Below are 72,089 nucleotides of genomic sequence, written 5' to 3'. Positions count from 1 at the left end.
TCATCATCTAGTCAAACAAGTACTCCAACTCAAATTTCCGATAATCCAATTTTTGAACCCAATTTCACAATTGAGAATCCGGAGGATATTCAAGGACAATTCGAAGGTCCTGAACCATTAATCATTCCTCCTGAACCACAAATTACTCATCCAGAGATTATTGAGGAAGAAACCATTAAATCAGAATCTTCTAGTGATTCAGATTCAACAAATTTAAATATGGAAATAACGGAACCTCAAAGTATGGAAGACCGAATGAGAGCCACACGTACAGGCCAAGGTCATGCTATTAATCAACCAGATGTTAGAACGCAAGATTTTGAAATCAAAGGACAAATCTTACACATGATCACCAATCAATGCCAATTTAGTGGTACAGCAAAGGAAGATCCAAACGAACATCTTCGAACTTTTAATAGAATCTGTAATCTATTTAAAATTCGAGAAATCGAAGATGAAACGATCTATCTTATGTTGTTTCCCTGGACTTTAAAGGGAGAAGCTAAAGATTGGTTAGAATCGTTACCTGAAGGAGCGATTGATTCATGGGATATTTTAGTAGAGAAGTTTCTTCAAAGATTCTTTCCGGCATCTAAAGCCGTGAGACTTCAAGGAGAAATTGCCACGTTCGTGCAAAAGACAAATGAAACGTTATATGAAGCATGGACAAGATTTGGAAAGATGTTGAGAGGATGTCCTCAACACGGTTTAGATACTTTTCAAATAGTTCAAATCTTTTACAAAGGCATTGACGTCGCTACAAGAAAAGACATCGACACAGCCGCTGGTGGTTCTATTATGAAGAAAACCGCAACCGAAGCTCACAAAATCATTGATAACACAGCCTCCCACTCTCATGAGTGGCACCAAGAAAAAGATATTTTTCATTCATCTAAAGTGGCTAGAGCCGATTCTAGCCATGATTTTAATTCCGTTTCCGCAAAAATAGATGCTTTTGAAAGACGAATGGAAAAGATGAATAAAGATATTCACGCAATTCGAATCAATTGTGAGCAATGCGGTGGACCACACTTAACGAAAGATTGTCACATTGAACAAACAATGGAACAAAGAGAGAATGTTTCCTACATAAACCAAAGGCCGGGAAATAATTATCAAAATAATTATCAACCGCCAAGGCCAAACTTCAATCGAAATCAAAACATTCTTTACAATCCAAATGGACCAAACAATAACTCGTACAACCAACAAGGTTCGAATAACCAACCAACTCAAAACAACACTTTCAGTCAACAAAGACCTAGCTTGTATAAACCACCACAACAAACCGAAGAGAAAAAGTCAAATATGGAAGAAATGATAACAAAGCTAGTTGAATCTCAAACACAATTTCTTGAAACTCAAACCCAAACAAATGAGAGGTTTGATCAATCATTAAGAACTCAACAAGCTTCCATTTTGAATCTAGAAAAACATGTAGGTAATCTAGCTAGCATGATGAGTGAAAGGGAACAAGGAAAGCTACCGAGTAATACTGAAGTAAAACCTCGGAATGAAAATATTAACATGGTTTCAACGAATTCTGAAAAACCAGCATCAGAAGATGGGAAGGTTTCAGATATGAGTGACGATGAAGAAGTCACACCACCGCCAGGTTTTGAAAACCAATATATGCACCATACAAACCACCCATCCCGTTCCCAATAAAAGGAGTTGAATATGAGCAAGTAATAAGTAATAAAGTTGGTGATACGAATGGAAAAAAAAGGAAGAATAAGCAAGTGCAAGAAACCAAGACCGCAAAAATAAAACCGGTAAAGAAAGTTCCACCGAAACTTCCAACCAAGATGGGTGATCCGGGTGAATTTATTGTTTCTTGTCTACTTAGTGATTGTGTTATGTATAATGCACTAGCAGATTTAGGTGCGAGTGTGAGTATTATGCCTTTTTCATTATATAAGAGATTAGGTGTAGGTAAGTTAATTCCAACGGAAATGAGTGTTCGATTATTTGACCATACCATTAGACACCCAATTGGAATTGCTGACAACCTACCCATTCAAGTGGGTAATTTAACCTTTCTAGTCGAATTTGTTATCATTGACATAGAAGAGGACTCAAACATTCCTCTGATTTTAGGTCGACCATTCTTAGCGTCCACCGGGGCGTTAATAGATGTAAAAGGAGGTAGATTGACCCTTAGTGATGGTGAAAAATCGGTTACCTTTGTGAATAAAAAGTCTAAATCTCCACCAACCAAAACCGTTGAACCAAAATCTCCAACGGTAGTGCTTAGTAATGATAAAACGTCTAAGTGTGGGAAAGATGAAATAACACCAAAAGATGACCTGATAACAAAGAACCCCGTTGTTGATACGAAATTAAATGACCCCGTTATTGACAGTTCAATAAAAAAGCTTTATAAACGGGTGCAGGATGCTAAGATTAAGGGGAACTTTAAGTTATATAACCGGTTATTATCCAATCTGTCGCTTAAAGAAAAGGCGAAACTAGTTGAATTATTGGATATTACACAGGAAACCGACCATTGGATGAAAGCAAAAGTTAAACATATGAAAATTAATAATGGTCTAGATGAATTTGACGATGAAGTTAATCAAAATTTCGACACCACAGTTACCTAAGTGTGGGGAGAATCAAATGTTCTAAAAAGAAAATGATCTCTAGAGTTAGATGTTCTGTTCTCGTGTAGTTTCCGAGAATGGAATCCGAATGGTCTTTCCCTAGCAGACCCTAAAGAACTAGTCTTCTTCCCCCATTCTGAATTTTTTGTTTTATAGGTTTTAGAAGATAAAGAATTCCTTTGAACTGAACCAAAATCAAATCGAACGACTTTCCTATGAGTCGACCAAAGCAGGTCACTGAGGATTCCATCTTATAGGTAAGTATGTACAGTTTTTATTTTATTTTGCTTTTAACCTTTTGAATTTTAAAACGCTAGATTATTAGCTAAAAAGTATTAAATTGATATTCGGTAAAACTAGGTAATATATCCGAATTTATTGATATCAGTAAAAAGTTTAATCCAACACAGCGAAATTCAACGTTTATTCATAAGGTATAAATATCTTTAATCAATCAATTAAAATATTGCAAAAATTCGTCAGGAGTAAAACTAGGTAATATAGCCGAAATTACTTTACCGAAAAGAGGGACGTATATTTGTTAATATTTGATTGATTAAAGTGGGATAAAAGAACAAAAAGATTTTTATTTTTAATTTATTTTTCATTGTTTTTAAAATTAAATATATAATATATTACTATGTTATTTTAAATATAAATTTATAAAATTAATGTATGTAAATATTAATAATATTTTCATAAAATTATTATGCATTTTAAATTTAAGTTTGGTGTGAATTTAAAAACAAAATTTACTTTATTTCATTAAGTTTAAAAAAATGATTTCTAAAATTTGTCGCGAGTTAAAACTAGGTCATTGAACCGAAATTTCTTTACCCAAGGGAGGGGCGAAAAATTTTGTTTTCATTATTTTAATATTATTGATCTAAAGTATGCCAAAAATATTATATGAATGTGGGGTGATATACCCAACTTCAAAAATATGTATATATATTTGTTTGTAGTTTTTATTATATACAAAACAGGGTAAAACAACGCACTTTCAAAGATTAGTAAACAGTTCAGAAAAGCAACCATTTTTAAAGACAAACATGTGTGATAAAACAACAGAAGGACTGAAAGATGAGGCGCGCCATCTATCATTCGACGAGCTTAGTAACTGCAAACTGGGTATTTTTAATCACTTTTCTACACTAATCACCCTCATGAATTTATAATTATAGTCTGATTTCATGCAAATGAGGGCATTACATGATCTCAAGTGTGGGGAAGGATTATAAATTCTCTCGGGTTTATACTTGGTTTATTTGCCAAATTTTGTAAAAATTTGAAAAATTTTCAACTAAATGAATTCAAAATCATGTTTATATAAATTTATGAACGATAAAACTAGGTGTTAATACCGAAATTATTGTTACCTCGAAAAGGACATAAATTGAGAAAAAAACTTAAAACGCTTGAATTCATTTATAATGGAATAAAGGAGAATAAAAAAGCAAAGAAAGAAATAAATAAAAGCCAAGTGTGGGGAGAATGTACCAAGTTATTCAATTAAAAACTGTTTATCACATGTTTCTGTGAAGTTTATTGCAGGTACTTTTGCTTTGGACTAAATTAACTGTTTTACCCGTAAAATTGTAATATAAATAGAAGAAAAGATGGATCTGCACGATGAATCAATTCCATCATTAAAATGAAGTAAAGTCTTCAGAAAAAGAAATGCGCTTCTTGATTTAGGTCAGGAAGTTGTCATCCAGACCAGTTGTAGAGTCTACGAAAAACCTTGAAAAGTTTTCTCGAAAATCAGCTGGAAATCCACGGACCTCAGCATCAAACAGGGTCGCCAAGTGGTCAGACTTATCCTAACCATGAGAGGATCTGTCTTGTACAATGGGGGGCACCATGCAAATTAGTTTATAATACTAATAAATCAGATCCCCAGAAAAGGATAATCTCCTTAAAGAATTAAAAATCAGCTTTTAAGCCTGATATTACTCAATCCTTGTGATTGACCTTAAAGATTGAGAATTCAAACTCATGGAATTCAATGATATCTAAACTCGAGCTTGAACGAGAAAATATTTTGATCAAATTAAAACCACTTTGTTTTCTGAAAACCTATTTTCAATGCGTTCATTACCATTGAACGTAAAATCCTGATAATTCATCAGAATTCATTAGGTCACCTGAACAAAATCGGGTGTCAACCGTAAGAACGGTGGTTGCATAGCATGGTCGGAGACAGGACCTTGTGCCAGACCGAAAAATTAAAGGGTGATCTTTACTATTGCTCCTACAAAGGATAGTAACTGCATCCGACACGTTTTAGACCATAAACAGATGCATGTCATTAGACATTGCCTTAACAGTTTCTTGTTCATCGCTTTCCTTTACAACCGGACGGTAGTTTGCCGAAAGGTAATATACGGAACAAGTAAGCTGGAAGTGTGCTTTCCGATACAGGGATAGCAGTGGATTACATGAACCTAAAAGTTTTTAGCCAAAATATTGATCCACAAGTATATTTTGCAACACTGATAAAAGGTTATTCCAGAAAACCTGTCTAGGGTAAAATCTAGCTTGAATTTTCAAAAGATCAAATGTTTTCATAAAGATCCAATTTCCGTAAGGATCTAAATTTTTATAGTCATGTGGGACTGTAAACCACAACGTTACTATCATTGTTCATACCGCAGAATCAAAATCACTAATGTATAAAGTGTGAAGAATAAAGAAGTGATTCGTGTGATTTAATTTCAAGTTCTATATTGCTTGAGGACAAGCAACGCTCAAGTGTGGGGATATTTGATAATGCTAAAATGGAACATATATTTAATAGCATTATCCCTCCAGAAAGACAAGATTTCAGTTGCAATTGTTCTAAATACAAGTAATATTCGTATAAATAAATAAGTGCGAAGACTTAAGACGCAAATGAAGATTTGAAGACGCAAATGACCAAAAAGCTCAAATGTACAAGTTACAATCCTAGAGGTTCAATTTATTGATGAGAAACGTCTAAGAATAACAAAGGTACAAGTCGCGGAACGCAAAGTACAAGATATCTCAGCGTACAAAAAGACGTTCGAAAATCCGGAACCGGGACTTAAATCGAGAAACAACGTACGACTCAACGGAGCTAAAATTACAAGTCCACTATGCACAAGAATATAATATAATATTTAAATAATTATATAAATTATTTATATATTATATATTTATTATATTAAGTCGACAAGCAAATGGCCAAAAAGATGTGAGCTGGATTCAGAAGCTCCGCGATCGCGGAGCTCCCCAGGCAAATGCCTACGCGATCGCGGAGTGTACAGAATATGGTGTGGGCCTATAAAAGGCTGCGCAATTCGATCGATTAATTTACACCTTTTTCATTCTTAATCTATCGATATATATATATATTTATATTATAATTTTAATTTTAATTTTAATTTAAGTTTAATAATAATTGGGGTATTGTAGCGAATGTTTTACGGGTATTAAGTCGAAACTCTGTCCGTGTACCACTACGCGATTTATAATCATTGTAAGTTATGTTCAACCTTTTTATATTAATGTCTCGTAACTAAGTTATTATTATGCTTATTTAAAACGAAGTAATCGTGATGTTAGACTAAAAATATAAGATGGGGTTATTGGGCTTTGGACCATAATTAAGGTTTGAATAAAAGACCGACACTTGTGAAAATGGGACTATTGACTATTAATAGATGGGGGGGTATTGTTTATTGAATTGGCAACTCATTGGAGCCTGTCGAACCTATCTTCAAATTTATTTAAATCTAATAATAATTGATTAATGATTGTAAATGTCCTATTTAGTGACATTTATACGGAATCTTTTACAATCATTTATTTAATCAATTGGGTTGGGTAATTGATTATTCATTCTGATCAAATGGATGAAATTAATACATCATGGACTAATTAAAACAGGGGTGGATTTCACACAACGAAAACTGGTGGAATTGTTAATAAAGTATTAATACCTTGGACTACATCCAGTCGATAACCTGGTGTAGTTATTAACAAGTATTAAAACCTTGTTACAGTTCGAATCCTTAATTAGTTGGAATATTTGACTTCGGGTATAAGGTTAATTTGATGACGAGCACCTATTATAATTATAACCGATGAACTATTATGGACATAAAACCAGATGGGTATCAAATAATCCAGGCCAAAGGACAATTAACCCAGGGTAATAAATTACAATCAAAACGTCAAACATCATGATTACGGAAGTTTAAATAAGCATAATAGTTTTATTTTATATCTCACCGTAATTTTACTTACTGTCATTTTATTTATCGCAATTTAATTATTGTTATTTTAATTTACTTTACGCTTAAGTCTTAAAATCGACAAACCGGTCATTAAACGGTAAAACCCCCTTTTTATAATAACAATAATACTACTATTATACTTATATATATTATGTACAAATATAGTTATATAAAAATATAGTGTAAGCTACGCTAGTGTCCCTGTGGAACGAACCGGACTTACTAAAAACTATACTACTCTACGATTAGGTACACTGCCTATAAGTGTTGTAGCAAGGTTTAAGGTAATATCCCATCCGTAATAAATAATAAAATCTTGTGTAATTAGCACCGTATTCGTAATAAAAATAACACTATTTCCTAGTACGCCTGCCGCACATCAGCAGCTCAGGAAGCTGCATGGATGAAGAAATTCATTGACGACTTAGGAGTTGTCCCTTCCATTCAGGACCCTCTTGAGATCTTTTGTGACAACGAGGGTGCGATTGCTCAAATCAAAGAACCTCGTGCTCACCAAAAGACCCGTCACATTGAGCGGAGATTCAACTACATAAGGGATGAAGTTGAAAAGGGAAAGATATGTATTCGCAAAGTTCATACAGATCTTAATATAGCGGATCCACTCACGAAGCTCTTACATGGTGCAAAACATCAAGGACATGTTAGTGCATTAGGGCTTCGATATTCTAGTGATTGGTTGTGATCTGTTTTATGTATTGTAATGGAACGAAGTGGTTCAAACTCATTAATATAATTATGGTGTTAATTTATTAATCATGAGTCATGTTCCTATTTTGCATATTTTATCCATGAATAAGTAATTATTCTAAATTCCGTAGTCAATTACATTTGTGGGAACAAGTGTGAGGTTTAGACTATTATGAACTTGGATTGGTATACATTCATAGGCTGAATGTGGGGCAAGGTTGCAACCAAAGTTCATAGATATTTGTGGGATACAAATATTGGAAGACCCGCTCTCAAGATTTACTAAATGGAGCCTTTGTGGTTGATCACATGTAATCTTGAGTAAAGGCGAATATCATTGTATCCTCTGACCTGAGATACATATTGGGTTCGGATATTCACTAAGTATTATGCCTTGATTCTTTCCTTCGCTATTCTGAAATATGGTAGTTCATAAAGAAGAGCTCAGGTGTAATACAAAGTATATATCTAGGACATATGTAGTCAAGATGGAATTTGTCCCTCTTATTCGTTGAGAGTCAGATGTCTAAGGCCTGATAAAGTTAAATCTAGAAGAGAGTGATCATTCTGTGTCTCTTGGATTTAGACATCTAGGACAAAAGGATATAATGAAAAGATTCACCTATTCATATTCGAGATGGGAACTCGAAAGGGATGATGTTGTTGAATGGCACAAAGTCATAACATATTGGGGGTGATGGACGGTCGTTAGGTGGTATCCATCACTTGCATTAATTTCTTATGTTTCTCGTGCAAGTGGGAGATTGAAGGTATTTCGTATGCCCGAGAGACATATTAAATTAACGTGGCTAATATGTTTTGATCCAAGTCGGGTCATACCCAATAACAAGCTTACCGACACCTTATTCATATTTGATCTTAGCGATTGGATAGTTGATTAAATACGCGACACTTGAACTTTAAGAAAAATGGTTTTCTGAAATATTACTTGATGTGTATATATAAATTATGGAATAATTTATATGATTAAAACTTAATTATTTATAGGTTAAATAATTAATTATGTTATATTACATTTTATAAAATTGGTTTTATATAAAATGTATACATAACAAATAAATGTACAAGTTTATAAAATGTATTTTATAAAACTAGTTTATAAAAATGTCTAGTTTTATAAAACCATTTTATGAAAATGTAAGTGGCATTGGAGTCCATACAAGCATTCTCTTTGACTAGCCATGTGAGTGGTTACTTCAATACTCATGGGGCATAAGTACCAAGACATGTTGGAGACCAAAACTACATGCAAGTATATCAATTACACATAAAAAAAACTGCACAAAAATCCTATCCTTGCTGATTCTGGCCGTGGGCTGTTGGAGCTCAAGAGGAGTTCATATTTTGGTTTTTGCAAGCTCCATTCAAGTGGAATTAAATCTTAACCAAAGGCTAGGTGTTGGTGCAAAAGCTTGGGGTATTTCTCCTTGAGGTTTCATTCTTTTGGAACTCCATTCTACATCATCTTCATCATCATCTTTTGGATTAACCCTCAACTAGCTTGAGGAGGTATTATCACTAAACCCACTTGTAGTTTGTAAGTATATTTCATGACTTGATCCGAATTGGGATTTAACTTTGAATGGTTAAAGATTAACAAGTTTTAAATGGTAATATTTACACGCTTCCGCTAAGTTTGATTCTTAAAATGTTTTAAGTGTTATGAACTTGTTAAATCCCAACACCACAACCTTCAGTTCCCAAAACTCCGCTTCCATTTTCTGAATTTCGGTTCTGGGGCAGTATTCCTCGATCATAGCCCTCTTAAACTCCTCCCACGGTGTTGCATAAGCCTCGTCAATTCCCTGAGCCTGGGCGAACGTATCCCACCAAGTAAAAGCGCCATCCGACAGTGTGCAGGATGCGAACTTGGTCTTATTCACTTCGGAGCAGTTACTCACACGGAACACAGATTCCAACTTTTCAAACCATCTCGTCAACCCAACTGGCCCTTCAGTTCCACTGAAATTGTGGGGTTGCAACTCTGAAATTCCTTATAAGTGCACCCGTTCTGAGCAATCCGGTTCGCCATTGGAGCTTGTGTAGGGTTAGCATCCGCCATAGCTGCGGCTACTCGAGCAACTATCATCTCCTCAATTTGTGCTGCAGTGTGTGTTCCTCTTGGACCTCTTCCGTTTGCCATCGATCTTCCAAACAAAAATTTTGACTTAAGTCAAAATCCATTCATCAATAATCGATAACGTCATAGCATATGGAAACAACATAATACACATTAACTAAGCATGGCAAACTAGTAGCAGATAGCACAAAGACCAGCATGTAATAACTTAAATAAAACGCCGTACAATAATTCAAACAACAATAATTCCGTTCATAATAAGAAAATTGCATATAACTTCATAAGGTTCGTACAGTACAGGAATGAAAAACATGAAACTACTAACGGAATACATAATGAAATCTAATACAACGGTCCTAGGGTGAGGGTGGGTAAATGATGTCCATCATGTGGGACACCTGGTCCTCGAGCTCAGTTACTCGAGCACGTAAGGCATGCACTTCCCTCGTCAACTCCTCGATGGTGGGAGGTGCCGGTGAGGCAGGCGGTGCAGGTGGTGCAGATGGCGCAGGTGGTGCAGATGGTCCAGATGATGCAGATGTAGCACTAGAAGTAGATGGCACAGTGTGGGCGACCTTACGCACAAATGGATCGGCAGGATACGGCACAACCCGCTTACGGGCTGTGACCCTAACCAACTGTCCACGTGCGTTCACGAACGGCTTACCTCCATTAACCCCTGGAATAACAGTACCATCGTAGCGGTACCGCTTCTTCGGAGAGGTAGAGGGTGGCTGCACGGGCTCCTCCTCGAAGTCCTCCTCAGAATCCTCCTCGCTGGTGTCATCGGATGATGAACCGTCTGAATCGTCTGAAGGTAGTGCACGTACATCACGGGCGGGAGAAAGTGTCTGTCCGGTGGTAATGAGTCGATATCTTCCAGGTGTAATCGGCATGACTCGTCCGTCAGCGGTGCGTCTGACCCAATGTCCACGCTCGTTACGAAAGGGACCGCCCCCGTTTCCCTCAGGGATCACAGTATCATCGGAATGATGCTGTGGCCCCGGGAGTCTAGGGCTGGGTGGAGCTGGGATCTCTTCGGGATCCTCGTCTTTGTCTGAGATGTCCATTAGGTCAGGCGCGTGTCTACTATCCCCAGAAGACGAATCGCGAGAGTCGCCGGAGGGTAGCAGTGAGTCAGCAACAATAGTAGGCGAGGTAGCAGACGTATCTGAGTCACTCTCGAAGTCAATGGTCATGGGTGGCATGTCCGACATCTGAACAAGGAAAAATAACTTTTTCCATGTCAGTAAGACATATAGCAAGCACGTAATCAGGCATAATAACTACAGCAGCCTAGATCGTCTACAGCAATACATAGCATGGCAATAATAACAGTATCAAACAGAAGTAACATTTAATCAAAAGCAGATAGTAGCATGCAGTAGCGAGAATAAGCAGTAGCATACAGCAAGTTCACATAGCAGTAAAAGTAAGCAGTAGCATGCAGCAAGTTCATATAGCAGTAAAAGTAAGCAGTAGCATGCAGCAGTTCCGCAGAAACAAGTAAACGAGCAAGTTGTAGATTAGTCCTATTAGTGAATTCTACCCGACTCGGTCAAGACGCACTAATGCAATCTAATTCCCTACAACCAATGCTCTGATACCAAATGTGACGCCCCATACAAAATCAACATGTACGGATCATCAACAACATGATCATTACACGGTTACAACACTATATGCTATTTAAAAACAAGTTTTGCATTCATGAAAAGTTAACGTCTTTACCAACGTCAAATGTTTTACAAAAGATAACGTGCTTCTACGAATAGAAAGCATTAACATAAGTACGTGACACAAAGGTCATTACAAAACCATTGTTCAAAAATAACATAAGTTGCGAATGCAAAATAAGATTTCCATGATTGAGACATCTCTAAACAATGCAGTGGAAGTCTAACACAGCGTGTCTATAACAGCAAGTCTAACAACGGAAGCAACAACGTCTAAGCACCTGAGAAATAACATGCTTTAAAATGTCAACACGAATGTTGGTGAGCTATAGTTTTTGTAAACAACGATATAATGTAGACCAGGAGATTTCGTATTCAAAACAGTATGAAAAGTATATGCTTATCCGTGGGCACCCGGTAACTAACTTAACGTAAAAATAAATATCACCCCATAAAAGTACACTTGGCAAGTGCGTATGTTCTCGAAGTATTAAACACCCGTTAAATGCTAGCGCGACTAGCCCGAGTGGGGATGTCAAACCCTATGGATCCATATCTAAGATTCGCGTCTACCGGTTCATAAACCAATAGTTAAACGTTACCGAGCTAAGGGGGATCTTTTTGCCGTTATGTCACCCACACATATATAAAATTTAAGTACTTGTGTCTAGTATGTAAAACATAAAATGCGCATGTATTCTCAGTCCCAAAAATAGTAAAGTAGAAAGGGAGCTATAACTCACAGTGAATGATGTGGTAAAAGTCGATATGAAAAGTATGCAAGTAGTAAGTCGGTCCGAAAGGTCCTCAACCTAAGTCAAAGGTTACTAAGTCAGTATATTATCCCCAAAAGTTTTAAAGTAAATAAGTTAAGTCTTAAGTATCATCATCATCATCATCATCATCATCACCATCATCATTCGTAAAGGATAAAGTAAGTTTTCAACAAGAATAGAGATCAAAACAAAAGGCTGACTTCGGACAGCTGTTACGACCTCTATACAAACCGAAAAGATGCGTGGTCAGTGGCCAAGGCTCCGTATGTGAGTCCTCTTACCATTGTCAAATTTTCAGATCCTAACTCGATGTCGTTTGACCGTGGAGACGGTTCAAGCGCGAGTAGGTCAGAATTTTCAGCATGTCGTTACAAAGGCGTAGTGCTTTTCGGAAGGCTATAAATCCTAAACCGTATATCGGATTTAGGCGAGTCTTAAACGAAAAGTCATCTACTCAAACTGAACTATCTGAAAATCATCTTTCCAGAAGTCCCAGCAGTCTGATCAGACCCCAAAAAATAGAAAACAAGTGCTCCGGTGGGTTTCTTGGTGCTTGATGCTCATCACTGTTCTCATCTTTGATGCGTATAAGCCTCAAGTGTACAACTCTTGATGTTTTAGCATCACTTTGACCAAGTTTCAACCATTAACACACAATGTCAAGACTAAGAAGGAATACAACTCACTTAAGAGTTTTAGAAGGATGATGAACCAATGTTACATCATGTTCTTAGTCTTAACAGAGAAACAAGTTCTATTCAAGATTAAAGCTACAAATTTTGATTCAAATCAAGCAAGCAAGACATATAAACTTGATCAAAAAAAGTAATGAAACCCTAAGCTAGAAATCTTGGATCCCTTAACAATAATTATGAGATTCCAAAGCTAGAAAGCTTGAATCTTTTATGTTCTTGAAGATCTTTAAAGTGACAAGCTAGATCTTCAAGTTTCATGAAGATCATAAACACAAGTTTTGATATTTTAGCAAAAACAAAGTGATCTTAAGCTATAAAGCTTAGATCCATCAAAGTAATGAAGATCCAAAGCTAGAAAGCTTGAATATTTAATGTTCATGAAGATCTTTAAAGCAAAAGGTTAGATCTTCAAGTTTCATGAAGATCATAAACACAAGTTTTGATCTTTTAACAAAAATAAAGAGATCATAAGCTAGAAAACTTAGATCCAACAAAGTAATGAAGATTCAAAGCTAGAAAGCTTGAATCTTTCATGTTCTTGAAGGATTCAAATCAAAGTTTGAATCTACAAGATATAACAAGATCAAAAAGCTAGAAAGCTTGATCTTAAGATGATGATGATGTCGTGATCATGAAGAGAAGAAGAAGAAGAAAAAAATTTAAAACTTACAATTTTAGTGTGAGAAAGACTATGGAGAAAATTAGGGAGCAAGTGTGTGTAAAATGAGAATGAGATCAAGTGTGAAATGGATGAAATAGGCTTGATATATATAGTGGTGGAGGTGATGGTTGACCGACGGCCTAAGGGGGACAAGGGGGGGACAAACTTTGCTTTTTGAATGGTGGTGGTCTAAAGATGGTGCTTATTGTTGGAATCCCATGCAACATTTGTAGTAATGGTTAACAAAAATGCTAGTATGTTGGCTTATCTTAATGTGTTTTTGTCCTACTTCTTAATGGGTCATAATTCCATTAAAATTGGGCTAACTTAAAAGTCCATTAGCTAGAGTAGGGTGGGCTTAAGTCCAATAAGGTAGAAAGTCCATTAAGACTAACTAGTGTGCATTAGTAAATTACTAAGCGTAATTAAGCAACCAATAAGCCAAGTAATTGTCATTAGAAAATAACAATTAGTTTTACGTAGTCATAATATTCCAATTACGACAAAAGTTAAACGTGTACAAAGTACATAGCTCGTTCTAAACGTCAAGTGACACTAACGGTCAGAAAGGCATTCGGGGATCAAGTTAAGTAACTAAGTACTTAATAACACGTTTTAAAATATAAACGAAAGTAATCAACATGAATTAAGATCTCGGAATATAATCTAACACAGTACGCACAAATACGCAGTTTCGTGAAAATATAAAACACAAATATAAGTCAAAAAAGTCGGGTCGTTACATTAGACTTATTGTTACCAATGGCGGCGCCAAAAAACTCTTCGAAACGTATGTAATCACGTAACATCCTCATAGCGTCCACAAAAGTTTTGGTCAACTTCCGTCTCATGGATTTAACCAGTGACAAGTGTCTAACTTGGCATATTCCCATTATGTAAGTAGAGATCTGCTATTTTCTGACACTTAGTTGTAAACCTGGTAGTGAAATTTGACAGCGACTCACGTGGTCTCTACTTGATTCCATGCGCGTCCAAATGCGTTAATTCGGTCCTCCTAAAATTCTGGAAACGCTGAATGAACTTTGTCATCGGATCTGCAAAGCTAGAAACGCTCAAAGGCGGTAGCTTAGCAAACCATTCACGTGCGTTAGACTGGAGCTGTCCCAAAAACATGTGACACGCTGTAGCGTTATCCGAGTATTGAGTTTTAATGGCATGTTCAAATTGTTGCATGAAATCCTCCAGGTCGTTTGATATCACCAAAACGGACGATTTTATTTATGCGGTGTCGTTAGGTCGCAAAACGTCAGGATTAGTTACCAAAAGGGACTAATGGTTTTATTATTTATATTTAGGTGGGTTTCCTATCTATATTTCACCTACTTGTCTTCCTTTTAACGAGTAAGTGGTAAGTATAACTTAGGTTCGTATTTTTGTATGTTTGCTCAATAATGTGGGATAAAAGTGCCTATAAAGTTAACCCTAGTGACAAGTGGTGATAGATTAAACTTTAACTAAGGTAGTATGAATTATAAAGATAAAAAGGATAGGTATGGAGAATAGGATACTAATGGAGAGGTGTTAAAAGAGTTTAACTTCCTAGAATGAACACTAAACCTCAATCAATCGGGTTAAGAACCTAATCAATTTGTCACTAAGAGTTTAGGCTTTGAATATTCTAGCTAAGACGGATATCCCTACTCCCAACGTTAACCTTAGAGGGTTTAAACAACCCTGAGGATGGAATCCTAGGTACATGAATAAAGTGGTATATCCTTAAAGGAAAGTCTTAGCTCTTCTTAATCCTAGTTAGTTGAACTACAATAACATTTCTCCACTCAATACTAAGCTATGCCTCAACATTAACATATGTGCAATCTTAGATATCCTAAGGAATTGATAATTGGGTTAAAATTCTCTCCCTTGCGATCACTTACTGAACTCCGGATCATTTTACAACATCTCAAGAACATTGCTTCTCACGCGAATCATGCTTTTGAGTAAGCGACTGTTTAGTGAACTCTATATTACCTACTCTAATCACAACCTAAATGGACAGATCTTCTTTGATGGATAAGTGATTAACCGTACGTAGGTACTATTTCCCTATTGTGACGTTAAGCACACATAACTAATTACCTTATATCCTAGGGTTGATCAAGTCCTAATACTAGGTTATAGCCACGTGAGTAAATGGAAAGGGTGGTTCATGAATTAGACTTCTAAACCGTTAGGGTTTCAGCATAACAATAGCATAGGTTTCAGATAAGATATTCCAACATATAATAAACATTTGTAACAGATAGTCAAACATGCAAGATGAAAGCAACTCAAAGTAACAAAGTAACTTTATTAAATTAAGGAAGGCGTTCGCCGTTTACAAACGAGATCTGGACCATTACAAGTGTTGTCATCCTCTAGACCGCTCCTAGTACAATCTTCGGCGTTCGCCTCCAGGTACTTAATTTCCCGCTCGGAGATGAGAAGGCCTTGAAAGCTTCTAGTGAGAGAAAGTGTATTGTAGTGAGAGAGTGTGAAGAGGTGTGTGGAAAATGGATGCAAAGTGGTGTTTAAATAGTGGAGTTCTGGCTGGGGCCGGCTCGCAGGCTGGCTTCACAGGCCGGTGCGTGGGCAACCCGTTTCTTGTAGCCGGTGGCCAAGCCAAGTGGGAAGCCGGCTCCATATGGCAGGCCGGCGTGGTAGGCCGGTTTTGCCCCTCGTCTTGGTGTATGCTTGGATCGTTTTGCTCGTTCCCGGGATCGTAACTTGTCTTTCACCGTTTTCGCTCTAGAATCTTCGTTTTAGCTCAGTTTCGCTTGATTCTTCTTGCATCGTCTTTGTAATTATTTAATCTACAAAATTAAGTGACAAAGTGATTATTTTGGCGATAAAGCTTGGAACATTATTATTTTTGGGCCCTAATATCGAGGTAAAAATGTGACTTTTTTGCCGATATCATTGTTGCTTCCGTCATACATGCTCAACGTAAGGGGCATCGTGAGAACAGCGGGCAGCGGGTGTGTTGCAATTTCCCTTATGAATTTTTCCAACGTCTCGGAAGGCTTCAATGGTTTCTTCACCTTATCTCCGCCCATCATGGCGTACAAGTTATCATCATTCCGTCTGCCACGCCGGGCTAATCAATTTGTGCACTCGTGGACGGCGGAGCGCCCAGGATGAGGGTTTGGATCAACTCCTGGCACGCCTCGTCTTTTGTCTTGATGGGCTGTTTGCCAAACTCGGCTGTGACTCGCATTGAATCACGAGCCGGCGCTTTCGACGTTCGAGTTTATCTCCCCCCATTGTGAGTGAGGGCAAAACGAAACCTCCCTTCACCAAGTAGTGGATGGCCTCCTCTCCATTAATTGGTTTCAGGCTGGAGCTAACGACGATTTTTGGATTGGTAGGGCCCGAGACATTTGGCCCGGTGTTGGTGTTATCTTCAAAGTTAAGCCTCGTGCGGCGGACATTCTCATTGGGAGTCACATAACCACTTTCGACATCGGGTCTTAAGGGGTCGTATTGTTCATCCCCAGCACCTGAGACCGACGGTAAATCAAAACCTCCTAACATCTTGTTTGCAAAGATTGACGTTTTCTAGTCCCACGGATGGCGCCAAATGATCAAACCAAAAAAATTTGGTTCGAGTGCAAGTGAATAAAAAGTAATCTAACCTTCAGAAGGTGTTCCTGTGGTTAGATGGGATATGAGGGGTGTGGTGTTGTTTGTTTTTTGTCGAGCCTCCAAGGTAAGAATGATGAGAAGATTAGAATGTGTGAATGTTGATTAACATCCAAATGAGGCTCTAGGTCACTGTTTATAGATGAATAATTGGTGGTTATATCCAATAACAGCTATTTAAGTGACCACTCTCCAATAACTACCTTTAGAATCTTCTGATCGTGCTTACAACCTACTCCACATCCTCCATGTACCTCATATCTCGGACCTTGGTCCAACTCAACAATAACAAGTCAACTCCCTAGTACGCTACGATGCATTGACTTGACCATGCCATTACAAGCTCAGCACACCAATGTCCCAAATGATAATAAGAAAGGCGCCACGCGTTGCACATGACGTGTTCATGGCGTGACGTACGTCATTAGTGTATATGTGTGTAGTTTTGATTACAAAATAAAAAAAATGATAACATACAAGCACATAGTCAAAAAAATAAATAAATCAAGACACGTTAATGAAAATGAAAAGCATGCGTTAAACATTAATACCTTAACAATGCAAGAAATCATTTGCTTCAAATTCTACTCATAACCATATAAGGATATGGATAATACTCTGTAATATGTATCTCAGTTTATGGCATTAGATTAGAATTGAACATCAACATATATTAGACACCTAACACGCATAGTATAATATAGTAAATCCTTATGGAATGACTATAACATAATAATGTAATATATAGTTATATACAACAAGAGAAGGCACCACCATTATGCCAAGCCCAACATTGAACTTTGCAGTTCTTGTGAATGCACATAAAATATAGAGATTATTACTCGAGAGCCAAATTCATATACTCCGTACTACATAAGTTAAAAAAGTGAGACATTTGAATTAGTCAAGGGTAATAAGGGAGTTCATTCTGTATATGTTGGGAAGGTTAATCTGATGAGTCAAAGTATTTTGCAGGTTTTAGAGTCTGATGATGTTAGAGTCTGAGGAGCAGACTCTGAAGTTTTCAAAAGTCAACTGCCGAATGATTTCTTGTTGATAAAGCCATTTGAAGATTCTGGAAGATCTCTTTTATATTTAGAAGATATATGATGATACGTTTTGTGTTTATCTTCCAGAATTAATCTCCTTAAGTTTAGCTTTGATCCTTGTATATCTTTTCCTATTTTGTAGAGTAGTTTGTTAAGAAACCAAATCTGGAAGATTTGGTTCTACTAGTATAAATACCCGTTTATGTTTGCAGTTTTAAAATATCAAAAACACGATTGTGCTTAATATATTATTGGTTTTCTTCTAATTCGTGTTCTCTTAATTTTCTGCACTTTAATTCCTATTGTTTGTGTGAAATTAAGAGTCTGGTGTTCATAGTTGAATTACTGTGAACTAATAACTGGTATCAGAGCGGGTAAGGTGTAAATCCGTCAAAGGTAATCTTTAAAACGATCTATTTTTCATCTTTGAAGAAATCAAGATGTCTACCAGTACAATTGTTACTCCAGTCATGGCTGGAAAAGGTGTGCCGATTTTTGATGGCACAGACTTTGCAACATGGAAGCTAAAAGTTCTATGGTTTCTTGGATCTGTTCATGAAGATGCAGAAACTGTCCTTACTACAGGACCCATTACACCAGGTCAAATGGTCGATGCTGTTCCTGGATCAGATACTGTTGCTGCACAACCTGCTTATTTTCGTTCAACTCCAAGAGAAAGATGGACAGAAGCAGAAGCTATAAAGTTTAAGCTTGACAGCAAAATAAGAAGTATTATTGGTAATGCTGTTACTGTTCCTATTCTCAGGAAAATTAGTCATGCCAAGACTGCTAAAGCTATGTGGGATCTTTTACTTAATGATTATGAAGGAGTCACAGTTGTTAAGACTCAAAAGAGAAAGAATCTGATCAGATGCTATGAAAACTTTGTTGCTGAGCCTAAAGAATCCTTAAGTGATCTCCACTCAAGGTTTCAGGTTTTGATAAATGATCTTGAAAGTGTTGGTATAGAAAAGACACAACAAGTTTTGTGTCAAAAGTTCATTGAATTACTACCTTCAAACTTTGAATCGGTTATTACTTCTATGGTAATAAGTGAGAAGATTGAAGGGTATGAGCTAAGTGAGTTGTTTGGTATTCTATCAAATTTTGAAGAAACACAGTTGAAGAACAAGATCAATGTTAAGAAGGTTGCTAAAGATCCAGAGGCAGCTTTGGTGGCTACTATAAAGAAGAACAAACAGTTGTTCTCCAGTTACTCTAGTAAGGTTGAATCTGAGGATGATGAAACTTCTGATGATAGTGAATCTGAAGAAGATGAGGAAGATGATGATCTGGAGGCCCAGATAGCTCTTTTGGCTCAGAGAGTTGAGCAAAGAAAGTTTGGTTTTAAGAATGGTAAAGGTAAGAGTTCATTTGATCCAAAGAAAGCTAAGTGTTTCAAGTGTGGTAAGATAGGGCATATAGCTGCTGATTGCTGGTCTAAGGTTGAAGGAGGTTCAGATTCCTACAAGTCTGTTGACAAAGCAAGAAAGTACAAGTTGAAGTACAAGAAATTAAAGAATGAAGCTGAGAAGGCAAAGGGTAAAGAACAGGAGAAGGCTTTGTATACTGAAACATGGGAGGATGAAGATTCATCATCAGATGATGAGGAAGACAAGTGTTTTATGGCTTTAACTGAAAAGGTTGGTGGATCCAGTAATTTTGAAGAGGATCTGAAGGCTATTGAGAAGATGGATATGGATAGTTCTTGTAATAAAATTTCTGCCTATAAGGTACAAAACTTTGTGAACTATTTTGATAATGAAAAAGTGAGAATGTTTCAGTACTTGTTGCTTGACTTTAAGTGGTGTTTAGAAGACATTGATAGGTTAAGAACACAAATCTTTGATCTTAAACAGTCAATTATGGAAAAAGATGCCGAAATTAAAGGATTAAAATCGTGTGAGGCTGAATTAGACACTTATAAAATGGCATATGCTGAAGAAACTAAAAGATTAAATACAGAATTAGGAAGATCAATTAAAAGGTCAAAACATTATGAGTCAATTTGTAGATCTTGGTGTGTATCTTCTAAAAAGAATTCTGATGCTATTGCCAAACAAATTCCAGATGATGTTAAGGCTATATTAGGTGAAAACTACATATTAGACAATAATGTGGAAGCTGATCCTAATAGATTTAAACCTGATATTTTACCAGATACTTTTGTAAAGTTTGATGGTGATAAAAAGATTTTGACAAATGCTTTTGTAAAATCATTAGATCCTATTGAGCCTTTAGACATCATTGTACTTGAGAGCAGAGATCCTTTAGAGTCTGAAATTTTGTTACCATCAGACTCTAACTGTTCAGAAAGTAAAAATCAATCAGAGTCTGAACTTGAGAAATCTTCAGACTCTAACAGTTTAGATTTGAAAATTAAAAGTGAATGTTCTGACCAGGAGTCTATCACCCATGAGTCAAGTTGCAAGGACATATCTGATTTATCTTCTGTTACTAGTACCAGTCCAGATTCTAAAAGGTCAAAAAGAAAGTCAAAGTCCAAACAGACTAAGACTATTCGAAAACTTAAAAAGGAAATTTCAAAACTTAATAATGTAATCAAAAGTAAAGAAAAATCTCCTGTTAAGAGTACATGTTGTCTTCCAAAGAGAATTGAAAAGTGTTGGAAACCCAAAGTCTGTGAAAGTGAAAGTGTTTTGAAATCTGTTAAAGACAAGTTGATCTGGATTGGTAACAAAGCTTTTGTATGGAGAGTAAAAGATTCTCCTATTGAACCCACTGAAAAGTGGGTTCCCTCCAAGAATTAATTGTGTAGTTGTTTGTGTCTTGTGTAGCAGGGTAGTAAGTGGTATCTGGATAGTGGCTGCTCAAGACATATGACTGGATGCAAAGAACATCTTGTAGAGTTTGTAGAAGAGAAGGGTCCTCCTGTGAGATATGGTGATAATTCTGTTGCAAAGACAGTTGGTTATGGTACTGTGAAAGCTGGTAGTGTTACTTTGATGAAAGTTGCCTTAGTTGAAGGGTTGATGCATAATCTGCTAAGTGTTAGTCAAATTGCTGATGAAGACTGTGAAATAAGAATCAGAAAGAAAGCTGGTATTATTTATGATCCAAAAGGTAGGCCAACACTTGTGGCCTGGAGACATCAGAATGTGTATGTATTGGATCTGAATTCTGTTAATTCTGGTATTGAGACATGTTTGTATTCTCAGACTGTAAATGAGCTAAATTGGCTGTGGCATAAAAGACTTTCTCATCTTAATTTTAAGAATATAAATGAGCTGTCTAAGAAGAAATTGGTGAGAGGTCTTCCACAGCAACCCTTTAAGAAAGATAAGCCATGTTCTGCTTGTATTATGGGTAAACAAACCAAAACCAAGTTTCCTTCAAAAACCCTGGCTACCATTTGTGATCCACTTCACATGCTTCATATGGATCTGTTTGGTCCAATGAATACTAGTAGTTTGGGTGGAAAAAGGTATACTCTTGTGATTGTTGATGAGTATTCCAGATTTACTTGGGTTATTTTCTTGGCTGCAAAGAGTGATGCTCCTGAAGAAATCATCAGGTTGATCAAAAGAGAGCAGGTTCAAAAGGGTATTCTTGTTAAACAGTTAAGAAGTGATCATGGTACTGAGTTCAAAAATGTTACTTTAATTGATTTTTGTGAAGAATCTGGAATTGGTCAAAACTTCTCTGCTGTAAGAACTCCTCAACAGAATGGAGTTGCTGAAAGAAGAAACAGAACCCTTATTGAAGCAGCTAGAACTATGCTATGTCAATCGAATGTAGCTTTAAGGTTCTGGGCTGAAGCTGTAAATACAGCATGTTACACTCAAAATAGGTCACTGATCGTGAAGAAACATGGTAAAACTCCTTATGAGTTATATCACAAAAAGGTGCCTACTATTCATTATTTTCAAGTTTTTGGGTGTAAGTGCTACATTTTAAATCAAAGAGATCAGCTTGATAAGATGAAGCCAAAGTCTGATGAAGGTATTTTTATGGGATATTCTTCTGTATCTAAAGCTTATAGAGTTTACAATCAGAGGAGAATGAAGATTGAAGAATCTATCAATGTTTCTTTTGATGAAAGCTCCTTAGAAATGGATCAATCATCCAATTCTGAGAATTCTGCACTTGAAGAAATGTCTAAGTTAATTTCAGAGAACATTGTTCAGACTCTGGATTCAGAGTCTGAGTCTGATGATCAGTGGTCAGACTCTAAAAATGTTATTGCTGAAGGTGTTCATACAGAAGAATCTACACAAGAAGAAGGGATAGATTATGATGAGACTTTTGCTCCTGTGGCTAGAATTGAAGCTATCAGATTGTTTTTGTCTCATGCTGCTCACAAAGGGTTTAAGGTATCTCAAATGGATGTGAAGAGTGCTTTCTTGAATGGAGTTTTGCAAGAAGAGGTGTATGTGAAACAACCTCCTGGTTATGAAAGTAAGAAATTTCCAAAACATGTCTACAAATTGAAAAAGGCATTGTATGGTCTGAAGCAAGCTCCAAGAGCCTGGTATGATACCTTGTCAACATTTCTTCTAGAAAATAATTTTTCCAGAGGAGCTATTGACAAGACTTTGTTTGTCAAAAAGGACAAAGGTGATGTGCTACTTGTTCAAATTTATGTAGATGACATTATATTTGGGTCTACTAATCCTAACTTGGGAAAATGGTTTTCTGATATTATGTCAAAAGAGTATAGAATGAGTAATTTGTGTACATTAAACTATTTTCTTGGGTTGCAAATAAAACAAAGTTCTGAGGGTATTTTTATAAACCAGAGTAACTATATTGCTAACATGTTAGACAAATATGGTTTCAAAAATTGTTCTTCTATAAGAACACCAATGAGCATTTCTGAAAAACTTGATAAGGATGAGTCTGGTAAACCCACTTGTCAATCAACCTATAGAGGTTTGATTGGATCTTTGTTATACTTAACTGCAAGTAGACCTGATATAATGTTTGCTACATGTCTTTGTGCACGTTACCAATCTGACCCTAAGGAGTCTCATTACAAAGCTGTGAAAAGGATTTTTAGGTACTTAAAAGGTACCCCTAACCTGGGTCTTTGGTATCCCAAAGACTCAGGGTTTGATCTAATTGGTTACACAGATGCAGACTATGCAGGTTGCAAGTTAGACAGGAAAAGCACTTCTGGTGGATGTCAATTGTTAGGTGGAAAACTGGTTAGCTGGTCTAGTAAGAAGCAAAACTCTGTTGCTACTTCTACAGCAGAAGCTGAATATGTTGCTGCAGGAAGCTGCTGTGCTCAATTACTTTGGATGCAACATCAACTTTTGGATTTTGGGTTGACATTGTCCAACACTCCTATCATGTGTGACAATGAGAGTGCAATTGCTATTACTGAGAATCCAGTGTTTCACTCAAGAACAAAGCACATTGAAATCAGACATCATTTTATAAGGGATTGTGTTGAAAAGGGGAAAGTGTATTTGAAGCATATTGGTACAAAGGATCAATTGGCAGATATTTTTACTAAGGCACTTAATGAAGAAAGGCATTTTTATCTTCTTGGACAACTTGGAATGTTAAATCCATCTAGTGAAATGTTGTCTAGTGATGACTCTTCCAGAGTCTGATGTTTTAATGAGTCTGGATGAGGTAATGCTATTTCAGAGTCTGAGATGGTGTGACTCTGGTGTATTTTTGATGTAATTTTGTGTAAATTATTTTCTATCTTGAGTCAAATAAAGTTTTTTTTTTTACTTGTTCTGTTTTAGGTAAGTTTATTTTTCTTTATTCTATTTCTAATAATAAAAGGGTCAAAACTGTAACTTTTTGAGGAGGTAAATGGTAAAATTTTTGGCGGTGTCAGAATTATTTAATAGGGTTTAAATTTTAAATTCTTATTTGTCAAATCAGTCGATCATCTCAAAACCCTCATCTGTTTTTCGAAATTCTCTTGCGATTACAATGGCGAACATGAAATTCATCCCTTTCGTTCTGGAACCAACTGAAAGGATGCATCGAGCAAAGGATTTTAGAGGTAATAGGGAGGTACAGGTATCGGTGAACAATAGGGTAGCTTGTGGTAGAATTCCAGAAGGGTTTGCTAATGAGGGATATGAGGAATTGATGCTGTTTATGAGGAATCATCCTTTGAAGGATGCCTTCTTTAAGACAACGGTGATGTATCCTGAGATGCTGGCTGAGTTCTGGGAACAGAGAAGCAAGGTCAATTACTGGTACTTACAGGAATGGTAACAACACCTTAACAATTACTGAAAATCATTTAAGGGCTGCTTTAAACCTTCCTTTTAATGAGAATTTTGTTCGAACAGCAGCAAAATCTGCTGTACGAAATTGTTTTAACCTAGTTGGTCAGCCCTTAACCAATTCTAGTGTCAAAATCAGTATGTTCAGTCCAAGGTGGATGTTTCTATTGTCAAATATAACAAGAAGTTTGAGTTTTAAATGTGGGAGTCTAACTGAAATAAATGATTTTGAGGCTCATATTTTTGATGCCATGGTAACAGGGAGAAATATAGACTTTGCACGTCTGTATTTTAATGAACTCTTAGTGCTTACTGAAAAACCTTTAAGAGATCACAATGTGCCATTCATAAGAATTATGAGTCTAATGTTTGAACAAGCAATGACACCAATTTTGTACAATGGTTTGCAAACTTTTAATGTCTATGAGTACAGGTATTTACCTGAATGCAGTGTCAAAATGTTTCATAGGCACATTGTTGATGGTCAAGAAGTCCCTCTTACAGCTGCTATGATGCATTGGGTCAATTTGGGCCGTGCAGACCAACCTGCAGATCCTGAGCAATCAGAATCTGAAGGGGCATCTTCTTCAGGATCTGAGCAATCAGAATCTGAAGAAGGTCACAACAATGGTCAACAACATTCAACAGAATCTGAACATTCAGTTTCTACCCCCCCAATTACTCCACCCCATATTGTCAATCAAACAGAGCAGGCTGAAGATATGGTTGAAGAAACACCACTTCAATCTAACCCATCTTCACCCACTGCTACTGAGCAAATATCTCTATCAAACAACCTTATGAACTCACCAGTTCATACAGAGAATACCACCATACTTGAACCCTTAGATGATTCAGCACCTGTGAATTCACCATTACAATTCACTAGGCAAGATGGTGCTAGTACTGTTTCTTCACCTCTGCTAGAGGTTGTTGCAAGCAGTGCTTTGACCTTAACCAAACCTGATAGGTTAGTTAACTTGGATACCCACATTACAGTTACTGATGCAACCCCCTCAGTTAACTTACAAACAGAGGTCCCAATCCTGGACTCATCAAACCAAATTCAACAACCTACTGAAATGGCCAAACCTACTTCTACCTCAGACTTAAGTCTGTCACTACCTTTCCAGAGCATGTCATCCTTACACACTCTTGCACAGGCTGCCAATGCCACACTCATGTCACAGGGTGTGGTACAGGCCTCAACATCTTCTTTATCCAAGGATTGCTTTTCTTCACAACAGGAAAGTCATGAGGATATACCAACCATACCCACATCTATTGACACTGCAGGTCAGACTGGGGCACCAGTTGAATTGGTTGGCTTGAATAAGGCTTTGACTAATTTGACTAAGAAGTTTGATGACAAACTATCTGTTGTGCAGTCTGATCTTTCTAAAAACTTTAATAATAATTTTGTTTCAAAATCAGAGTTGATGGAGGTGAGGAGGTTGGTTGGGGAGTTGCAGGGTGGTGCTGGTAGTTCAAATTCTGTGGTGATGTTTAATGACAGGTTGGATGTATTAGAAAAGAAAGTTGATGGGGTAGAAAGTTGTTTTACAGGGTTTGCTTCTGATTTGGTTACTTTGAAAATTCAACAAGCTGAAATCTGGGAAATCATATCTTCTCTTCAGGTGGATGATGTCAAAAAGGGGGAGAAAAGAAAGAGAGTTGATGATGCAGAGGTTGCTGGTGATAAGAATAAGAGAGCTGCTGTTGAGGGGGAGCACATTGTTGTTGATGAGGTCGTGGTTACAGAAAATGTGGTTGAGAATGTTACTGTTGGTAATGAAATTGTGGTTATTGGTGAGAATACTGATGTGGTTGATAAGGGTAAGAGTGTGGTCAATGATGATGAAATTGTTGCTGGTGGTGTTAAGGATAAGGGTAAAAATGTTACAGCTGTTGGTGAGATGATTGCAGAATCTGCTGGTGATATTTCTGAAAATCCTGCTGTCTTGAATGATCTGAGAGCTAAGTTGAATAAAAGGTTTAGATTTAGAAGGTATGAAGGAGAAGTGTTGAAGGTTGAAATTGATAGGACTGAGTATGATGGAGTGTGTTTGTTTCTGACTTTATCTCATGCTTCTGATAAAAGATTAAGGGTGAAGTTGAATCAAATATTGAGGTTAGGATTTTGTGAATGGAGAGGAATTGCATTTGGTTTGAGAGGTTGTGAAGGTGACAGGGTGATTTTAAGTGAGGTGTTTAAGAGGATTTTTATGTTTGTGCATCTGGTGTTTGAAGAAGGGTTTATTAGTTTGAAGGATTATGAAGTTTTCTGTGAAGCCTTTAATTTGAGAAAGAAAGAAAGAAGGGTCAAGAGGATAGTTGATACATATGCTGTTCCTGAACATATGGAGTTTATAGATGATTTTTATGTTGAGTATTTGGATGCATTGCTGGTTAAAACTTCTAGTGGAAGGAGAATGTTGATTAGAGTGGATCAGTTTGAGGATGCTAATATTGAGCTGCTATTAAGTTTGATGACAAGGTGTGAATCTCTGCAGACCTTACCTTTTCGAAGAAAGTTGTTGATGCACTTGTACAGCAAGATCAGTATGATGAAGAAGATCTCACACATGAAGCATAAGTGCAAGCTGATTGAAAGAGAGGTCAAGAAGTTGATGGGTTAGTAGCTTGAATTGTTTTGACATCATCAGATAGGGGGAGATTGTTGGGAAGGTTAATCTGATGAGTCAAAGTATTTTGCAGGTTTTAGAGTCTGATGATGTTAGAGTCTGAGGAGCAGACTCTGAAGTTTTCAAAAGTCAACTGCCGAATGATTTCTTGTTGATAAAGCCATTTGAAGATTCTGGAAGATCTCTTTTATATTTAGAAGATATATGATGATACGTTTTGTGTTTATCTTCCAGAATTAATCTCCTTAAGTTTAGCTTTGATCCTTGTATATCTTTTCCTATTTTGTAGAGTAGTTTGTTAAGAAACCAAATCTGGAAGATTTGGTTCTACTAGTATAAATACCCGTTTATGTTTGCAGTTTTAAAATATCAAAAACACGATTGTGCTTAATATATTATTGGTTTTCTTCTAATTCGTGTTCTCTTAATTTTCTGCACTTTAATTCCTATTGTTTGTGTGAAATTAAGAGTCTGGTGTTCATAGTTGAATTACTGTGAACTAATAGTATATGTACCTAAGACGAATCATAAAGAAGCGCATTTCTTGTCGGCAAAATATGCTTCAAGCTTTATCTTTGATTTGTCAATAGCCTTTGATATACTCCTTACAAACACTTGGATAACACTTACCCCTCCTGGTCCATTCGAATGCCTTACATACATAAACCTACACAGTGACAATTAATGAAGTGCATAACTCGAAGTCTCTTTAAAGAGTATTACTATATATACATAACGTATTGTTCATTAACCCGAATATACATGAACCCTTCTTTCAAAACCTAGACAAACTGACCTGAATAACCAACCTGAATAACCTGAATAACCTAGAACCTGTATGAACCACCCATTCAAAGTGTTTTTATGTCTATAAGATATATATATATATATATATATATATATATATATATATATATATATATATATATATATATATATATATATATATATATATATATATATATATATATATATATATTGAATTAAATTGAATTAAAACAAAAAGGTATTTGCTTATGTGTAATTTTCTAATTAAATTGAATTAAATATCAATTATAATTTAATATATACATATAGATATAAATTTACATATTTAAAGTATATAAATTATACTCCGTAATATTATTCCGTATATATATGTATATAGTTATGCATTAATGTATTGCCCTTAATAGTTTATTTTAAAAGGTATAGTCAACCTTACTATTATTCTAAAATCTCCTAACTAAGTCTATTTTTCGGATCTTCTTTTCTTTTTAGTTCATATAACAAAAACACCTCGTAATTAATTTATTGATACCCAACATAGTGGATAAAAATATTCTTTATGTTATTTAATCCCAAAATATCAAACAAAGAAACATTGAAATTTGCATGATGCATTATCCATCTCGATATTGATATTGATTTGATAATATTATATACACATTAAAATAGGACGTACTATGCTAAACACATACTCCTTTTATATATATACTAGTTTTATGAGCCCGTGCGTTGCACGGACACGTAAAATCTAAAGATATATTCCTCCATTCAAATTATATTGTTCATTATCTTTTATAATGTCCTAAATTATTTGTCTACTTTCATAAATTGATAAGAATAATGTGATAAAGTTTTTTTTTGTGTTGTTAGTTTCAATATGTAAAACAAAAAGATAAATAAAAAGTAAGAGATAAAATTGGAAAATAAACAAAAAGTACATGTACCATCACTTTCTCTTAAAATGTACGCAAGCGTGAAATCTAAAGATATATTCCTCAATTCAAATTATATTGTTCATTATCTTTTATAATGTCCTAAATTATTTGTCTACTTCCATAAATTGATAAGAATAATGTGATAAAGTTTTTTTTTTTTTTTTTGTGTTGTTAGTTTCAATATGTAAAACAAAAAGATAAATAAAAAGTAAGAGGTAAAATTGAAAAATAAACAAAAAGTACATGTACCATCACTTTCTCTTAAAATGTACATTATGGTTTTTATCTTGGACGAGATTTGGGACTGAGGGAGTAATCAATTATAATAATAATCATTTTAGGAGCCCGTAATTTAAGGATATGTTATATATATTTTTGGGATTGAACCATTTTTAGCCAGATGTTGTACTTTAATGGTGTAAAATTTAGTGTCATTATTGTAAACATTAAATTGTAATTGTAATTTATGGCATGTATAACTTAAGAGGGTAAAACAGTCCATTTGAAATTATTAATTATTACTCCGTAATACATAGTTAATTGAAACGTGGGGTGAACAACTTCCTTTTTAACATCCTTATTTAATAAAAAACAATCATGGAGTAAAATAAAAGCCGTAATCTGTAAGGGATTTAATTAATTGTTAAAAAGATTAATTTGTAAGACAAGTAGGATTATGTAAAAGATAGATTTATAAAATAATATTACGTGTATAAATAAAATCTAATTTAAATAATTTCCTTTATTAAAAAGATAACATGTATGATTATTTTATTCAGTTTAATTAAGAAAATGACACCTAGGATAATTTAGTTAAGTTTAATTGAGAGAATGACACGTAGGATTTATAGCACGCGCTTTATAATAATGTATAGATAGATGTATAGATATATAAATCGATGTAATTTACTCAGCTCAATTAAGAGATCCGATCCAGAAGTGCATCATAATTAAAAAAAAATAGTAGACACTAAGTTACTAAAACCACCCGAAAACTCAAAAATTATTTTAAAATTCGTCAATACCACGGGCTCTTAAATTCAAAAGGAATTTTTAAAATTTGTCAACACCACGGGCTCTTAAACTCATTTTTTTTTAATCTGTCATCACTAAGGGCTCTTAAATAATTCTTATTTTTTTGGTATCGCTATTTACATACCAATATAAACTGTAAATTACAATTTTTCACAGTTTTTTACACACCCGTGCAACGCACGGGCTCAAAAAACTAGTATATATATATATATATATATATATATATATATATATATATATATATATATATATATATATATATATATTAAAACCTTAAAATATATACTACTAGTATATATAAAGGACGACATCTTGTTTCTTTGATTCAATAACCAAGTTGCATAGTCGGCGAACAAAAAGTAAAATTATCTCTGTCATCGAACACTTTGTGTGCATAACTCATTTACCATACTTCATAATATGGAGCTAAAAAATCAAGATAGAAATCTAAGGAAAATACCATCATCGGTTGTATAAACTCATATACAACTAAGATGAGCAACATGAGTTGTATAAACTCTAAAAAGATGGTCTAAGTGTCTATTCAAGCTTGTAAGCATTCCTTTTTTATAGCAGCATTCCAAAACCATCGCACTCACGTCTATGGTTCAATTAAGCAAACCTTTATTTGACATAAACCTATATGGAACCACATTAAAAAGTTAAATAGCTTTCGACACAACCATGACACATGTCATACAACCACATTGGTGCCACATTAGCGCCACCTCAACACCACATTTCTTTCACTTTATTAACCACATTCACTAACAACCATCACACCAACCACATTGACCCCACTTTCAATATTATTTATTTTATTTATTATTATTATTATTATTATTATTATTATTATTATATTTAAATTTTAGAATTATATTTAAATTGTAACGGCTAGAAAATGGACCGTTTTATTTATTTATTTATTTTTTGGAAAAAACGACTAGTTTTTTTCTCTTTATAAACAACCACTTTAAAATCATAAACACACACTTCATTTCTTTTCTTAAAATCAAAACACAAACTTAAATAAAAAATGTTGACTAACCCGCCGATGATTGAGTCGTTCGACGTTTATTACGGAGGTGGATTCGATCGGGATTACAAGGTTTACGATTACAAGAGTGCTACAAAAGTTACGTTTGGAGAAATTGACATTCGTGACTTTGGTTTAGAAAGTTTGTTAGCTTTTTTGAAGCAAAATGTACCATTTGAACATACTAAAGTGTTATACTTTGAAAACGATTGTCTTCCGGAATTGTCCGCTATGAGCCTTCGGACCAACGAAGCATGGGACTTTATCAAAGAAACTCTCCCATTTCGTTCAAATCGAATATCTCTTTATTTGATATTTGAAGATTATGATCCACCATATGGTTCTTGTTACGCAAGTGATGGTCAATTCTGGTCGGAGGTTTTCGAATCTCATTAAGTATTATGTTGAATTTTATTTTAATTATGTTGTATTTCAAAAAAAATTAACCGTGTGTTTGTGTTTTGAATAAAAGTGTTGTTTGAAAAAGAAACATTCGAGTAAACTTAAACATTACATTACATCAAAGATTAAATTACATTCAAACTTATAATTATTAAAAACTAACACAATTGAACATATAATGAGCATAAACTACTCATCTTCGCATTCTTCTTCTTCATCCTCGTCTTCTTCCTCTTCTTCAACATCTTCTTCCTCCTCTTCTTATTGATGAGGTACATGTTCGGGAATGTTTACATTCAGATCATAGCGAATACGGTGGTGTGGTGGAAGATTCCAAATATGTTCGACAAGATTATCTTGAAGAAAATGATGAACACATTTATCTCTTAGTTCTTTATCCATTCGCATATGTAGTTAAACCCTTTCTGATATGTCTAATTGTCGGGGACGACGCGCTAGCGGATAATCTTCTTCAAGTCCACAAAATGTACGGCCATTGTCTTCGGTTATCATATTATGTAACAGCACACAAGTATACATAATACTTTGACTTTTAGATATATAGAATTGTCGGGCCAGATTTTTAATAATTGCAAATCGACTTTGATGTATACCAAAAGTTCTTTCAATATCCTTTCTTGCGGACCCTTGGAATCTTTTAAATTTTAAGGCCTTTGGTTTAAAAGATTTAACTATAGTTACCATCTCGGATAAATTCCATCCGCGAGATAATACCCTCTTTTAAATTGCAACCATAGTTACATGGAGGTGACTCATCTTTTAATAATTTCTTAAATAGATCATATTGATTAAAAACGTTTATGTCGTTGTTTGAACCTGCGGGACAAACAAAAGAATGCCAAATATCATATGTGGCTCTAATACCCTCTTTTTTTTTTTAAGTTACAGCGAAAGTCGTGTTTATAAAATATAAACGACACATATACATACATACATAAGTACATGTATATACCAACCGTGGGTCAAAACGGGCCATCGCGCATATACATACATATATATATATATATATATATATATATATATATACATATATATACATATATATATATATATATATATACATATATATACATATATATACATATATATATATATGTATATATATGTATATATGTGGAGAGGTTCAATACACAACCAAAAAACTACAGAACTAACTAATGTGTATAGATTTACACTTGTGCAGAATGATGCACATTAAAAAAGTTTTGTATTTGTGCACAAAAATACACTTGTGCACAATGGTGCACATTAAAAAAGTTCTGTACTTCTGGCTATATATATATATATATATATATATATATATATATATATATATATATATATATATATATATATACACACACACACACACACAATGCCAAGTCACACAAATGGGTCAACTAGACACTAATGACCCAAAATGGATGAAACGACCCGTCCAAATCCATATGGACGATTTCATTACATCTGGTCCCAGTGCGAGGTACTGACGAACGACTCCAAGTAAAGTCTTTAAAATGAGCAAATGCACAGCGGAAGATTTCTTTAATACCTGAGAATAAACATGCTTTAAAGTGTCAACCAAAAGGTTGGTGAGTTCATAGGTTTGTCATAAATATCATTTCAATCATTTTAATAGGCCACAAGATTTCATTTAATTAAATGCGCAGGATAATCATCTGCAAAATAAAAATCATTCATACGCTGGAGCGACTGGAATTCAATAATAACGATATACATGCAACATAATTTAAGATCTCTTCAGATATCCGGTATACACAATAATAATTAAGATCTCTTCGGATATCCGGTATACACAATAACACATCAGTCCTAAATACATCAGTCGTAGAATGTCATTTTATGAAATTGTGCCTATTTTGTAAAACGTTTGTAAAAGTTTTATCTAATACTTATATTTGAAATTTTTAATCAATATTTGTATATTCATTAATATATACAAATTATATCATTTGTATATTCATTAATATATATATGATCGTAATCGAACGAATATATATATTATTATTAGTGATGTAAATTATATATTTAATAAGTTATAAATTTCATTATTTATTTATATATTTTCATGTTATATATATAAATGTTAATATAGTTAAGTTATGTGTACGAAATACATTTACATATATATAATCTTTATTTTCATACTTACAACTTCAAGTATGTTATTAAAACTTTTATTTTAGTAATCGTAATTATTTTAAAAATTTTGATATAGATAATACTGATAATAATAATATTGATAATTTTTAATGATAGTAAAATAATAATAATTTTAATAAAAATGATAATAATGATAATAATAATGATACTATTTATAATAGTTATTAACATAGTAGTAATAAATGATAACTTTTATCTAATACTTATATTTGAAATTTTTAATGGTAGTTATCATACTAATAATAATGATATTGATAATTACAATAATGATGATCTTAATAATAATAATACCAATAATACTAATAATGTTTATATACTTTTAATTTTGATGATAATAGTAATAATTTTATTTATAATACTAGTTGTAGTAATACTAATTAATGGTAATAACAATAATAATAATAACAATAATTATTAACAATGATGATAACAATAATAATAATAATAATAATAATAATAATAATAATAATAATAATAATAATAATAATAATAATAATGAAAATGGATATATAAAAGAAATACCCTTCTTAAAACTGCTTCTAAAAAGAAAAGCCCAATACGAGATTTGAACCCGCGACCTCCCGTTTACTAACCCACAACCTATCCATTCCTCCAAGCTCATTTTTCTGATTTAATACCACTTCCATATTTATTTATCCCGTATTTGTTTTGTGTCCTATTCTTCTCCTTCTTCCATTATAACGAATCAATTTCCAACCCAAAATCGTAACTGTTAATTACAAAGTCGTTGTAGGATATAAAATTGGTTAACTTGTGTTACATACATCGATTAAATCAAACAATCAAAATAAATAAATAAATAAATAAATACAATATAAACACAGCCGTCGCTGTTTTCATAGGAGAAAAAAAAATTTATTTGATTAGCTTCTTGAGGACGTTTTAGATCAAACTTTTAACATAAAATAGGTTGTAATCCACTCCTTGAAACTATTGATATTGTTAATTGCAGTCGATTCACAACAACAAACTCGAATTTTCTTCAAGAACATATTCGTTGACTTTTTGAAAATTTCCTTTGACTCCAAAATTCAAATTAAATAGAAAGAATCGAAGACTGTAAACTTACAGTTAGATCAAGCGAACGATTCCTAACACAATTGCATCTTTAGATTTTTAAATGGTAGTCGAAATCAAATTTTGGTATAATTTATCAAGAACACAGGGTATCGGTAAAAATAAAATAAAACAAAAATTGATTCAGTGAAAAGAAAATTATAATGATAAAGATAATGAGAGAACTTGAACGACTTCTCCTCCTTAACATGAAATAATCAATTTCATTATATGAGTGATCCCATCATCAAAATAATCACGGGTATGAGAAGGACAGGGGAAAAAAAAAAAGAAAGCAGACAAAAGGAGAGAAAAATAAATAAATAAAGAATCTGATAATTGATACTTAATTAAGCGTCATTATCTGTATCTGCCCCCTTTTTTTTAATATTTAATAAATATATATCAATAATATTAATACTTTTAATCTTATAAATTCTGATAATAAAATAATATTAATAACATAAAAATAACTATAGTACAATATTAATAATAATAACAGAAATTATAATAATAATAAATATATATATATATATATATATATATATATCTTCTGTTCCAACTTCCATCGGAGGAATCTGTTTACTTCTACCTCGCCCTTGGGGTTATAGTACTTATAATTTTCCTATGTCTTTATGTTGCGATAAGCATTGATATACACGGTTTGTAATTTATGTGTTGTTATCGAGCTTTATATTACTCCTTATATTTCAATTTCCCTATTTCTGTTTTTCTATATTCATTGTCATCCATAGTTAATACTCCCTCCTATTTGCTGCGATTTATACTCTAATTTCTATTTCGGAGCTTTGTCCCTCCGTTTCTTCTTCTTACGATTAGGCATCTCTCGTAATGGTCCAGAATTCGTAGGTATGGAGTTCTGAATGAACTTAAGATTCTAAGAAAAGAAAGGTAATTGCACGATTTGATTTTCAAGTTACCAGAATCACGGAAGATAGATCTATCAGAAATATACTTTCTTGATATGTTTGGAGGTTAAATAGAATGAAAGAGTCGTGTAACATGACACATGATGATGGTACTGTGAATCATCACGTTCCATTAGAAACTTAGCATGACTTACTGTAATATAACCACGTTGATCAGGCGTCATTATATTATACTAACTCATGTATCAATTTCCAACACTACTTCAAAAACATTCATAATTCAAACTCGAATTTTTCAGAAATTTAGAAACTAAAACAGTTACTTTTTATGTTGTAACACAGGTAGTGCAGAGAGATGAATAATATCGGATCAGAATAGTTATGAATATTTCTTCAGAAATATTGAGGATATTGATAATGAATGATACGATGATATCTTAGAATTCTAGAACCAACGTGTGATGAAGAAATTCATTCACGGTGATAGTGAGCGGAGTATTCGCTAAAGATTTCATCAGGTACGGAATCATCTGGATTCTTTATATACAAGTTTAGTCCTTGTGATTTATCTACAGTCTCCTTCTTGGTTTGCTCAATCCATTTTCCAGTTCCAAATTTTCTGAGCTTTTTCAGTATGCCAACCTTTATTATCAAACTTTTGACTTGTTAAAGTCGTTTACAGTTTTCGCTGCTTCATCAGCTATTTCAAAACTCAAAGAACTGATTTGTAGTATGAGGTGCTTTTCAAAAATTCCGAATTGAAGTTCATCAATCTAAAATATAGACGTTATAAGTGGAAATATAACTATTGACATAGAAGCGCTGCGAAATCCGATAGTTAACGATTGATGATTCTCAGTGTTTGGTATGGTAATTCTCGTTACAAGATGTAGATGAGTTTGTGATAAGATTTCAATAAATAGGTGTAATGATTTTTCGAAGAGATCTAAGCCAAAGAGCAACGAAGTTGTTGATAAGTCTGTTGGTATATGGTGGAATATAAAAGGTTTCCTGATAACAATAAAAGAGTACGCATATGTATCAAGGTTATAATAAGGTTATTTCAAACGAAGAGTCGAAGTTGACTTGCTGGAGCTGTGACAAAACTGGCTACCTTGAACAGGAGTTGCAAAGTTATTTTCAGTAATCATAACGCTAAAGGAATTAGCACAGCTACGTGTTAAACGTTTACTCAGTTTTCGAGAGTTTTTCAGGTTTATAATTATACGCATAAATCTTTCCTCTCGATTATAATGTGTGGTTGGTTCATCCTCTCGATTGAGGTGTTTTCAAGAATCATGAAAGATTTGAACGCAGATTGTAATCGTCAAGATACAAATGAGATTTAAAATGAAATCAAGTTACAAAGGATGTTTAAGATCAAATCAAGTGTCAAACTTGAAGAATTGTTTAGTTTCATATGTTATAATCAATATTTTAATTCATTTTAATTGTCCAATGTTAGTAGTCCACAATTAGTAGTCCAATAATTCATATATAGTTTAATATACAATATTCGAATTAATTAATACGTATCGTGACCCATTGTATACATGTCTCAGACTCGATCACAACTCAAAGTATATATATTATTTTAGAATCAACCTCGACCCTGTATAGCTAACTCGAGCATTACTGCATATAGAGTGTCTATGGTTATTCCAAATAATATATATAGATGACGTCTATATGATATGTCAAAACATTGTATACGTGTCCCGATTTATCCGACGATATTTAAAGTGCGTAAAATAAATAATAGAAATTAAATGACGATAAATAAAATTGCGAGAATTAAAATTGCGATAATTAAAATGTAATAAGGAATTAACAGTTAGCTAGGAACAGTTAGCTAGGATTTTGTTAGCGTGGATTCTTAACAAAATTTCTCATAGTTAATTCATTTGTTTCTAACAAATTTTATAATGTTTTCTTCATTATGCCACTTGTTGGATTCTGATATGTCAAAATCAAAATATGAAATTGAATGAAAATGGTTATTCTGTGGTTAACGGATACGTATATCTGTGGATGTAAGTAGGATAGTAAATGACTGTTGAATCAGAATTGAAGAATGTATAGTGTAACTTATTAATGTGAAATCTAAATATTTCTCGGGTATTACCTACCCGTTAAAATATTCTCATCATTAACAGTTTGTACAAAAAGAATTTTTAATTACAATCTTTATGAAAATATACTTACATATATATTTTCTTCAGATGTAATCATGGATTTAATGAGTTAATATGATATTAATCTCATCAGATTTACCGTTAGAACTAGGATACATAATCTCTAGAACATTAGAGATTACATAATCGCCGCGGAATATCTAATCTGAAATGAAGTTATGAATCAATACTTCATCGTTTATGGTTATTGGTATTACTTGATATTTACGGAGCGTATGACGTTGATGCTCGTGGGACAGATTTGGAAGTTGGGGCTTATGGTGCAGATGTGGTTGTTGATGGTACTGGTGTTGATGCTGGTGGTGCTGCCTGTGATGCCTGCAGGTTGTGCATCATATTCTCTAAAGTCACTACTCGAGCGCGAAGCTTGTTGACTTCTTCTATGATTCCGGGATGATTGGCGGTTGGAACGAGCGGATGAATAAGATTTAGAATTTGAGATATCATATAATCGTTGCGAGATATTCTGGCAATGAGGGTGAATATGGTGTTTCGGACTGGTTCGCCGGTAAGCGCTTCAGGTTCTTCGCCAAGAGGTGAATTTGATTGGTGGAAGGGATCGCCTTCTTCTTGTCTCCATTGATTAAGTTGACTACGAACCCATCCCCAATTCATCCAGAATTGGTGATGACTGATCGGTTGATTCATTCCGGTTACACTGCTTTCGGAGCTCGGGTGAACATCCATGTCGGAATAGCTGTCGGAATCCGATGAACTTGAACTAGCGGCGAGTTCCATTTCGTACGATTAAATAAAGGATTTTTCGATATGAAATGATTTTCGGATCTCAGATGATATTCTAATTACATAGAATATCTATATATAGTACAAAAGATCCCGTAGATTACGGAGGAATTTTAGGGAGTTGTCAGGCAAAGTGTATAGTAACAGATACGCTAAGATATGAGTTTGTCTATACACTATCTATGCGATTAAGGCAGTAAGACGTGTCTAGACTAAGGAATGATAAGCAGGTAATTCTCTAAGAATGATAAGCAGGTATTTTCCGACAAGAAATGATAAGCAAAACTTTTACTAAGCAACTAAAGTCGAAGTCCAGACTTGCTAAGGCATCCTAACAACTATCAGTTAGACATACTAAGGCAAGACCTGGTTCGCTAAGACCACCGCTCTGATACCAACTGAAACGACCCGTCCAAATCCATATGGATGATTTCATTACATCTGGTCCCAGTGCGAGGTACTGACGAACGACTCCAAGTAAAGTCTTTAAAATGAGCAAATGCACAGCGGAAGATTTCTTTAATACCTGAGAATAAACATGCTTTAAAGTGTCAACCAAAAGGTTGGTGAGTTCATAGTTTTGTCATAAATATCATTTCAATCATTTTAATAGGCCACAAGATTTCATTTAATTAAATGCGCAGGATAATCATCTGCAAAATAAAAATCATTCATACGCTGGAGCGACTGGAATTCAATAATAATGATATACATGCAACATAATTTAAGATCTCTTCAGATATCCGGTATACACAATAATAATTAATATCTCTTCGGATATCCGGTATACACAATAACACATCAGTCCTAAATACATCAGTCGTAGAATGTCATTTTATGAAATTGTGCCTATTTTGTAAAACGTTTGTAAAAGTTGCGCATGCATTCTCAGTCCCAAAAATATATTGTAAAAGAGTAAAAGGGAGCAAATGAAACTCACAATAATGTATTTTGTAGTAAAAATACATATGACGACATTGAACAACTGAACAATGCAGGGTTGACCTCGGATTCACGAACCTATATCATTTGTATATTCATTAATATATATATGATCGTAATCGAACGAATATATATATTATTATTAGTGATGTAAATTATATATTTAATAAGTTATAAATTTCATTATTTATTTATATATTTTCATGTTATATATATAAATGTTAATATAGTTAAGTTATGTGTACGAAATACATTTACATATATATAATCTTTATTTTCATACTTACAACTTCAAGTATGTTATTAAAACTTTTATTTTAGTAATCGTAATTATTTTAAAAATTTTGATATAGATAATACTGATAATAATAATATTGATAATTTTTAATGATAGTAAAATAATAATAATTTTAATAAAAATGATAATAATGATAATAATAATGATACTATTTATAATAGTTATTAACATAGTAGTAATAAATGATAACTTTTATCTAATACTTATATTTGAAATTTTTAATGGTAGTTATCATACTAATAATAATGATATTGATAATTACAATAATGATGATCTTAATAATAATAATACCAATAATACTAATAATGTTTATATACTTTTAATTTTGATGATAATAGTAATAATTTTATTTATAATACTAGTTGTAGTAATACTAATTAATGGTAATAACAATAATAATAATAACAATAATTATTAACAATGATGATAATAATAATAATAATAATAATAATAATAATAATAATAATAATAATAATAATAATAATAATAATAATAATAATAATAATAATAATAATAATAATAATAATAATGAAAATGGATATATAAAAGAAATACCCTTCTTAAAACTGCTTCTAAAAAGAAAAGCCCAATACGAGATTTGAACCCGCGACCTCCCGTTTACTAACCCACAACCTATCCATTCCTCCAAGCTCATTTTTCTGATTTAATACCACTTCCATATTTATTTATCCCGTATTTGTTTTGTGTCCTATTCTTCTCCTTCTTCCATTATAACGAATCAATTTCCAACCCAAAATCATAACTGTTAATTACAAAGTCGTTGTAGGATATAAAATTGGTTAACTTGTGTTACATACATCGACTAAATCAAACAATCAAAATAAAAAAAAATAAATAAATAAATACAATATAAACACAGCCGTCGCTGTTTTCATAGGAGAAAAAAAAATTTATTTGATTAGCTTCTTGAGGACGTTTTAGATCAAACTTTTAACATAAAATAGGTTGTAATCCACTCCTTGAAACTATTGATATTGTTAATTGCAGTCGATTCACAACAACAAACTCGAATTTTCTTCAAGAACATATTCGTTGACTTTTTGAAAATTTCCTTTGACTCCAAAATTCAAATTAAATAGAAAGAATCGAAGACTGTAAACTTACAGTTAGATCAAGCGAACGATTCCTAACACAATTGCATCTTTAGATTTTTAAATGGTAGTCGAAATCAAATTTTGGTATAATTTATCAAGAACACAGGGTATCGGTAAAAATAAAATAAAACAAAAATTGATTCAGTGAAAAGAAAATTATAATGATAAAGATAATGAGAGAACTTGAACGACTTCTCCTCCTTAACATGAAATAATCAATTTCATTATATGAGTGATCCCATCATCAAAATAATCACGGGTATGAGAAGGACAGGGGGAAAAAAAAAAAAGCAGACAAAAGGAGAGAAAAAAAAATAAATAAAGAATCTGATAATTGATACTTAATTAAGCATCATTATCTGTATCTGCCCCCTTTTTTTTTAATATTTAATAAATATATATCAATAATATTAATACTTTTAATCTTATAAATTCTGATAATAAAATAATATTAATAACATAAAAATAACTATAGTACAATATTAATAATAATAACAGAAATTATAATAATAATAAATATATATATATATATATATATATTTTTTAACAACAATAAAACTACTACTAATATTTAAAAATAGTGATATTAATAATGTTAAATAAAAATGATTATAAAACATATAACTATGATAATAATTATAATTATAATACTAGTAATAATAATAACATTACTAATAATCAATATATGATACAGGTGTTAATCATATTAGCTAATAATATCTAAATTACAACTAAATAATACGTTTAATCATTCTTAAAGTAATGTTTATATTTTAAGTATTTATTTTGATAATCATTACATTAAATTTATTAAAATTTTAATATTTACAGTAGTATTTATTAATATTACTATTATTGATATTAATGGAATTAGTAAAAATAATATTTTTCATACAGTTATATTTTTAACTCTCAGTTACATTTAATATACTTTAATTACAATTTATTACGTATGTAGTGTCTACTAATTATATACATATATTTAATATTTATACATTTTAATATATTACAATAAACATAAAATCATCAATTGTATTGCAATCATATATATATATATATTCAACTATCATATATATAAAATTGTTTTAAATTTTAAGTTTTGTTACTTAGATAAATATATTAATTATTTATTTTGAAACAAATAATTTAAGGTATACATTTAATCATTGACAAATCATATTTAAAATTATTTATAGTCAATATACTCCACATATTCATATTACAAGTTTTGGTTATCTTATAATAGTTCAGTAACATATTTAATTTATTATATATAACTATTTACATATATAATTATTTATATATATACATTATAGGTTTGTGAATCATCGAGAATGGTCGAAGGTCAAATGAGTGTATCACAATAGTTCAAAATTTTTGAGACTTAACATAACAGACTTTGCTTATCGTTGAAACCATATAAAGATTAAGTTTAAATTTGGTCGGAAATTTCCGGGCCGTTACAGTGGATCATAATTTTCCCACTTTAACCCAAATAAGCTCAAAACCCATTTTAAAATATCGAAACATGCATATACACTTACATCGTGGACGTATCAAATCAAACAAATACCCATTTTGGGCGAATAAACCAACACACGAACCATAGAACAAGTGTACGTGCCATCGGGGTGCGGCCACGCCAAGCCGCTGCGCGCTACGGTGGGCGAACCGCATCAGAGAAGCAGCATAAAGGGCTACAAACAGCAGCCTTTCAGCTGCAAACAACAGCAATGAAGCTGCAACAGCAGCAGCAAAATGTTGCAGGAGACAGCATCCGAACAGTGGCAAAAATGCTGCTGCCCAGCAGGTTTCGACCCGAAAAAATGTGTTTCGAGTAGTTTTTTCGTCAACAAACAAGTCCACAATCATACACTAACAAGTATAAACACTATCCTAACAAGAATCAAGTCACATAACACCATAAGATCAAGATTTATCACTAAAATTACCATTTTTCACATTTTGTCAAGAACCCCAAAAATACATGGATTAATCACAAAAAATAAGGATACAATCATGTTAATAATCAGTTGTTAATGCACAAACATACAAACAACAATACTATAACAATCCTCAGGTCCAACAAACAAGAAAAAGCAAGATTCAATCAAAAATTGCATTTTTTCTTTAATTTGTCAAGAACCCTAAAATAACGAGAATTAAACACAAAATTAAAGACAAACCTTTGTTAAATTGTTAGAGAAACAAGAACCCATGAATTTAAACTTGAAATTTCATCATCTTCTTCATTAATTAAAGCTAGGGTTTTATGGTTAAGGTGGGTGACGATGGGAACAAGAAGGATGGGATGAAAAACCATTTACTAGACCAAACATAACAAGGGGGCGGTTTTTAGGTCTTAAATGGGTACCAAATCCCATTCCCGGAAAAACACGGGTATTTACCTAATTAGTGAAAATCAACACACTTCGTTCGGTAGCCCAAATGAATTAGTTTGAATTAGTTTCTCTCACCCTTGTCACAAAACAACTAATAATTAATTATACACACTTAATAATTAATTATTACACTAAAATGCACTTTAAAACACAAAAAGGGGAAAAAGGTATATTTCACATAGGCCCAACACCAACACCAGGATGTTCATTGGCCACGGCCTCTAACATAATTGTTGGGTAACCATGATCACCTCGGGTATATTGCCCTTTTCAAGTAACGGGACAATTCCTCCAACCCGAATGCATACAATAGATACTCCCAAACATACCCGGAAAACCATGTATATCTTCATGTTTTGAAATTAAATGTTGTACATCATGTGCATTTGGACATCTCATGTACTCGACCGAATATAAGTGTAAAACACTTTTGCAAAAGTTTTCTAAACATCAATAAGTAGTTGATTCACCCATGTGTAAATATTCGTCAAAAGCATCGGGTGCAATACCGTACGCTAATTGTCTAATAGTGGACGTACATTTTTGAAAAACAATAAAACCCTAATAAACCGGTTGCATCGTATTTTAGTTGAAAAAGGTTATGTAATCGGGAATAGGTTGTTGATTAAAATTAATTATACCTCGACATATACGGATGAACAAAGACTTGCTCATACGGAAGCGTCTCCGGAACTTATCAAGTGGGAAAGTAGGTGTGTCGGAAAATAATCGTTGTACAATTGTTTAGCTTTTCCTTGTCGATCTCTTGAAAAATGTCTTCTCGGAGCTTTAGGTATAGACACATTTGAATTTTCGGCTTCATCTTCTTATTCTAAAAAATCAATAGCATCGAGTATATGAAGAGGATTATAAGCATTTGCAAGAGCTAATACCTCTTCATAATTTTCATCACCTCGATCCATACTCGAAACTTTATAAAAATTATGAAAGTATTTTTTTTATATTTATTTGATTATTAGTTTGTAGTATAAAAATTATGAAATGGGTAGTAGTATATATAGGGAAAGATATTGAAAAAAAAACAAAAGCTCAATTCTAACGGATATATTTCACTTTTGTATTTTTTTTTTATACAAAGGAGCGGACGGGGGTTCAACGGCGTTGGCAACCGCGCTTGCTAGCAACGGCGCCATTGAACGGCGCCTTGATCGACGGCCCATTCACACTACCGTTCAGTAAAGCCTGTTATATGTTCAACGTGCTTCTTATATCCAATTCAATATACTCCGTATTGAACTAGAACCGTAATTCAATAAATTGAACCCGATAGTCACAAACCCTAATTTTCAAAATTGAACTCGGACGTTCCCAATTGATGGTATTCCGAGTCAATGAATATTGTTGGTGTGGTTGAAGGCAAAGAATGAACTTGAAACAACAAAAAAAAAATGTTGCAATGGACCCTATAGTGTTTGGTGTTTATGTAATGTTGAACTAAAATGTAATGTAGTTGTAGTTTATTGGAGTCTTATGTTCAGTATGGAATTTTAAGTATGATGTACTGCATTCAAATTTTGTCATGGGTTAGTTTGTCATGTATTGTAATGAACATCAATGATCAGTAAATGGTGGGCGGAATGATGAACCGGCGAGTCGATGCGGTGATTTTGCATCCAATGCAAAGGGTAGTTTGATTAGTAAGAGTGCAAGGTTGAAAGAGAAAGTGAAAGAGACGCCGGGCGATTCTTCGTTTTCTCTTAAAGACAATGCGGACGATATTTTGTGGGGCGAGGAAATCCAAAAGCGAGTCTAGTGTCCGGTACCCTTCAATGGTGTTTAAGAGACAACATGTGCTTTCACTTGGTAGGCGCCATGGTTTTTCAAAAAGCTTCTTAATGTGGGTTCCAATTTAGCTTGCTGGATGATAAATGCCAAACAACCCCGTCATTTTCTGGCCAAACAACCCCCTCATTTTCTTTCTTTCTAAATCATACTCCCTTCGTCCCATATTAATAGTCCAGTATTCCATTTTGGGATGTCCCAAATTAATAGTCCACTTTCATAAATAGAAAAGAATAAGAAGCTTAAGTTCTATTATGCCCTTAATGTATGTGGATAGGAATAAAGGAGAAAGAAAAGGTGAGGGTAAAACTGGAAAGTAAACAGAAAGTACAGTACTTTTATGACATTTTCTTAAACTGTGTGTTTTTTGTCTGTGGACTATTAATATGGGACGGAGGGAGTAGTAATTATTATCACTCCACTCGACTTCATTACCATTTCTTTATTTCATATTTAATTTAATTCTGTTGGTTAGATTGTACTAATAATAATAATAAAATTAAAGTTTGCTGGTACTGGTGGTCAAATTAAAAGATTTATTATTATTTTGGTGTCAACTGGAAAACCCACATTTTAGATCTGCATCCCCTCAAGAGCTCACAATCAAGGTTAGAGTAACACTTATTTATTTATTTATTTATTTATTTTTTTAAATATGATTTGAAGTTTATATTGTGTAAATGTAAGTGTTACTAAAGTTATTGGAAGTATCAAATGCTAAGAGATTTGGTAGGTCATAAAAATGTGATTTTTGAGTGATGAGATCAAGATTCAAATGTAAATAGCAAACATGAAGTAGTCAGAGTATTATGTTTTGACTCTTCAATTAATCTTGTTAGGGTAATAATGTTTAGAAAAAATAATATTTGTTTGGTTAAACAATTTGCCAAATTGACTTAGATTATCCTTCTCTTTTAAGAGAGCCCAAATCTTAGAATAATTTTATACATCCAAAGTACCATTCTATCAAAACTACTCATTTTATCCAAAGTTATACTAGTTGGATTTTTTCTTTTTTAATTAAAGATACTAGTTGAATTTTAGTATTTGGGTAAAGTGATAATGATTTTGACTACTAATGGATCATATTTGGATACTTGATACACGTCGTGAAAGAATCACAAATTCATTATGAAGCATTTATATAAAGCATTCTTATAAAGATTTAGTTATCCTTTAGAGGGGCTCCCAATGGTAGCCGCCCTGCTACCGCCCTCGCCGCCGCCCTGCAGCACCCCCATGGCACCACCCCCGCCCTTGGTCCCCCCCTGATGCCGCCCTGGTTTGTTTCTTTCTCACGCAGATTTGAGGACGTGATAGATTGGAATATTAGTAGTACTTTTTGCTTGTGTACTTGTACATCTAATTAATTAATTAATATAGTGGGTCTCAAATTTTTTATGAGGAAGTATGTGATGGTTGAGAGTTTTAGTCCTAGGTTAGTCCCGGTGAGGAAGTGCTAATGTGGCGGATAGCCTTGGTGAGGAAGTTTGTCATAGTTGGGAGCACTCCTATAAAATGGATAGCGTTGTGGTTGGATTCTCAACGTTATCTATAATGTGCATTAAGGGAATGTGTTAGGGCCAGTTTGTTGTTCTCTTTTTTTTCCTTATTAAGTTAAGTTTGTCTAAAATGTAAATGTAAATAATTATTTTTTGTTTTATGTGTTGAATAACGTATGATTAGTTAAAATCATCAAAATAAACCTCTATGTGGGGGTAGTTAAAGGAGTAGTTACTAATAAATTGTAAAAAAATTATTAGTGAAATGTAATTTCACATACATTTGAATTATATTCATTAAGATGCGTCTTATTTAATAAGAAAAAAAACAAACATCCCTTAATGACTCTCTGTTATGAACTTGGATTGTAAGTAATCTTCGTGCCAGAAACGGAACCGACTCCGGATTGATCTTTGAATCGTGTGAACACTTTCCTAATCGAATATTTCGACCCAATTAGCCACGGGTTACACGAAGTTTCGATTGGGATAAGACAAAGACTAGATTGTTGTCTTGGCTAAAAGAAAACAATCAAAACAATTGCAGAGAATTATCTTCTAATTGTTTAAGTTGAAAGTGTATGTAAAAGGTTAAAAATCTGGAACCTTTTTCAAATACACAAAGAGTGTATTTATAATGGGTCAAAAGACTTCTTGAAAAGTCACAACCTTTTGATTCACACCCATTAGTGACTTGGAATTTTATATTCATGTATTTAGACTTAAAATAGTCTAAAAACATGCAACAACGCAGTTTAAATGCTCTGGAACAACCCCCAAACGTTTGGGGTTCGAATGTGCCTTTTGGGTTGAAAAGTGAAACGACCCGTCCAAATCCATATGGACGAATACATCAACATCTGGTCCCAGTGCGAGGTATTGACGAACGACTCCAAGTAAAGTCCTTAAAATGAGCAAATGCACAGCGGAAGATTTCTTTAATACCTGAGAATAAACATGCTTTCAAGTGTCAACCAAAAGGTTGGTGAGTTCATAGGTTTATCATAACAATCATTTCAGTATATTAATAGACCACAAGATTTCTGTTTATAAATATATGTACACTCGCAAGTGTATAAAAGTATTCTATAAGTTGTAGGCATCCGGTAACAAGCCTTAACGTTCATGTTTTACCCTCTAAAGTACACCAGATCAGGTGTGTTTAAAATAACCACGAAGTACTAAAGCATCCCATAGTCAGGATGGGGTTTGTCAGGCCCAATAGATCTATCTTTAGGATTCGCGCCTACCGTACATAGACAAGTAGTTTAATGTTACCAAGCTAAGGGTATATTTCTGGTTTAAACCCACGTAGAATTAGTTTTAGTACTTGTGCCTATTTCGTAAAACATTTATAAAACAGCGCATGTATTCTCTGCCCAAAAATATATATTGCAAAAGCAATTAAAAAGGGAGCAAATGAAACTCACCATACTGTATTTCGTAGTAAAAATACATATAACGTCATTGAATAAGTGTAAGGTTGGCCTCGGATTCACGAACCTATATTAATTATGTATTTTTATATGTTGGTCAATATTTGTCTAATAATTTAAGTCAAGTCATAGTGTACCACAATCCTAATGCTCGAGACTAATACGCAAAAATCAACAAAAGTCAGTTTGACTCAAAAATGTTTTTCCAAAATTTATACATGATTAATATATACTTTATATATCGTCGTTTTATATTTTTAAATAATTTAAAAAGATTTACTAGAGTAAATAATATAATTCTTTTATTAATAAATATAATTAAGTGTTACTAACCTTAGTTTAATTATAATAATACTAATAATAATAAATGTTATGATAATATTAATGCTAATAACTATTTTAATGATAAAAATAATAGTAGTACTAATTATAAATTTTAACGATAATAATAATAATAAAAAATACAATTTTTAATGATAATACTTTTTAATGATAATAATAATAATCACTTTTAATAATAATATTAAAAATTCAATTGACTATATCTTCTAATCCGTTCATCGAACCCATTCGACATCTAAAGGAAAAGTTCTTAATTTTTCGCTAGCTTTCCAACGACATGCATATCTTATACCTTATCTCAACCGCAGGTGTAACTAATTCGAGATTCAACATAACCTTACTAAGGGCAATATCAAAAATACAAGCATGCATAATCCTAACTACTCGAGCACTAGTCAGGGATACACTATTGATATGTAAAAATTAATTTACGAGTACTCACGTATAAATATTGAGATTCAATATTGCAGGAAAGGTACGTAGACGCAACGGAGATGACCAACACTAAATTTGACCTCACGAACAATACTCATGAATATTACCCATAACCTCCATATCCATAACCCATAATTTCCTTAGCTCTGCCCCGCTCGAAAACTCATTTTGAAAAATAAAAATAAAATTGATGCGGAGTAAATTATAGATAAAATGATACGGAGTAATATTTCTTGTTTATATGTTTCTGCGAACTCTCATTCATATTTATATACATAATATAATAATATAATAATATAATATAATATAATAATTATGATAAGATAATATAATAATATAATAATAATAAACGTGTTAAATTAAAAGCCGCCATTACTTTTTATGTCGACAAACATTACGCGTTTCGCGTAAGTGGGTACGCGATCCGCGTATGGTGTCTTCTTGAAAGTTGTAGATTTTTGAGTTACGGACGTCTGGACACCGGAATCACTCTTTTTCGAGTCAGTATGATTTAGTTATGATTTTTCTCGTGAAAGTGCGCAGGTTTAGTGATTTCCATCATTTTATCTTGAAATCTTGAGATGAAATGTTGTAGTCTTTTGGTGCTCATTAGAAACCTTTATTTTATCTTTATTTTTATTTTCATTTCATTGAAAATCCATAAAAACATTTTATAATCAAATTCTATTATATCGAAAAAAATGTTTTCGTACGTTTGAAACTAAATCAAATAATACTATAAGGTTTAGTTTTCCAAAACTACTTTTATTCAAAATCATTTTATTAAAAGGTTTAAATAATTGTTATATCATAAAAAATTTTCATTTAATAAAGTAAAATCATATAATATATAAGTCATAATGGTTTCCAGTTTTTACTTACAGTTTATTCGTGAATCGTAGGGTTAAGTCCAATGGACAATTAAACGTATGAAATCGTTTTAAATCAAAATATCCATTTGCTTATGTTGTCAACATCCATTTACATTTCATGTTCTTACTATTAATTTTATGAAAGTTAAATAATTAACTTATCAAGAGTCACGAGGAAGTTATTGTAAAGCATGCATTGAAAATTTAACAGAAATCTCCAATAACTTTTGTCTAGTTCCTGTTAATTGACACATTTGTTCTTACTTGTAAATCACTTTATCATTTTCAGAATATTGTTAAAAAGAACAGATTTCTTAAATCACAGTGGACCTCACAACAGAGACCCGTAATCATATCACGATGTATCTGATAATTCAATCGTTTGATATTATCATTTAATTCCGTCGATAAATATATTAAACATATATTGAAACAATTATGTTCATGTAAAGTATTATACCTCTAATACTTTGTTAACGTTTTCAATTAATGTAACTATATATTATATATACATATCTACATATGAAGCGACCCGTCCAATTCCATATGGACGAATACATCAACATCTGGTCCCAGTGCGAGGTACTGACGAACGACTCCAAGTAAAGTCTTTAAAATGAGCAAATGCACAGCGGAAGATTTCTTTAATACCTGAGAATAAACATGCTTTCAAGTGTCAACCAAAAGGTTGGTGAGTTCATTAGTTTTTCATAAACTTTCATTTTCATCATTTTAATAGACCACAAGATTTTCATTTTTCATTTCACATAAATACACATCTCATATCAGGCATTTCGCAAACTGCATAGAGATAAAAATCATTCCTATGGATTGAACACCTGGTAACCGACATTAATAAAATGCATCTAGCATATCCCCATACAGGAACCTCATCTGTATATATATAAACCTCGAAGTACTAAAGCAGTTCAAATTCTCTGACTGGGGCTTGTCAAAGCCCATAGATCTATCTTTAGGATTCGCGTCAATTAGTGGCGTTCACTAATTCTTAGGTTACCTGACTAAAACGGGGAATACGCGGTATAATAATTCAATCATAGAATGTAGTTTCAAGTACTTGTGTCTATTTCGTAAAACATTTATAAAACAGCGCATGTATTCTCAGCCCAAAAATATATATTGCAAAAGCAATTAAAAAGGGAGTAAATGAAACTCACCTTTGTGCTAGTAATGAAAGCTAACGGATAGACAATAGATCATCCCTAAACAAGTGCCCTGAATAATTGTATAAATATTTTTGTAAGGTTTCTTGAGATAAGTATATAGATATAATTTTTTTTTTTTAAATGTATTATTAAATTAATTCATTAAAGTCTCCTCACATTTTAGGGTTTTATTTATACAATTATAATTATGCTAGTTGAAGTTTACAATTTATAAAGTCATGTTGTTCGTTAACAATTAACAATTTAGGACTCATGTTGAAATGAATTACTTACATTTGTACTTAAGTCAAATTTTACAAAAGTCATTAATTCTTTCAACAAGATAAAGATAGTTAAGGGGTAGACATGTATATTTATCATTCTTATTATTTACTGATGTAACATTGTAAATAATTTAGGGGTCGAAAGTGTAACTTCTAATTAAATCAAAACACTACCACTATGACACCAGTTTAATACAAGTACTTATATTTATTTATTATTATTATTATTTTTTTTTTTACATCCTCTTCTTGAACCTGATTGATATAAGCAAACTACTAGTTTTAAAATATAATAAGTATTTGTCGAAAATAAATTTAAGTTTTGTTTCGTTATAAAAATTATCGATCTTAAAATTATAATTCCAATATCATTATCAAAAAAACCAACTTTAACTTTTGATTTCAATTCTACGACTTGTACGTGTATATATATATATATATATATATATATATATATATGTATATATAAACAGTGTTGTTTAAGACTGACTAGTAAACAATTGGTAAGTTTGGGTTTTGTTATTTACCTAAAATTTTCAAATATTTCAAACCCGAATTATGTTCACTACTCTCATGGTTCCTTTTAAACGTTAAACTTTCCTTCTCTATAATCCCTTCTTAATTATTCTATTTATTTCAATTTAAGATATGAACTCTACATGATAAACAAAGCCTAATATTATATACATATTTAAATTCGGTTTAAGAGTTACCTTTAAAAAGAAATTGATTTAGCACCGCATCAAGTATGTAAAATTTCTCATTCTCGCTCTAAATTCATAGCTCATATCCAAGAATCATTCTTACATCTTATTTACCTTTTTGAGACTTTAACTTTTGAGATATTCACTAAGGTGGATAGTGGTCATTGGTTATTTAGTATGGATAGATGTTTGTGACTAGCTATTAAGTATTGACTAGAAAGTCACAATTAATTAGGAAATGGAGAATGGTTGAAAATGATCATATTAATGAACGCTTTGACTCCGGTGACAATTCAACTCCAAAGCTACACAGCAAGCATTAGATCTCCAACCTTGAATTATGTACTACTATATTTTTTTTTTTTGTTTTTGTTAAGTTTCTACTAACTTCTTCCATTATTTATAGGCAAAAATAGGGAGGTGGGTTATGGATCCCTATCTTAAAATATCTTACAATATATCCTACTATGCTTTCTTATTCAAGTATCCAACGACATGTTTATTTAATATATATTATATTTTACTTACTCTATTATTGCATTACGACTAGACAAGTATGGTTCATTATTACTACACATGTACGGTTCATTACTAGTACATAATAGGGTTTATTACTACTATTACTATATATAAGTATGGTTCAAAACTATTTATTTTATAATAATAATAATAATTATTATTATTATTATTATTCTTTAAATTTATCATGATATATTTTTATATAGTTAAATTTGCATTTGTATATTATTATTGAGTTATGAGTGTATATTCATTTGGGTTGTTATAACATATCATTTACGATTTGTAAATGAATGAAAGTTTACGTTATTAGACGACGAATTTACTTAAAGTTATAAATATAGTTTGACATGTACGTATTAAATAAACAAATAGATTTTTTTTTTAAATGAAAGGACTACATATTCAAAGCCAAAATTTACGGGCATACTATAAAGTTGTCTCGTTATTATTTATTTATTTATTTTTTATTATTATCTTTTTCAATACCAAACCGATCATGTTGGCAGAAAGCCAAAAATCATGACTACTTAATAATTCCATTCCAATCCATCTTTTATAATATGTTAGGTATGATATTAACTATTTGTTATATATAATAAAAATAATAATGAGAAGAGTGTCTTGCTGTAAAGAAGAAAGAAACAAAAGAAAAAGAATTTAAAGTGTGATGTTGAGTTGGTGATGGTGAACGAAAAGAAGAGAAACAAAAGAGGTTTTGTTTCTTGTTCAATATGCATGATATGTGTATATAAAAGTCAAGAGTTTTAAAAATCCAAAAATAGTAATCAACTTTAAAATAAAGGAATCTTCATTCAGCGTACAGAGATATTAAAAGTTTTGTAACATTCTACTGACAGTTTTAAGGGAGAGTATTTCGTGCTCCGTTGTTAAACAGTTAAAATATAAAAGTGTTCCTAAAAATCCTAAATTTTTAAATTAAGTCCATTTATTTATTCTGATCATTAATGGTGTAAAACCTGATCAATAAGGTTCGTCTAACTATTTTATTTTTTTTTTATTTTTTTTAATTCCAGTTATCTGTATGGGGTATTAAAACTTAACTCAAGGTTTTTAAATATATTTTTAGAAAACTTAAAATTTATAAAACTTAATTATGGACCAACGTTTATTTTCAACATCTCAAACGTACTAATTACATATCTAATATCAATTGAATCAATAAGCGAGTGTTACTATCATTTACTTAACTAGTTTGAAATCATAAATATTCAATATACATAAACACATTTTAAATACACGTTGCAAGTTATTTATATATTTAATTCTAACAATCAATATTCCAACTTACGATATTTAAGCAAAGATATTTCAATAATCAGTTCTATTATATCGAAAAACGTTTTCGTACCTTTGAAACTAAATCAATTGAATATTATGAAATTTAGTTCTCCACTAACTTTTGTCTAGCTTTCGTTATTTGACACTTTGTTCTTACTTGTAGATTACATTACCATTTATTCCGAATACTGTTAAAAAGGAAAGATTTCTCAAATCAATCGTGGACCTCACAACAGAGACTCATAGCAATATCACAAAATTCAATCGTTTGATATTATCTTTTAATTCCGTCGATAAATATATTAAACATATATTGAAATAAATAAGTTTAATGTGAGACATTATACATTTAACATCTTGTTAACGTTTTCAATTAATATATATATATATATATATATATATATATATATATATATATATATATATATATATATATATATATATATATATATATATATTTATATATACATTTCTATTTACACATAATTGTTCGTGAATCGTCGGTAATGGCCAAAGGTTAATTTAATGTATGACGGTAGATCAAAATTTTTGAGACTCCACATTATAGACTTTGCTTATCGTGTCGGAAATATCAATTCATGTGAAGATTCAAGTTCAAAATAAGTCGAAATTTTCCGGGTCGTTACAGTACCTACCCGTTAAAGAAATTTCGTCCCGAAATTTGATCGAGGTCGTCATGGCTAACAATAAGAATGTTTTCATGACGAATATGAGTTGATAAATAGAGTTTTATCATCAAAGAGTAATATGGATAAAACAATTCGATTACATGAAGCGTACGGGTGAAGCTATCACAAAAGAGTGAAATGAATGAAATATAGGTTCGTCTAAATTCTTGACGTAGTCCCAGTTGATTTCCGGAATTCAATGGATTTAAAGAAAATCTTCTAAAGATTTGATTCTTCGGGAATAAAGAAAATAAAATCTCTTTAATTAAATGCGATGATGTAACTCGATTGCTCTGTCCGATGTTTCGCTATAAATTAACTTCTTCCGTTTTCACTATCTTCACCACTTCTATTCCTTCTTCCTTTAATTCTTATTCTTAAGATTGTGAACATGCTTAATCCGGTTCTAATCCTTGATATTTTTCTGACTATCGTATCTGTCATTCTTCTTTTCCATTTACCACCTGAGGAATCTATTCACTTCTACTATTACCTTGGGGTTATAGTATTTTTAATTCTCCCGTGTCTTTATCTTGCTATTCGTATAGATATACATGGTTTGTAATTTCTTGTTTGATGTCGTTCATATACTTATTTACATTCCGAAGTTCCATGTTTTTGTTTATCTTCCCGTTTCTAAGTAAAGCGATTAAAACGTCTCGTATTCGTAGGTTTGAACATAACTAATGTTCTAAGCAGATAGGAAATGTGATAGCACGATTTGATTTGTAGATTACTAGAAATCACGGAAAGATAGAAATATTAGGAAATATACTTTCTTGATATGTTCGGAGGTTAAGTAGAATGAGAGAGTTATGTAACATGGCACATGATGAAGGTCATGTCTGTCAATCAATACCATCATCACGTTCCATTAGAAACTCAGCATAACTTACTGTAATATAACCACGTTGATCAGGCGTCATTATATTATACTAACTCATGCATCAATTTCCAACACTACTTCAAAATCATTCATAATTCAAACTCGAATTTTCAGAAATTTAGAAACTAAAACAGTTTCTTTTTATGATGAAACACAGGTAGCGCAGAGAGATGAATTATATCGGATCAGAATAGTTATGAATATTTCTTCAGAAACATTGAGGATATTGATAATGAAAGACACGACTGTATCTTAGAATTTTAGAATCAAAGTGTGATGAAGAAATTCATTCACAATGATTTAGAATAATTAAGGAGTAAGGTGTTCGCTGAAGATTTCATCAGAAATAGAATCATCAGGATTCTTTATGTACAAGTTTAGTCCTTGTGATTTATCTATAGTCTCCTTCACGGTTTGCTCAATCCGTGTTCCAGTTCCAAATTTTTTGAGCTTTTTCCAGTATGCCATTCTTTATTATCAAACTTTTGACTTGTCAAAATTGTTTACAGTTTTCGATGCTTCATTAGCTTTTTTTTAAAAAAAAACTCAAAGAACTGATTCGTAGTATGAGGTACTTTTCAGAAATTCCGAATTGAAGTTCATCAATCCAGAAGATAGACGTTATAAGTGGAAATATAACTATTGACATAGAAGCGCTACGAAGTTCAATAGTTAATGATTGATGATTCTCGGTGTTTGACATGGTAATTTTCGTTACAAGATGTAGATGAGTTCATGATAAGGTTTCAATAAATAAGTGTAATGATTTTTCGAAGAGATCTAAGCCAAAGAGCAATGAAGTTGTTGATAAGTCTGTTGGTAATATGGTGGAATATAAAAGGTTCCCCGGTAACAATAAAAGAGTACGCATATGTATCAAGGTTATAATAAGGTTGTTTCAAACGAAAAGTCGAAGTTGACTTGCTGAAGCTGTGACAAAACTGGCTACCTTGAACAGGAGTTGCAAAGTTATTTTCAGTAATAATAACGCTAAAGGAATTAGCAAAGCTATGTGTTAAACGTTTACTCAGTTTCCGAGAGTTTTTCAGGTGCATAACTATACGCATAAATCTTTTCCTTCTGTAGATGAAATGCGGTTGGTTCATCCTCTCGATTGAGGTGTTTTCAAGAATCATGAAAGGTTTGAACGCAGATTGTAATCGTCAAGATACAAATGAGATTTAAAATGAAATCAAGTTACAAATGATGTTTAAGATCAAATCAAGTGGCAAACTTGAAGAATTGTTTAGTTTCATATGTTATAATCAATATTTTAATTCATTTTAATTGTCCAATGTTAGTAGTCCACAATTAGTAGTCCAATAATTCATATATAGTTTAATATATAATTATACGAATTAATTAATACGTATCGTGACCCATTGTATACATGTCTCAGACTTGATCACAACCCATGGTATATATATTATTTTAGAATCAACCTCGACCCATTATATGCTAACTCGAGCATTACCGCATATAGTGTCTTTTGGTTTATTTCAAATAATATATATAGGTGAAGTCAATATGATATGTCAAAACATTGTATACGTTTCCCGATATTTAAGGTGGGTAAAATAAATAACAGAAATTAAATGACGATAAATAAAATTGCGAGAATTAAAATTGCGATAATTAAAATGTAATAAGGAATTAATAGTTAGTTAGGAACAATTAGCTAGGATTTTGTTAGCGTGGATTCTTAACAAAATTTCTCATAGTTAATTTGTTTGTTTCTAACAAATTTTATAATGTTTTCTTCATTATGCCACTTGTTGGATTCTGTTATGTCAAAATCAAAATATGAAATTGAATTTGAAGGAAAACGGTTGTTCTTCGATGAACGGATACATATATCTGCGGATGCAAAAAGAATAGTCAATGACTGTTGAATCAGAATTGAAGAATGTACAGTGTAACTCATTAATGTGAAATCTAAATATTCCTCGGGTATTACCTACCCGTTAAAATATTTTCACCATTAACAATTTGTACAAAAGAATTTTTAATTACAATCTTTATGAAAATATACTTACATATATATTTTATTCAGATGTAATCATGGATTTAATGAGTTAATATGATATTAATCTCATCAGATTTACCATTAGAACTAGGATACATAATCTCTAAAACATTAGAGATTACATAATCGCCATGTAGAACAAAGATAAATGATGTAGAACGATACGTAAAAAGAAGATCATGCTTGGGGTATAGATTATGATGTTGAGGCGTGTGACATTGAGGCTACTGGTGCTGTTGCTGGTGGTGGTGCTGGTACTGATGGTGCTGCCGGTGCTGCCTGTGATGCCTGCAGATTGTGCATCATATCCTCTAAAGTCACTACTCGAGCGCGAAGCTCGTTGACTTCTTCTATGATTCCGGGATGATTGGCGGTTGGAACGAGCGGATGAATAAGGTTTAGAATTTGAGATATCATATAATCGTTGCATGATATCCTGGCAATGAGGGTGAAAATGGTGTTTCGGACAGGTTCGCCGGTAAGCGCTTCAGGTTCTTCGCCAAGAGGTGAATTTGATTGGTGGAAGGGATCGCCTTCTTCCCGTCTCCATTGATTAAGTCGATCACGAACCCATCCCCAATTCATCCAGAATTGGTGATGACCGATTGGTTGATTCATTCCAGTTACACTGCTTTCGGAGCTCAGGTGAACATCCATATCGGAATAGCTGTCGGAATCCGAAGAACTTGAACTAGTGGCGAGTTCCATTTCGTACGATTGAATAAATGATTTTTCGATATGAAATGATTTTTCGGATATCGGATGATATTCTAATTACATAGAATATCTAAATATCTATATATAGTACAAAAGATTTCGTAAATTACGGAGGAATTTACGGAATATGACAGGCAAAGGTTACAGCAACAAATACGCTAAGATATGAATTAGCAGATATGCCAAGATATGAATTTGTCTATACACTATCTATGCAACTAAGGCAGTAAGACGTGTCTAGACTAAGGAATGATAAGCAAGTAATTTCCGACAAGAAATGATAAGCAAAACTTATAATAGGCAACTAAGGTCGAAGTCCAGACTTGCTAAGGCATCCTATCAACTATCAGTTAGGCATACTAAGGCAAGACCTGGTTCGCTAAGACCACCGCTCTGATACCAACTGAAGCGACCCGTCCAATTCCATATGGACGAATACATCAACATCTGGTCCCAGTGCGAGGTACTGACGAACGACTCCAAGTAAAGTCTTTAAAATGAGCAAATGCACAGCGGAAGATTTCTTTAATACCTGAGAATAAACATGCTTTCAAGTGTCAACCAAAAGGTTGGTGAGTTCATTAGTTTTTCATAAACTTTCATTTTCATCATTTTAATAGACCACAAGATTTTCATTTTTCATTTCACATAAATACACATCTCATATCAGGCATTTCGCAAACTGCATAGAGATAAAAATCATTCCTATGGATTGAACACCTGGTAACCGACATTAACAAAATGCATCTAGCATATCCCCATACAGGAACCTCATCTGTATATATATAAACCTCGAAGTACTAAAGCAGTTCAAATTCTCTGACTGGGGCTTGTCAAAGCCCATAGATCTATCTTTAGGATTCGCGTCAATTAGTGGCGTTCACTAATTCTTAGGTTACCAGACTAAAACGGGGAATACGCGGTATAATAATTCAATCATAGAATGTAGTTTCAAGTACTTGTGTCTATTTCGTAAAACATTTATAAAACAGCGCATGTATTCTCAGCCCAAAAATATATATTGCAAAAGCAATTAAAAAGGGAGTAAATGAAACTCACCTTTGTGCTAGTAATGAAAGCTAACGGATAGACAATAGATCAGCCCTAAACAAGTGCCCTGAATAATTGTATAAATATTTTTGTAAGGTTTCTTGAGATAAGTATATAGATATAATTTTTTTTTTTAAATGTATTATTAAATTAATTCATTAAAGTCTCCTCACATTTTAGGGTTTTATTTATACAATTATAATTATGCTAGTTGAAGTTTACAATTTATAAAGTCATGTTGTTCGTTAACAATTAACAATTTAGGACTCATGTTGAAATGAATTACTTACATTTGTACTTAAGTCAAATTTTACAAAAGTCATTAATTCTTTCAACAAGATAAAGATAGTTAAGGGGTAGACATGTATATTTATCATTCTTATTATTTACTGATGTAACATTGTAAATAATTTAGGGGTCGAAAGTGTAACTTCTAATTAAATCAAAACACTACCACTATGACACCAGTTTAATACAAGTACTTATATTTATTTATTATTATTATTATTTTTTTTTTTACATCCTCTTCTTGAACCTGATTGATATAAGCAAACTACTAGTTTTAAAATATAATAAGTATTTGTCGAAAATAAATTTAAGTTTTGTTTCGTTATAAAAATTATCGATCTTAAAATTATAATTCCAATATCATTATCAAAAATACCAACTTTAACTTTTGATTTCAATTCTACGACTTGTACGTGTATATATATATATATATATATGTATATATAAACAGTGTTGTTTAAGACTGACTAGTAAACAATTGGTAAGTTTGGGTTTTGTTATTTACCTAAAATTTTCAAATATTTGAAACCCGAATTATGTTCACTACTCTCATGGTTCCTTTTAAACGTTAAACTTTCCTTCTCTATAATCCCTTCTTAATTATTCTATTTATTTCAATTTAAGATATGAACTCTACATGATAAACAAAGCCTAATATTATATACATATTTAAATTCGGTTTAAGAGTTACCTTTAAAAAGAAATTGATTTAGCACCGCATCAAGTATGTAAAATTTCTCATTCTCGCTCTAAATTCATAGCTCATATCCAAGAATCATTCTTACGTCTTATTTACCTTTTTGAGACTTTAACTTTTGAGATATTCACTAAGGTGGATAGTGGTCATTGGTTATTTAGTATGGATAGATGTTTGTGACTAGCTATTAAGTATTGACTAGAAAGTCACAATTAATTAGGAAATGGAGAATGGTTGAAAATGATCATATTAATGAACGCTTTGACTCCGGTGACAATTCAACTCCAAAGCTACACAGCAAGCATTAGATCTCCAACCTTGAATTATGTACTACTATATTTTTTTTTTTTTTGTTTTTGTTAAGTTTCTACTAACTTCTTCCATTATTTATAGGCAAAAATAGGGAGGTGGGTTATGGATCCCTATCTTAAAATATCTTACAATATATCCTACTATGCTTTCTTATTCAAGTATCCAACGACATGTTTATTTAATATATATTATATTTTACTTACTCTATTATTGCATTACGACTAGACAAGTATGGTTCATTATTACTACACATGTACGGTTCATTACTAGTACATAATAGGGTTTATTACTACTATTACTATATATAAGTATGGTTCAAAACTATTTATTTTATAATAATAATTATTATTATTATTATTATTATTATTCTTTAAATTTATCATGATATATTTTTATATAGTTAAATTTGCATTTGTATATTATTATTGAGTTATGAGTGTATATTCATTTGGGTTGTTATAACATATCATTTACGATTTGTAAATGAATGAAAGTTTACGTTATTAGACGACGAATTTACTTAAAGTTATAAATATAGTTTGACATGTACGTATTAAATAAACAAATAGATTTTTTTTTTAAATGAAAGGACTACATATTCAAAGCCAAAATTTACGGGCATACTATAAAGTTGTCTCGTTATTATTTATTTATTTATTTTTTATTATTATCTTTTTCAATACCAAACCGATCATGTTGGCAGAAAGCCAAAAATCATGACTACTTAATAATTCCATTCCAATCCATCTTTTATAATATGTTAGGTATGATATTAACTATTTGTTATATATAATAAAAATAATAATGAGAAGAGTGTCTTGCTGTAAAGAAGAAAGAAACAAAAGAAAAAGAATTTAAAGTGTCATGTTGAGTTGGTGATGGTGAACGAAAAGAAGAGAAACAAAAGAGGTTTTGTTTCTTGTTCAATATGCATGATATGTGTATATAAAAGTCAAGAGTTTTAAAAATCCAAAAATAGTAATCAACTTTAAAATAAAGGAATCTTCATTCAGCGTACAGAGATATTAAAAGTTTTCTAACATTCTACTGACAGTTTTAAGGGAGAGTATTTCGTGCTCCGTTGTTAAACAGTTAAAATATAAAAGTGTTCCTAAAAATCCTAAATTTTTAAATTAAGTCCATTTATTTATTCTGATCATTAATGGTGTAAAACCTGATCAATAAGGTTCGTCTAACTATTTTATTTTTTTTTATTTTTTTTAATTCCAGTTATCTGTATGGGGTATTAAAACTTAACTCAAGGTTTTTAAATATATTTTTAGAAAACTTAAAATTTATAAAACTTAATTATGGACCAACGTTTATTTTCAACATCTCAAACGTACTAATTACATATCTAATATCAATTGAATCAATAAGCGAGTGTTACTATCATTTACTTAACTAGTTTGAAATCATAAATATTCAATATACATAAACACATTTTAAATACACGTTGCAAGTTATTTATATATTTAATTCTAACAATCAATATTCCAACTTACGATATTTAAGCAAAGATATTTCAATAATCAGTTCTATTATATCGAAAAACGTTTTCGTACCTTTGAAACTAAATCAATTGAATATTATGAAATTTAGTTCTCCACTAACTTTTGTCTAGCTTTCGTTATTTGACACTTTGTTCTTACTTGTAGATTACATTACCATTTATTCCGAATACTGTTAAAAAGGAAAGATTTCTCAAATCAATCGTGGACCTCACAACAGAGACTCATAGCAATATCACAAAATTCAATCGTTTGATATTATCTTTTAATTCCGTCGATAAATATATTAAACATATATTGAAATAAATAAGTTTAATGTGAGACATTATACATTTAACATCTTGTTAACGTTTTCAATTAATATGTATATATATATATATATATATATATATTTATATATACATTTCTATTTACACATAATTGTTCATGAATCGTCGGTAATGGCCAAAGGTTAATTTAATGTATGACGGTAGATCAAAATTTTTGAGACTCCACATTATAGACTTTGCTTATCGTGTCGGAAATATCAATTCATGTGAAGATTCAAGTTCAAAATAAGTCGAAATTTTCCGGGTCGTTACAACATACACATAAATGTTCGTGAATCGTCGAGCACAGTAAAAAGGGTAATTGGTTACTTGAATATAGTTCCAAAGTTTTTAAGACTCAACATTACAGACTTTGCTTATCATGTCGAAATCATACAAAGATTAAGTTTAAATTTGATCGAAAATTTCCGGGTCGTTACAGTACCTACCCGTTAAAGAAATTTTGTCCCGAAATTTGATAGAGATTGTCATGGCTAACAATAAAAATGTTTTCATGACGAATATGAACTGAATAATATAGATAAAATAATTCGATTACTCGAAGAGTACGAGTGAAGTTTTCTCAAAAAGATTGGGATGAGAAATAGAGTTTCGTCTTAACTTTCGACATGGTATTGGTTGAATTCCGGAATTCAAAGGATTTGAAGAAAATCTTCAGAATCTAAAAGATTTGATTCTTCGGCGAATAAGAAAATTATGATTCTCTAATTAAATGCGGAGATCTGCCTTAATTCCTCTATCAAATATTTCACTATAAATTAACTTCTTCCGTTTCGTATCTTTTACCATTCCTATACTTAATTTCCAAATTCAAAAGATTGTGAAAATGCTTAATCCAGTTCTAATCCTTGTCCTTATCCTTACTATCGCAACAATTATTCTCCTTTTCCAACTTCCACCAGAGGAATCTGCTTATTTCTACTTTGCCCTTGGGGTTATATTACTTATAGTTCTCCCATGTCTTTATGTTGCGATAAACATTGATATACACGGTTTGTAATTTATGTGTTGTTATCTGCTTTATATCTCTCCTTATATTTCAATGTCTCTGCTTCTGTTTCCCATAAACATTGTCATCTCTAGTTGATGCTTTGCTGCGATTTATACCCCAATTTCTGTTTCGGAGCTTTGTCCTTTCGTTTCTTTTTCTTGCGATTAAGCACCGCTTGTAATGGTACAGAATTCGCAGATATGAATTTTGGAACGAACATTGTTAATGTTCTAGGAAGAAAATTGTAATGGCACGATCTTGACTTGTCAAATTACCAGAATACCTTGGAAAAGGCCGAATCATCAAGAAATATTTTCTTGATATTTTAGAGGTTAAATAGAATACAAGAGTCGTATAACATGGCACATGATGATGTTATGATCTGTGAATCATCACGTTCCATTTAGAAACTCAGCATGACTTACTGTAATATAATCACGTTGATCAAGTGTCATTATATTATACTAATTCATGCTTCAGTTCCCAACACTACTTCAAAACATTCTTATTTTAAACTCGAAGGTTTCAAAATTTAGAAACTAAAACAGTTTCTTTTATGATGTAATACAAATAACGCGAAGAGATAAATAATTTCGGGCAAGAATATTTATGAAGATATCTTCAAAAATATCGAGGATATTTATAACGAAAGATACGATGATAACTTAGAATTTCTAAAATAGATAGAATCAAAGGATGATGCAGAAACTTTTCCGCAAGGATTTAGAATAATTATGGAGCAAGATATTCGCTAGAGATTTCATCGGATACAGAATTATCTGGATTCTTCATGTACGAGTTTAGTCCGTGGGATTTGTCCACAGTTTCCTTCAGGGTTTGCTCAATTTGTTCTTCAATACCAAAATTGAGCTTTTCCAACACATCATTCCTTATTATCAAGCTTTTGGCCATTAAGACCATCTATAGCTTTTGCTGCTTCGTCAGCATTCTCAAGGGTAACGAATCTGAATCGTTGGTTATCAATCTGAGGTGTTTTCAAGAATATTGAAGGTTTTGAACGAAGATTGTAATCGTCAAGATACAAATGAGGTTTAAGATGAAATCAAGTGGCAAACTTGAAGAAATGTTTAGTTTCATATGTTATAATCAATATTTTAATATATTTTAATTGTCCAATGTTAGTAGTCCACAGTTAGTAGTCCAATAATTCATATATAGTTTAATATATAATTATTCGAATTAATTAATACGTATCGTGACCCATTGTATACATGTCTCAGACTTGATCACAACTCAAAGTATATATATTATTTTAGAATCAACCTCAACCCTGTATAGCTAACTCGAGCATTACTGCATATAGAGTGTCTATGGTTATTCCAAATAATATATATAGATGCGTCGATATGATATGTCAAAATCTTGTACACGTGTCCTGATATTTAAAGTGCGTAAAATAAATAACAGAAATTAAATGACGATAAATAAAATTGCGAGAATTAAAATTGCGATAAATAAATTGCGATAAATAAATGTAATAAGGAATTAACAGTTAGCTAGGAACAGTTAGCTAGGATTTTGTTAGCGTGGATTCTTAACAAAATTTCTCATAGTTAATTTGTTTGTTTCTAACAAATTTTATAATGTTTTCTTCATTATGCCACTTGTTGGATTCTGATATGTCAAAATCAAAATATGAAATTGAATTTGAAGGAAAACGGTTGTTCTTCGGTGAACGGATACATATATCTGCGGATGCAAATAGAATAGTCAATGACTGTTGAATCAGAATTGAAGAATGTACAGTGTAAATTATTAATGTGAAATCTAAATATTTCTCGGGTATTACCTACCCGTTAAAATATTCTCATCATTAACAGTTTGTACAAAAAGAATTTTTAATTACAATCTTTATGAAAATATACTTACATATATATTTTCTTCAGATGTAATCATGGATTTAATGAGTTAATATGATGTTAATCTCATCAGATTTACCGTTAGAATTAGGATACATAATCTCTAAAACATTAGAGATTACATAATCGCCGCGGAATATCTAATCTGAAATGAAGTTATGAATCAATGCTTCATCGTTTATGGTTATTGGTATTCCTTGATATTTACGGAGCGTATGACGTTGATGCTCGTGGGACAGATTGTGAAGTTGGGGCTTATGGTGCGGATGTGGTTGTTGGTGGTACTGGTGCTGATGATGCTGCCGGTGCTGTCTGTGATGCCTGCAAGTTGTGCATCATACCTTCTAAAGCCACTACTCGAGCGCGAAGCTCGTTGATTTCTTCTATTACTCCGGGATGATTGGCGGTTGGAACGAGAGGATGAATAAAGTTTAGAATTCTGGATATCATATAATCGTTGCCAGATATCCTGGCAATGAGGGTGAAGATAGTGTTTCGGACCGGTTCGCCGGTAAGTGCTTCAGGTTCTTCACTAAGAGGTGAATTCGGTTGGTGGAAAGGATCACCTTCCTCTTATCTCCATTGATTAAGTCGACTACGAACCCATCCCCAATTCATCCAGAATTGATGATGGCTAATTGGTTGATTCATTCCGGTTACACTGCTTTCGGAGCTCAGTTGAACATCCATATCGGAATAGCTGTCGGAATCCGAGGAACTTGAACTAGCAGCGAGTTCCATTACGTACGATTAGATAAAGGATTTTTCGATATAAAATGATTTTCGGATATCGGATGATATTCTAATTTCATAGAATATCTATATATAGTACAAAAGATTTCGTAATTTACGGAGGAATTTATGGAATATGTTAGGCAAAGTTTACAGTAACAGATACGCTAAGATATGAATCAACAGATATGCTAAGATATGAATTTTTGTCTATACACTATTCATGCAATTCATGCAGTAAGACGTGTCTAGACTAAGGAATGATAAGCAGGTAATTTCCGACAAGAAATGATAAGCAAAACTTATAATAGGCAACTAAGGTCGAAGTCCAGACTTGCTAATGTGTAACGACCCGGATTTTTCCGATAATATATAGAAGATTAATATTTACATAATTAATGTTTCCAACATGTTAAGCAATCAAACTCATTAAGATTTGGTTATTTGAAATGAATTTTATATAAACGTTTGACCACCCAGTTTGACCGATGATTCACGAACGTATGAACTTTTATATGACATAATTAAATATATATATATATATATGGTTATATATATATGTTTAATAGGTTATAATGATAATCAAGTATCTCATTAAGTATATTAACAATGAACTATATACATAAAATGAGACTACTAACTTAAGGGTTTCGAAACAATATATATATATATAACGATTATCGATGTAATAACGTCTTAATACTTATGAATCATACTAAGATATATTAATACACTATGTTAACATGATAAAATGATAATTTATTATCTCATTAAGTATAATAACAATGAATTAATTACATTTAACAAGATCGTTAACTTAAAGGTTTCAAAACAACCCTTACATATAACGACTAACAATGACTTAACGACTCAGTTAAAATGTATATACATGTAGTGTATTTAGATGTATTAGTACACTTTTGAAAGACTTCAAGACATATATCAAAATACTTATACTTAACAAAGATGGTTGTATTTGTATTCCCATTCATTTCCATCAAGAATTCTACTCGTATTCGTTCGGTATTTGTACCCGTACAATACCCAGCTTCTAGATGTATTTACTATTGGTATATACACTCAAATGATCAGCTCTTAGCAGCCCTCAATTAGTCAACAAACATGTGGGAACCATCATTTAACATCTAGCATCAAATAATTAGCAAAATTACAAACTAATGGAGCCTATATGAAAAGGCCTTAATCACATTTTCAAGAACACACACAAACACATTCATTTTTCAATTTTCTTGCATCAAACTACTCTCTCTCAAGTGTTCTTCCATTGTTCTAAGTGTTCTTCATCATCTTCAACAAAATCTAGCTCAATATAGTTCATAAATCCATACATAAACCAAGTTACAAAACAATTACTCAAGAACACATCAAGAACACTTTCAAGTTTGCTAGCTTACTTTCAACCTTGCAAATCCATTTCAAGTGATCATCCAATCTTAAGAAATCTTTGTTATTTCCAGTAAGATATCTTTCTAATTCAAGGTAAGAATCATATACAAACTTTGGTTCAATTTCTATAACTATAACAATCTTATTTCAAGTGATGATCTTACTCGAACTTGTTTTCGTGTCATGATTTTGCTTCAAGAACTTTCAAGCCATCCAAGTATCCTTTGAAGCTAGATCTATTTTTCTCTTTTCCAGTAGGTTCATCCACAAAACTTGAGGTAGTAATCATGTTCATAACATCATTCGATTCTTACATATAAAGCTATCTTATTCGAAGGTTTAAACTGGTAATCACTAGAACATAGTTTAGTTAATTCTAAACTTGTTCGCAAACAAAAGTTAATCCTTCTAACTTGACTTTTAAAATCAACTAAACACATGTTCTATATCTATATGATATGCTAACTAAATGATTTAAAATTTGGAAACACGAAGAACACCGTAAAACCGGATATACGCCGTCGTAGTAACACCGCGGGCTGTTTTGGGTTGGATAATTAAAACCTGTCTTAACCTTTGAATTAGAATCTTGTTTTCTGGGAAAATGATTTTTCATATGAACATGATAACGTGTCCAAAAATCATAGCTAAACTCAAAGTGGAAGTATGTTTTTTTTTAAAATGGTCATCAAGATGTCGTTCTTTCGACGGAAATGACTACCTGTTTCAAATCTGACTTGTAACCTGTAAATCCGACTATAAACCACCACTTTTTCAGTTTAGTTTCACAAAATTTAGTTCGTTCCAAAACCATAGCAATTTGAATAACTCAAAACGGAGTTGTAACGAAGAAATTATGGGCAAAACAATATTGGTTAGAATTCTACATTTTGAATTCGGGATTTTTGAACAAAAATCTATACTAACCTTATCCTAGCTAACTTTTCTTGTATTATACATGTATTCATACATATTTCCTTGTACCATACTAGTCTTGGTTAATCGTAAGACACATGTACACAATACGTCGAGATAACTTCAAAGACAATAGTTGTACAGTGGGTCGTGATTAAACCTTAGACAATATATATACAATACGTCAGATAAATCGTAAGACACATGTACACAATACGTCGAGATAACTTCAAAGACAATAGTTGTACAGTGGGTCGTGATTGAGTCTTAGACATTATATATACAATTCGTCGGATAAATCGAAAGACACCACATACACAATACGTCGAGATGACTTCAAAGACAATAGCTGTATCGTGGGTCATGATTGATTCTTATACAATACGTGTATACTATGTGTTGAACTATATATGTACTACTAATTGTGAACTACTAACGTTGGACTGCTAACTTGACAACTTAAATCGTTAAAACGTAAATAAAAATATAATATGAATATAATTCTATCACATTTTGATATATATATATATATTTGTTATACCGGATATCTGTACTTATTATTATTATGCTTGGTAACCTAAGAATTAGTGAGAAACACTAATTGACGCGAATCCTAAAGGTAGATCTACGGGCACCAACCACCCCCATTTTCGAATAGTGGAAATGCTTTAGTACTTCGAAGGGTTCTTGTCATACATTTGAATAGTGGAATGTATGATGCCAGATATCTTAAGCGCTCTATGTTAAGGTCGGTTACCAGGCGACTCATCGTATGAATGATTTTTGCAGTTGTAATGATCCTGCGCATTTAATTAAATGAAATCTTGTGGCTTATTAAATATTATGATTATTATATAGACATTAAACCTATGACTCACCAACATTTTTGTTGACGTTTTAAGCATGTTTATTCTCAGGTGAATATTAAAAACGCTTCCGCTGTCGTATGCCAACCCAAGGTCAAGATTTGGAGTCGGCATAATTGTTTATATTGTTTAAACTTGCATTCGGAGTGTTTGTTGTAATATATTTGATCATGTTATAATGGGTTGTGTAAAAACTTATTTATTTGAGGAGATTGTCTTTGATAGACAATCTAAAGTATGTCATTAAGACCTTTATTCAATAATAAAGGTTATGGTTGTTTTTAAAAACGAATGCAAGATTTGAAAAACGTCTCATATAGAGGTCAAAACCTCGCAAAGAAACCAATTAATATGAAACATTTATAATTAATATGAACGGGGCATTTCAGTTGGTATCCGAGCGTTGGTCTTAGAGAATCAGAAAATTTTTCATTAGTGTGTCTAACTGATTTTTGATGCATTAGTGAGTCTGGACTTCGACCGTAATTGTTTTAAAAATGATTGCTTAATATAATTGTTGGAAACATAAGATTATTAACATATAAATATTATAAGATATATCATTCACTTAACGTGCCTGCTATTATGTGATAGATGACTTCATTCGATCATATAAGCATCTCTAGTGATTCAGATTTCATTTACTTATCAAGTGATTCGGAGGCTGAGTCAAAGCGTACGACTTATAAACCAACGGAAAAGTTAACTTTTGGTGCTACCATTAAAGTGGAAAATTGTTGGGAAAATTGGGAAGATTCACAATTGCCAGTAGAGGTTCCAGAAGAGGATCCAGAAGAAGATCCCGAAGAGGAACCCGAAGAAGAGGATCCTGAAGAAGTTGTGGAAATTACCGAACCACAACGTGATTTGGGAAAATCTTTGGCTGTTATACCCGATCCCAAACCCGATGAACCTATTATGACCCAAAATGTTTGTGATCATCCACCTGAACCATCTAAGAAACCAGTTTTTAAAATGACCGCTCGTATAACGACTGGTGGTTTTGTTCCCAAACAATTAGCCGAAAGAACCAAGTGGGAGGAAAGCAGTGATCAGGGTCACCAGTCCAACAACAACAATCAAAACAACAACTACAACAACAATCGCAACCACCCCAACAACAACAATAATCGCAACAACAACCGCAACAATAACCGCAACAACCATTCCAATAACAATTACAACAACAACAACCGCAACCAAAACTACAACAACATAAACCCCAATCCTAACAATAACAACAACAAACGTCTCAACAACAATAACCCTAACAACAACAACAACAACAACAACAACAACAACAAAAACGACAATAAAAGGCAAAGAACTATATGCCCCAGGTGTGATACGTTTCATCCGGAATGGTTTTGTAGAGAATTATGTACCAGGTGCAATAGGAATGGCCATATTGCGGCAAAGTGTGAAGTCTACGGACCAAATAGAAACAAAGGAGCAAATAATGCCGGAACAAATAATAACGGCGTTGTTTGCTATGGATGTGGAAAACCGGGCCATACCATAAACCAGTGCCGGAATGGAAATACGCAAGGCCGTGGGAGAGCCTTCAACATTAATGGGGAGAAAGCACAGGAAGACCCGGAGCTTGTTACGGGTACGTTTCTTATCAACAATACACCTGCTTATATTTTATTTGATTCGGGTGCCGATAGAAGTTATATGAGTAGAGAATTTTGTGCCAAATTAAATTGCCCGTTAACGCCTTTGGATAAAAAGTGTATAGTTGAAGTAGCAAACGGTAAACTAATTAAGGTTGATAAAATTTGCCGAAATCAGAAAATTAGTTTAGTTAGCGAAACGTTTGCAATTGATTTAATACCGGTGGAATTGGGAAGCTTCGACATAATTATTGGAATGGACTGGATGTCCAAGGTGAAAGCCGAAGTTGTTTGTCATGAGAAGGCGATTCGCATTCCGAGAGAAGACGGATTACCCTTAATGGTGTACGGAGAAAAGGGTAATGCCAAATTAAATCTTATTAGTAGTTTGAAGGCGCGCAAACTAATAAGAAAAGGTTGCTATGCCGTACTAGCACACGTTGAGAAGGCTGAAAAAGAAGAAAAGAAAATCGATGACGTTCCCATTGCAAGAGAATTTCCTGAGGTGTTTCCGGACGAATTACCGGGACTACCTCCACACCGATCCGTTGAATTTCAAATAGATCTTGTACCAGGAGCCGCACCAATAGCTCGTGCTCCATATAGACTTGCGCCCACCGAAATGAAAGAATTACAAAGTCAGCTACAAGAATTATTAGAACGTGGTTTTATCCGACCGAGTACGTCACCATGGGGAGCTCCAATTTTATTCGTTAAAAAGAAAGATGGGTCTTTTCGCATGTGTATCGATTACCGTGAGCTGAACAAAGTAACCATCAAAAACCGATACCCTTTACCCCGAATCGACGACCTATTTGATCAACTCCAAGGTTCGAGCGTATACTCCAAAATCGACTTAAGGTCGGGTTATCATCAACTGAGGGTTAAAGAAGCCGATATACCAAAAACAGCCTTCAGAACTCGTTATGGCCATTACGAATTCATGGTTATGCCATTCGGTCTAACCAATGCACCCGCAGTTTTCATGGATCTCATGCACCGAGTATGTAGTCCATATTTAGATAAGTTTGTTATTGTCTTTATTGATGACATCCTTATCTATTCGAAGAATAACCAAGAACACGAACAACACTTGAGACTTGTGTTAGAGTTGTTAAGAAAAGAACAACTTTATGCTAAGTTCTCTAAATGTGCTTTTTGGTTAAATGAAGTACAATTTCTTGGCCACGTAGTCAGTAGTAATGGAATCAAAGTTGATCCCGCCAAGATCGAAGCCATCAAAAATTGGGAAACCCCGAAAACTCCAACGCAAATACGTCAATTTTTGGGTTTAGCCGGTTATTATAGGAGATTTATTCAAGATTTCTCCCGAGTAGCCAAACCTTTAACTGCCTTGACACACAAGGGTAAAAAGTATGAATGGACTTCCGAACAAGAGGGTGCCTTCCAATTGTTGAAAAAGAAGTTGACTACAGCACCTATTTTATCGTTACCTGACGGAATGGAAGATTTTGTTATCTACTGCGACGCATCAAGAATGGGTTTTGGGTGTGTTCTTATGCAACGGAAGAAGGTGATTGCATATGCTTCTCGACAACTCAAAATTCATGAACAAAACTACACCACACATGATCTGGAATTGGGCGCCGTTGTTTTTGCATTAAAGATGTGGAGACATTATCTATATGGGGTCAAGTTTATTGTATACACCGACCACAAAAGTCTCCAACATATTTTAAATCAAAAGCAACTAAATATGAGGCAGCGTAGGTGGGTTGAGCTGCTAAAT

This window comes from Rutidosis leptorrhynchoides, chromosome 3 (assembly GCF_046630445.1).
Source record: "Rutidosis leptorrhynchoides isolate AG116_Rl617_1_P2 chromosome 3, CSIRO_AGI_Rlap_v1, whole genome shotgun sequence".
Taxonomy (NCBI): domain Eukaryota; kingdom Viridiplantae; phylum Streptophyta; class Magnoliopsida; order Asterales; family Asteraceae; genus Rutidosis; species Rutidosis leptorrhynchoides.
This window is presented reverse-complemented; position numbering follows the sequence as displayed.